We start from the raw sequence: 72,089 nt of genomic DNA, 5'->3' as shown, positions 1-72,089 counted from the left end.
TTATTATTATTTTTTAGGCATGAATAGGAAAAAAAGAAATATATTGAGTGAAGTGGGAATTAGTATGGGGTGTCTTTTCTTGCTAGTTTTATTAGATGTTATATGTATTATTGAAAAAACTCAAGGGGTCGCCTGAAGTGGAATTTTCTCTTTCTTAATATCCTGCTGCAGGGTCCCTGGGCTCTGGCAGGAAAAGGCTTGTCACAGAAGTGACACATTCATTAGAATTTCATATTTTATTGTCCTGAAGGAACTAAAGGCTTTTCCCTTAAAGCAAGGTCCCTTCACCCCTTCGTTGTTCCGGGGCTCGGTGTTCTTTAACATCTAACAACACTGACAGTGGCACTGGGAGCACCCTCTGCAGGATTGACACCAAGGCAGCGATGCAGTGGATCCCCTGGAGGGAAGGGAGGCCATCCACTGGCACCTCAAAAGGAGTTAAAGGTGGCCCCATGGGAATCTCATGAGGGTCAGCAAGGCCAGGTGCAAAGTCCTACACATGGGTCAGGGCAATCTGCAATATCAGTGCAGACAGGGGAATAAATGGATTGACTGCAGGCGGCGGAGCAGGGCTTGGGATACTGGTGATCGATAAACTGAGCATGCGCTGGCACTGTGCAATTGTGGCCCAGAAACCCATCTGTGTCCTGGGCCACATCCAAAGTAGCATGGCCAGCAGGGCAAGGGAGGTGATTCTTTCTGTGTGGTAGGTTGTAGGGCAGAGAAGTTTTTTTCCGTAAGTCTTGCTGCCAGTCTTTTGAGTATGAGACCCCTAAACTTAAATCCACATTGCACATGTTTCTTTTTAAAAACTTCTCTACAATTAAAAATAATGTTGATTTACAATTAGTAACTTTACTGCTCTCATGTAGCTTGAATTCCCATTCTCCATTTAAAAAAGTCAATTAAGCTGTCATTTACCACTTCTCAGACAAGATGGCATCAGTTCAATTTTTTCAGGTCTGGGGAATATGCAATAGCTGTAATTGCTGGCTGCAAGTGTTTACATCAGCCAAAGAGCTATTAGCCTCCTTGAATTGCTGGTAGCAACTTAGTTTCCCCATTGCAGACAATTAATACAGTCTGTTCTCACCCCACAGCAGTCTGTGACCCACTTTGAACTTTTTCATGGGCCATTAGGGGCTGTGTTTGTGAAACACAGAGATTGATAGGAGTGAAAATGTTATTAAGGAAGAAAAAAAGAAAATGTGCGTTCATGCAAGGAAGGAGGTATCCCAAAATTCTGCAACCCTTGCCTCATTTTCACTAGCTAGAATTAGGACAGTCCAAATAAAAGCTTTAAAATCTCCTCTCTTGGTGTGAGTAGAGGACCCAGGACCATGTGTGATGTATCAGAAATTCCTTTCCCTCAGCTCTCATGCTAACTTCACTAGTGATCATATTTGAATGAAATTCTGTTGTGAAATACATTACTGCTTCTTTCTCTTTTTTTTCTTTCTATTTTTCTTTTCTGTTCCTTTTTTCCCCTAGTTGTCTGGACTGAAACACTTTGCAAATTGTGAAGTAATTCCATAATGATAGGGTAGCCAGTGCTGACAGGATGATGCAGGAGTATGTTCTGGTCCCACCAACATATGTTTCACTTGTGCAAATATACAGGAGGAGGGAGGGTGAAATCAAACTGGCTTTAATGTTGTTTTCTTCAGCTGCTGTCTGTCACTATGCTGTCCTCTGTAACACCTCAGCATCACCAACTTGCTAAGTGCCACCCTGAAATGCTTTTGTTCAGACTATGTAGATGACATTTTTATCTGCAGTAGGGCACAAACTAAATTTGTTTCATTCATGCCCAATTTATTCTAAGAACTAGTAATGTGCTGTGATTATTTCTTGCTCTTTGATGTTGGTTTGGGGGTAATGGAGGTAATGGGAATATATTGTGATGTTTTTTAACAGCATTTTCATGAATAGGTTCTAATTCACAGTTCCTTTTTGAATTAGCTTGACTTTTCTGGGACCTGTTTAAAAGTAATGGATCTAAATGTAAAAATCCAATATCCATATTCTTCTATATCTTATCCTGTCAGAGGCAGAAATAAATCTCTGCTCCTTAGCTCAAACCTTTGATAATACAACACTGACATAAAAGTGGCTTGATCTCTTACTGCTTTCCTGTCTCTGTCTAGCTTTCCATCTGGAAAAATATTTAATAATTTTCAAAGCAGTTGAAAGTCTCCCTTGATGCCCTTCTACAGGTGAGAGAACTTACAGATGAACTTGTCAGACTGAAGTATTCTGGTGCTGCTATCAAAAAAAATTCATCTGATGCAGCCAAGTGCCAAAGTCTTTTGGCTACACATGGGGAGAAGCTTTTGTATTTTTCTTGTGAGTGTATAAAGGATTACTGGCCCAGGTTTGAGAACCTGGCAGGGAGAATTTCTATATTCTGGATAAATGTCAAAATAGAAGCAAATCTCTCTACAACATACTGTAGATTCCTACTTACTGCTTCTGGCTTCTACTGAAGCTCATTTTATTCCACCATGACCTAGAAATGATTCCAACAATAATCTAGTGCCTCTCCCTTGCTCCACATGTGCACCCCGGAACTCAAAGGAAACTCCTTTGTATGACAGTAGACCATTTCCCATGCATAGGCTTTTATCCAATGGTCCAAGATTCTGTGTGGGAAAAATATCCAGTGCAAATGACTTTAGAAATGGACATTTATATTCAGTTAAGAAATTCCTGTTGAATGTTTATGCATTGGATTTGCTGCATTGTGACTTAGCAGCAGGAATACACTCAAATTTCAGAGGAAAAACTCATGATGTATCTAGAGCTGTGCAGTTGTCCACTAAAACCAGTATTGCTGCTGCTAGTAACAGACTACAAGCTTAATGCTAATCATTCAAAGTCTCCATCCTGGCCTAGAATCATTGAGTCAGAGAATGTCCTAAGCTGGAAGGGACCCACAAGGAACACAGGGTCCAACTTCTGGGTCTATTGTGTTCTTGTATCAACTTATATGGATGGACTTGCTTTGTGAATCAAGATACAAAGTGTCTCCTACTATGATGTGGTGTTTAAATGTGGGGCAATTATAAAGGTCTTGAAAATATGATCCAAGAATGGAAACAGGTCTCAAGAAAATCAGTAACTCCCTGGTAGTCAAGCATTGCACACTGAGAGCACTCTTAAGAGCTAGGAGGTAACAAGAGAAAAAATGCAGCAGTGAAACCAGAAATGTAAATGAGCAGTAGGACAAGGCACCTGGTGCAGATTGCGAAAATGACATCTTCAAGCATCAGGCAGCACGTGGATAAGTGGATGGAAGTGTCCAGAAGCCGAAACACATTATGGAGAGACAAGACTTCAAAGGATGTGGGAAATGATTGTCCCTGGAGGAGTGGGCCGCCTACTCTGTCTTGTTGCTTGTGGAATCCTGGGGCTCCTTCTGTCTGCCCGCCCACCCCAGGAACCCTGACTCTTTGAGGTCCCTTTTGATCTGCCAGCTGATTATCAGGGGCTGTGTACAGCAGCACTTGTGTTTCTTTTCTACAGATTCTGGGTTGGTCTGACCCCTCAACAGAGCATTGCTACATTAAAACTTCATTTTCCTAGTTACGGTTAATCATGATTTGGGTCCACACAAGGGAAATAGCAGTGATGGCAGTATAGTGCTACTCAAAACACCACATTTACTGTATGGTTTTTTTTTCTTTTGTTTTAATAAACTTCAAGAGTTTTCTTTGCCACTATGAAAGAGACTCTTTAGAGCTTGGTTCTAACTCGCCTATGCCACCAGCTCTGCAAGTTTTATCCTGAACGCTGATTTGGTTAAGAGTCTGGAAAAGATCAGCACTGGAAAGAAAGACAATACGACTAAACATATTTGCACAAACCTTCTCAATTTTCAGTAGGGATGTTAGAGCTGTGAAACATCATTTCTCATTTTTCAGTTGATTGTTTGCGTGTGTGTTTTGTCATACTTATGTCACCACCCAGCAGTATCTAATTAAAACCAGTGCTCACATATGAAAAGCATCTCTGATTTCCCTAAAAGGAATTCTGTGTTCTGAGACACCAGACAGTTTTGGAACCACAGTTTTTTAATGCAAAACAAGACTTGTAAATAAGTAATTTGTAGAAATGAGACAAAACCTTCCAGTTTGAAAAATGAATTTCATAAGAAAGTATTTATTTTAAAATACATTTTAAAATAATATATTGTTCTTAAACTTTCATAGGAGTGAAAACAGTTTGGATGGCTACAATGCAAATTATTAAGATTAATATCTGACTACTTCAGTAGCTGTGAACAGTGGGCATTTTTCCAGGTGGACAATCTAGCAGATTTGGCATGTCTTTAATAAAAGGAAGTCATGAATAAATCTGAATAGCAGTTGTGGTAGAAATCTAAAGAGCAGGAAGGATAACTTTATTAATAGTTTGGGTTCACAGTTAAAAAACTTTTTAAGTTGGACAAAGGATTTGCTTTCCAATAATGTCCTATGCACTAACAGTGACCATCTGTGTTCATATTTAAGAAAAAAATCCAGAAAGAAATTAAAATTTATCAAACATCTTTTTGCGAGATTCTATTATTTCATTAGAAACAGAGACTCTACCTCCCCATTATCCTCCCGTCTGGATAAAATTTGAATTTGGATCAGACAGATGAGTAATCCTCATTTGTAGCAGTCTTGGTGTTGTGATTACCAAATGCCCCACAATTCAAGATTAGCCCACAGAAAAAAAACAAAAACAAAACCAGAACCAAAACAACAAACAAACAAACCCAAAAAAACTTGCTCTATAATGGGTCAGTTCAAAATGGATTCTATTGTTCCATTCATGCTGGAAAGCCTTTATACAGGTGATAACACTACATAGGTGTTGGGTTTAATTTACAGAGCTAGTTAGTTTCTTGGCTGCTAATCAAAGGCATATGTATATAATGAAGATTACTTTTTGCTTTATAAAGCTGACATGACATTTGTGCCATATACAATATACTTTGTACTGAATTGTTTTGAATTTCTATCAACCATTGCCATGCTATGTGGCTTGTTGGCAGAGAGCTTAAGCAATGTGGTAAAACAATCAGTTCAATACCTAGGTACCAAAACTGGAGAAGTGCAGTCCAAATTTCTTATTTTCAAGTATGGAAAAAGTGTGTGGCATTGTATACTCGGGTGTCTTCTAGCAAGATTGTGGTTTGGCTTCTACTTTCTCCTATGGCTAGCTCAGCCTTCTGATTTTAAGATTGTATTTAAAAATAGTTTTTACTGTATTTTAATTAGGTTGGTTAAAGATGTTTTTACTTTGTGCTTGAACATTTAGGTGGGCTTTTTTTATAATAGTTTTACATTTGAGTTTCTCAGTATTTATTTTAGCTTGCGTACTGTTAAGAATGTTGGTTTCCAACAGCCAGGCCAAGTTTCCAAAAGTGTTCGATAGTTTCATGTGACACAATTTTTGGGTGACCTATCTGAGATACTTCGTTCTCAGAAGCATTTAGGACCCTTAGCTGCTCTTGAAACCAAGTATTAAGGAAATGTGTTAGACTGAGTTTATCAGCTCCCTCTGGATGTCAGAGGGGTTCCTTTAATTTGTTGCTGAGCAATGACCTACTCTAGATCCTGTTCCTTGACCGTGTTACAACGATTCCAAGATCCTGATAATACTTGACTACTTATGAAGCTCCCAAAGATTTAGTTTTAAGTCAACAGATCATCTCAGCAAATATAGAAGACTCCTTGTTTGATTTGCTTCTGATTCTTTAATTTTTCCTTTCATGTGTTCACATACTCCCACCTCTGTGCATATCTACTACTGATCAGGAGACACTAAACTATTAACTGTTACTTAGATTATGGAACAGACACTCACTTTTAAAATTCATTGCCAGCAGAAGTAAGGAATGTGCCAACACTGGGGACTTTTAAATCTAAATTTAGGAGCTACTTATTTCATTCACCATTTTTAAAATATTTGTTTTGGGTCTAGCCTGTGGCTTGGCAGTTGCATGTGGCATGCTTCAGTGTGAGGAAATCGAATCTCAGAAAGACTAAAATTTACTGGATCCACAGAATTCAGTTTGAGAGCTGAACTTGGGTTCTAATTTAGGATCCCCATCTTGCTCCTTTCTTGGACTGCAGAGAGCTCAAACAGACCCGAGGCCTGGGGACCCTGGAGAAGCATTGGAGAAGCCCCCTTAGGAAAGCCACGTTTCTCCCCTGAAGCAAGAAATGCATTTCCAGAGTGTGTTAGTCCTCACCTGTGGTCAGTTTTCTGGACAGCACATCGAATGTGCTTTTCAATTTTCATTTGGGTAACTTGGACTGAATATGCAAAAGAAAGGTGAGGGAGAAGAAAGGTGGAAAACTGCCTCCTGGATAATTCAGAAACAACCAGAACTTCCTACAGCAACCAACCCACCGTCTTTATTGTGAGCAGCTGCTGTATTAGGAACAGTGATGTGTACAAGGGGCACTCTAAGTTTAAATACAAAGGCTATTTTCATAAGCTACTATGGGACACACTACAGTGATCACAAAACGATGAGATATTTAATACATGGTTTTGAGCACAATAAAACAGCAACACTAAGCCTATCTCTTCATATATACTTAATGCTACAAATAATGATATGTATGAAATTAAGCTTTAACATGTGACATGCAATACATCCTAATTAACATTACTCCTAAGTATTGAATTTTTATTACAATTCTGACTGACATAAGTTTTGTTCTTCTGCTACTGACTTTTCTTTTGATCTTTTTCTCTCCCTTAAACTGTTAAGCCAGTTCAATATATTGGGTTAATATTGGGTTATATGCCCTTCATGAGGCTTTGCTGAGCAGTTGGAAGAAGGTGGTGTTATGACTCTTTGAATCAGTTATATCAGTCCCTCCCACATTTAGCTTCATGGTGAAGCTATGTCAGTGATCACGGATGAGTAGGACAATGGTGTCCATCTGTCCTGACAGAAGCTGAAATACCCTGGGAAAGAGAAGCAATTTACAGAGTTTCAAAACGATGTAATGTTTTTTATATTTTGTACAATGTACAATATGCAATTTTGTACAATGCTATTGTAATGTTTAGCCCATATTCTGTGATCACATCAGAGTGTGTCACTGGCTAGGAAGGAAGCACATGCTTGTTTTCATTAGGCTTTGAAATGGTTTATTCCCAGGGTGCTATCAGGTGAATACAATGAAAAAGCAGTAGTCAGGTCTCCTGGGACACACTGATCTCTTAGGTGAAAACAGGACATCTGGAAGGGGAACATCTGAACAAGGAGCAGGTGCTGTTTAGCTGATGCAGCAGGATTTTGCTGGTCAATAGAGGCCTTGACACACTTCCCTCCTGGGCTGCTGGGTTATGGCCTTGCTGCCGGATGCCACCAGATAACGTCACTCTTGGCGCTAGCTGGAGATAAAAGGTCTGCCTGACAAAACCCATGAGGAACTGGTGCATGAGGGGGAGGGGAAGACAGGACCAACCAAGTTGTATTAACACCAGTCCTAAAGAAATCCAACCCAAACCAAAAAACCTTCAGCAGGGAAAGCATGATTATCACTTTCTTAAATTCATGGTCTGTGAATCTATAGTATGGAATTAATTGCTTGATATTTTTCACCAAGGACATTTTCATGTACTCCTGGAATTATTATTTTTTTTTAAAAACCCACTCTTTAATAGCTGTGGTTTTCTAAAGAGAGTCATATTGAAAATTGAATTGACGGGTCTTGATTCTCTTCCTGAAGTCATCACCCATGTTCTGGAGGGAATTTCCACAGTTTGGCTAAACATTAGACATTAAATATTTAATACAGAAGAGAAGCAATTCAGAAATACTTGGAAACAGTCTTGTACCTTACAGCAATTATGATGTCCCTGAGCTACCCTTAAACAAAGAGCTTTGTTCTTTTAAAGCAATTACCAGAAATTTTTAAAAAAACAAAACCAAGAGAAAAAAACAATGCAACACAAGATCAAAACTAATGCCAGTAAAATTTAAAAGGGCACACTTTTCTCCAGAAAGCTTCTGGTTTAAGCACTATATGAGTATCTGGTTATCTTACACATAAGATACATTACAAAAGGAACGGCAAGTTTTGAAGTGGTTTTCTTGAACTTTTAAAAAATATTTTTCCTCTCACATATGAAATAACACAGGAAAAATAAAACTATACATGAGCATAATATGTTTGCTCTGAAATAGAAGACATTTAAGTGTTTTTGTTTTGTAAATACACCTAAGGTGAAATCACTGACAGATTTTGATGCTGCAGAAAAGGAGTCTGTCAGTGGAGAGAAACAAAGGGAGAGATTAAATAGCTAAAGCTAAGTGGTCATTAAAGCTGTTGTGTGAATTACCATCACATGAGGTTTTTATTTCATGGAAAGACAGCTGAAGAAGAGGTCTGGAAGTCAAGTACAGTTAAATCTCTACTTAAATTTGTGGATGTAAATATTTGCAAGATCAAGACCTTATGGTTTCTGTATTAAATAGATGGGTCATTTTGCTTATGTTACACGTCTGATCATTGAAGTTCCAATAGGAAATTAAAATTATTCAATTTGACTTCTTTTAGATTCAGATATATACATATGTACATTTATCCAAACCTACCTTAATGTTTCTGAAATTATATTCTAGCAACAATTCATATTCATTCAAAATGAGGTGCTATTGGGGAGTAAAAAGATCGACTCTACTTTTTTCAGAGGTGGGTAGGTCATTATATATTCAGGTTTACTAAATAGTCTTATTCAGTCTGTTTCCATGGTATAAAAATTACCTGGTTTTGATTGTTTTGGTTCAGGCCTGTTTATGTAATCAAGTGAAGTTAATTACATAGAAACATTAACTTTTGCACTGTTGACAGTACAATTCTGAATTCCCACCTCACATGCCAACATTATCACCCTATTATAATAATTTCCCCATTTCTAACCTGCTTAGCCCTCCCTTTCATATATTTCCACATGAGGCAGAAATCCAATTATACAACTATACAATTAAAGTTAGATGTCAAGCATGCTGATAAGGGGTATGCAGAATCATATAAAGAATAGAAGAAAAATAAACAGATAGCAGTGAGTAAAAGTCAGTCATAAAACAAAGTGAGACCACACAATTAATTGAAGGGGAAACCTATCTTCTCCTTCACCATTATAATCCCTGTGTCAGGATTTTTCAGAATGGCCCAGTGGACGAAATTGACACTGATTTTGCTTCTTTGAGTGCAGGGAAGAAAACTTGACTAAAGCAGTGACCTTTACCTACAGCATAGATCCAACTACTTTCTGGGGATTTAGTAAAGGGAAACTTTGTATTGATTATGACATTTACAGACAGAACTCTCTGTAAGACTTAAGCACTGCTAGTTTACCTCTAAATGGCTACCAAAGTATGATCTGTTTAAAACTGCTTCCATGAGAGGAGCAGTGTTATTATTGAGCACACTGCCCTGCATCAGGACCAAGGGCTCATTTTATTATTGCAAAATAAGCTGAAGATGGATAGAACTTCAAAAATAAGAGGTATTTCTGAGCTCCCTCTTTAGAGGAGCCTTATGAAATATTACACTATTCATGTTCCAAAAAGTGTGGTAGCTTTATTGGAAAAGCTGAGCTGCAGCAGAACTGCTCTTGCACGATATACATGGGGGACTCCACAAGTTGTGTATGAAACCAAAAGGGAGACAGCCGACCCAAATTAAGAACTAAGCAGCAACTCAAGAGTTTTCCAAAAAGCATTTCAGAGATGTTCACAAAGAACTTTTCCCAGAAATGCTGTCTTATATATCACTGCTGTGAAGGAGCAATAGTAACTTCCAATAGCATGTTGCTGGCACAACTTTAATATATTCTGATTTTGTAATGATACCTACAGTACATTACATCTTCATTTTGAAAACCCATTATGACCACTGGAACAGAGAGTCAGGACAAGTGAAGAATAAGATATTAGTGATTTTCCATTATACCTAAGTATACTTTGAAACAAAGCTTGAAAATTTTCTCCAATTTCTTATACTAAAAATGAGAACATTTTTAACTTTAAAATTGCCAGAAAAAATGGGTGTGAGCAAGTGCTCTCATCAGTATCAAAACCTGGAGTGTCCACATTTGCAATATATCTCAGTGCTCATGGCAAGAAATGTGGTTCCAAGGCAATGACCAATCAAAGCCATAGTTAAGTTTCTCAGGTAGAAGATAATGAAGATAATGGATTTCGTTGTTCCCCACTCTGTCCCTCAAGAGAGGAGGTTATGGGTGGGAGAGAAGTTGGGAAGAGACACAGCTGAGACAGCTGATCCGAGCTGACTGAGAGGTTATTTCATGCTAACACCACACTCAGCAATAAAAATTCAGGGCTTTGGGGGAAGTCGCCATCGTTTTGGGGCTAGCTGAGCATTTGCCTGTGGGAGGTGATGAGTGCCTTTGCATTTGTTTTCCCCTCCTTTTACCTTTCCTTCACTTGTTGAACTGTCTTTATCTTATCCCATTAGTTTCTTTGCATTTTCTATTGCTTTTGGCCAGCTGTGTGACTGAACTATTGCCTAAAAAGCAGGAGGAGTCTTCCTGGAGCCAAAAGTAGCTTTCATATTTTTTGTCATTAGGTAAAGGATGAAATTTGTCAGGAGCATCACATACCCTGAACTGTCAGTTGCTGAAGTGATTAAGACCTTCCAGGTGGCTGGCTGGGTAGGCTATGTATCTTCCTTTGAGAAATGAGTATAGCTTCCCTACTACCTTGATAGATCTCTCTTATAAATTCAAGCTAGTTCAACTGTACTCAAGACACATTCCATTTACACAGGCTCTGGAAACATCTTTGCAACTGGAATATCAGCACAGATTCTCAGGACGGATTACTGCATGCCCATCATGTTTCTAGTGGTCTTACTTCCCCACAGACCAGAAGCAGGTGCGGCACAGTGCTTTGTTTCGATGCCTGTAAAATGCCAGCATATATCAGGCAATGCTCAGCTCTGTACTTGCTTCACATCCTGTTAGCAGAAGACAATCAGCTGTATTAAAAGCCTATCTCCAATCAGCTGGGGAAGGCAATGGTATGTGAATGACCATAAAAATCACGAGCAATGTGCTAGGATTCTGTTCTGCTGGCTTATTTTCTAATCAAAGCAAATGAAATCTAAATTTTTTGATTTACTGGACATGACATGACAATTTGGTTAGCATTTTATGGTTAAATTCTTAGCTTTACATTTGATTTCTTTATGACTTTAACATCACATTGAATCACAGTTCTGTCTTTTTTTTGACCATTGAGCCTGGGGCTTCTGGTCCTGTTCTACTGCAAACTGCAGAGGCAAACCTCATTACACCACTGTTTTTCAATAAAACATATTTTTAACAGAGTCATTAAAAAAGTTACTTTTATGGAAAAAGCCATCAAACAGTTTATATGCTGTAAAGAAACAGAAGTATTACATGGTGTCTGCATGTTCCATATGTAACTATCTGGCTCTTCAAAAGAAAACACACAGGCACCAAAGATTTTATGTTCAAATTACTATGTCTTGTGAATACTAGAAATAATATGCTTTCTAATAACCTTTTCAATATCACATTTCGACCCAGCCATGGTGAGCTCTGATACTTTCACTGTATCTTAAAATCAGACAAAACCCCTTATTTAAATTGCATTTTGTCACCAGGTCCTGATTCTGGAAACTACATTAACTTCTATTCTGTTCCATGCCTCTCATTAGACAACTTAGCCTTTATCTGTTAGTCATAGCCTTTTTGTAGATTATTTTACCAATACAAGAGTTTTCCAAATACTCTGTAACAGCCTTGTTTCTGGCATTAAGTACATAATCCTTGAAAAAGTTGCTCTGCTATGGAACTGAATGAATGGATTTTGTATGGAAAGAAGAACAAATACCTTAAAAAAATTAATAATTTGTTGTCCAACGTTAGAGGAATTCTGGAAGCATAAGTATTATTTTATGTTTGAAGAGTGCAAATATAATTCAACTTGCCAGTAGAGTGTGCAGGATGTCCAAGTTCTTAATTCACCCCTGGATACTATATGTAACAGTAGGAAAATTACAACCTCCAAACCAGAAGTGAACTTGGGTTTGAGCTTCAAATTCTAATTTGTCAGTTTTCAGTGTGACTTTGGATAGAAAGCTATGTGCTGACTGAGAGAATCTCGTCCTCTATGAGAAACAGGTGGCTGATGTGCAGCTATGCCTCTTGCTATCACACCCTGCTGCTTCCAGTCATGACTAGCCCTGATCCATACATCCAACACTCCCCACTGTTACCAGCTAGAAAAAAAATGTCCTGTAGTGCTTTGTCTTTGCACATTTTTTGTTTCAAATTTTCAATCCTGTATTGAAACAAATCTTATCCTTTTGAATGTCCTTCAGTGAAATTTTCTTTTCCATGTATGTGTGAAGGTTATCAGACAATGAAATGATTTGCCTTCTTCTGTGTGATATCCAGGAATGGTCAGTGTTTGGCTAAGAACTGTTCCAACTAGCTCATGCTCCACCATTAAGTCTGAAACTTTTGCTCTTCAAATTTAATGTTCCACAATTTAACACAAAATAAAAGTTGTATTTTATTAACATCGTCTTTATGAGGTCTGCCTCTGAAATGGCTGCCTTCTGTGGGAAAAGCTGAAGTTGCTCAACATGTTCCCCATCCTTTCAGCTGCATGACTGAAATTTATTTTTCTACTCATGTAGAGCCCGAGAAACAACACATGATATTGTGGTAACATTCAGTTTCTTCATGTGCCTTTCACTCTGTACTTTGTGGCAAAGGCCTGTTTCTGCATTCTGAGTAGTTTGAAAACTTAAATATGAATACTTTAACTAAAAAATAGAGGTAATTATAGTCAAACAGTGCAAGGAAAATGGGAAGATAATTATAGTGAATGTCTGTTTGTATAAAACATATGCCAACAATGTAAACTTCTCCTGAATTCATACAAAAATTGCTACTATTATTTTAATATTAGCATTTGAGTCCTCTAATTTTTAGCAAAATTAATGTTCACGTGCCCTTTGAAAGAACTTTCATTAACACCCTTTATAACCATTCATTATTTAACATTTGGAACCAAATTAACCTTTGCAAATGTGCTTGTTACTGTGCTAAAATATGGAACTCAAAACAGGTAAAGTTTCAAGAACTTGGTAATGAGGACACTGATGGGAGTTAGAATGGAAAAATTATCTTTCCTTGAAACCACTGGTATAACAAGAAATGCCAATGAAGACAATTGAGTTAACAATGGACACAGAGTTTGGAAGGACATTCATTCCCTTGTCTGACTGAGACAGTTTATATGGTTGTGTAAGAACACACTGGTGAGGAGAACTTGGAAGTCTGTTCACCCTGTCATATTTTATATCAGCTAATATTATGTTGGCACATCTCTTAGTCTCAGTTTAATGAAATAGTTGTGCCTCATGAGCATACCATCCATTTCACATTTAACATCTTTGGAGAATCTGAAGGACTCAGCATTGTTCACTGATCACAGAATGGAAGCATTTTCTGGGACAGCAGAAATGTTACATAAGTGTTTAATATAATCCTTAGCTATCTATTTTCAAGGCTGAAGAGACCTCATCTTATTTTGCTTAAAACTTGTCCAAATCATGCATTTTTCACCAAACTTTCTATTTCTACTATCTGTTAAGTGCTTCCATATAGCAACTGTGACTGGTATTCAAGATATGGCTACACTAGTCATAATACTAATTTTAAACCCATCACCTTTATTTAGAAACACTTCTTTCATGTGCAGCACATTGCATTTATCAACACTGAATTCCACCTGCCTTTTTATTTCCCAGCCACTCAGTAACTCAGTACAACTCTGCAACTCCTTGCAGTCAGTTTTTTGACTATCCTGAATAAGTTTGTAGCAATCAACAGGAAACCACCACTTTTCTATTCATCTTCTTGTTCAGGGCATTCAGCAAAACTGAACCCTCAATATAGGAAAATGCATTTGGTAATTGTACACCAAACTATTTTTGGTCAAGAGCATTTATTGTTGAATCTACAACTTATTGGAAGTCAGCCGTTTTTGGAATACAGAGATACAGTAAGCATCACAGGATATACTCAGATCCTTTCCCTTCCTGGATCTTTTGGACTATGGGAGAAGGACTGGAACGGGGTATGTCTGCTGATCGGGAAATGTACTGAGATTTCTCTTACAGGCTTGGATTCTAATTTCATTTCTAATTGGAATGGCTCCCAGTACTCTCCAAGGCCTGTCTAAATGACTACAAGGTAAGTCTTTAAAATAATAAACCAAATTAGGGATTTAATAGTCTAAGATGTTAACTTCAAAATGACAGCCATGATTTGTCCTTAGAGGCATTGCATGGGATATTGTCTGCATCATAGTGAGAAGGAAATTGCTAAGGTAACTCACTGCATTCCTGGAAGCATTAATGAATACTGAACCAATTTTGCCTTCAAATTTTGGCCAAAAGCAATCCTTGATGTAGTCCCTCAACCAGACACTAATGATGTGTGTTTGTGGCTGGAATAGACTGAATATGTGTCATATCTAAGGAAGACCACAGAGATTTTAGTTCTTAGTGGGATTTTTCTCTTTCTGCAGCATTCTGATTCCAGGCAAGTGTGGGGGTTTATTCTTTGGTAGGCAAGTGTCTTCTATCCCTAAGGGATAATTTGCATGCTAAGCTAACCAAGTCTGGATGTGCATTCAAGCCAGTTTGTATAATCATGTGTGCTGTAGGTAAATATGTCTTCCTGCACTGAATCTGCTCCACAGAAAAAAGTGGAGGATCAGTGACACCTCAAAGACCAGAACTCCCAAATTCCCAGCTCTCAGTCATGTTATGGCACCAAATTGTACACAAAGACAAGGAACTCAAGGTTTTGTATCTGACACAGTGCTGAATTTGCAGGAGAGAAGGATATTTAAATTAGTGTTCTTGCTGGATCTGTGTGCTGAAGCAAACAACAGCACTGGCCCCTTTACCATGTTAGGGTTTGCCTTGTGGAATGATCGCAAAGCGACCAGCTGGGCTGCTCTTGAAAGAAACTGGACTCGAAGGTGTGATTTAGGAGTGAATATAACATGTTCCAGTGATTAATGACTGTTAAGTTGTTTAGAGCTAGTCTGATGTAAAATGCCTGAAATACATATGGAGCAGATCCTGGCTCTGCACCAGCTATTTCACCTCACAGATCTGCTTCTCTTACGCAGTACTACTTGTTTGTAGAGACATACTCCTGCTGCTCAAAGTATAAAGGAGCTATTATGAAACTGGTCTATTGCACTAGTTCCTTTCTGGGTTTTGGACTAATTTTGTAGGGAAGAGAGAGAAGCTAGGTGTGACTTTAACGCAACTTAATCTATCTGTTTTCTCAACAAAAGAGACTACTTCTAGATACACATTATGGATGTGCACTAAACCTCCTCTTTCAAGTAGGCAAACATACTGTAGCTACTATTCAAAATGTCAATAATTTTCAAATATTATGGAAGGTTAGTGAAAAGCACACCTCTGTTCAGTAAGACTCTGCATTGTATCTCTTTCCTCTCTCTTCATTCCCTTTCTTATTATTTACTTTCTGAAATACATTCAAAATGTATTTTCCAGTTTAGCCTGGAAGGAATGTGTGATATGAGTATGGTAGTTGGCTCAGCCATGTGTTTCCTCTGTGGTTTGGTCCTTCATCTGTGAAATGAGAATATTACTTAATAAAGGTGTCATGAAGTTAAATTCAGTTAATTTATTTTGAAGGTCTCATATGTAGAACCCCTGGTTAAATTGTTCCACTCATCTTCTGCCTCTCTAGATTTGCTTTTTCTATCAATTTCCCCTCTGTAAATATTAAATAGATGTCTTTTCTTTTTCTGATAATGTAGTTTACCCTCAATTCAAATAAGGTAAAACATTGTTTGTTTATCTTGTTTATTCATTTGTCAGATGGCCTTGTCTATCTTGTACTATTTCCTTCCATGTGGACATTGTTCTAGTAAGTTTCTGTAGTTTCTGCTGTCTGCTTGAGCATCTTTTGAGAAATGACATATCTGACACATTTGACACCTTGTCCTTGACTGATCAATGAATTTGACAACTAGAGATCATTATATAATGTGTTAAGAACTGGATTTTCAAGCTAAGGTCGTGTCTACATACAAGATTTCTTTTTCTGAATGCTTCATGGCCTTTAAAATACACTGGTATAGACTTTTCCTAGTCTCATTTTTTACTGGGCTCATTGATCTGTTTAGAGTCTACTTTGCAGATAGCTGAATTGGCAAAACTGGGAGTGCAGCAAACAAAATATATCTGGAGCTAGTTTTGCCACCAGAGAAATCACAAAGTGCTATTGTGTCTCCTGTCAGCTTGGCAGCTTTAAATCTGCATTCAGGCTATTTTAGGGCTAACACCAATATGTCTGCTAGCTTGCCTCCCTTCAACAGTACGAAAGAAACTGCAAATTCTCTTTGTGGAAGACAAAAGGAAGAGAACAACATAAGCCCTTTCTGTAGGAAGATTCTGTGCAACCAATAAGAAAGAAACAAGAAAAGAACAAGGTGGAGGGAAAAGCAATCCCAAACAGGAAACCTATCACACTTATTGGAGTACCTTCCATAACGTACCAGGACACTGTGTCAAAAGAGGGCTGTGGAGACTAAGGATAGAATAGAAACAACTTCTTCTCTCATATAAGGAGCAGAAATAAAACCAGTACTTCCTGTATTTAATGTTTAAGACCCCTCTCAATGTTTACTAGGTGACTTAATTTTACTTTTCACACCTATTTTTAAACACCTATTAAGTCCCACTTAGTCCCTTGGCATTAACAAGGCATGTTGTAAATAAGCAAGGCTAGTAGGATGCAAAATTAATCATTGTGTTTGTTAAGCTTCATATTCTCAAGTTAAATACTCCTAGGAAGAAATTTATTTTTTATTCTCTAGAAAAAAGAGATTTTTAAAAGAAAAATTAAAAACATTTAAAGAACAATGTCTTTCTTTTAAAAAAAATCTTAAATGGAAAAGTAAAAGACATTTACTTCATTGAAGATATTTCATATATTTGGAGCCATATGTATTTACAGAGTTCTAAAGCTATACTTATTTCATAGCTTTTTGGAACACTTTATGGTTGTGTATCTGCCTTCTATGGTAGGTATTTTATGACCTCAGTTGTCCTGTAGAATAAGTTGCACAAGTATTTATGCAGCAGCTTCCCTTGATGTGCAGTGAGAGTACAACAGTGAATCGCACAACAGTGTATGCTTTAGCAATCCAAAGGCTCAAAGCCATAAATCAGATAGAATTTGATAGTTGACTCAGATTTTTAAAAAGAAAGATTATACTATACTATACTTGTTGGTTTTTTAGTGACTTCTGTCTCTCAAATATTATGTTTCTGAGAGCAGAGCTGTACTTCTGGGATTGCCCTGTTGCCTACTGGGATTGCCATATTTGTTCCAACATCCTGAAAGCTGAAAGCTCATTTTCCAGATGTTCTTTCTGTCAGCCTGAGACATCTTGCAGGGCATTGGTGACTTCTGTAAGGGACTCAGTTCTCCAAGGGGTGTCCACATTGTGGGCTGATAAAATCAAGAGCATACAGCAGAGAATGACAAGAGGGAGTCTTTCATTGAATGTCCCCCTCCTCATTGCTTTTGTCTTTTTTTATAGGTCAGTGGTAAAATTTGCCTTGTTTGTGTGTTTCTTTGTGCCTTGTTTACATCCTAGTTGCCTCAATAAATATTGTTCTCCTAAATTTATATTTTCTTTGTCAACCTTCTGGTTAGCCAGCCTGAACCTCTTATGTGAGCTCTCAGACCAAACCTCTGTCCAAGTTCTTGTATTTTTGCAAGATACTCTATAAGGCTTTAGAGCAAAGAAGCAACCCTATATGAAACCTCTTTAGGCTGGTATGAATCTGTCCAGAAGCTCCTAATTTAGAGGCAGGCTGCACATTAAAGGAAGAACTCAAGACCTACCTAATTCCTAAAATAAAAGGAGTGGCAAAGGAGGGAGAAAAGCTTCTCCCAACTGCTTGTGTGCCTCATTTCCTGAAGTGTGGGCTCGGATGTGAAGGTGGGAGAGCTCTGACAACTTCTTCCAGTGTCCCTGGCTCCAAATTTGGTCATCATACATGGATGAGCGAGACAGGCAGTTTGTGGGAGAAGAAAGGGGTGGATTTTGAAATAGGCTGTGGAAAAGCTGCCTCCAGATCTAACCAGACTTGGATCACATTCCAGAAGAGATCTCAAGAGCTGGAAACACTCAACACATGTTCAGCCTTTGGCAGAGGCTTTCAGAAAACTGATTTCCTTGCCTGCTGCTGGGAAGCCAAACTGTATTCTGATACATATCACAAAACATGAGCACCTGCAAACAGGGCAGGGTGTATGTGTGTATTATCCTTCATCTTCTAAAGAGAAACAAAGACTTATGGAAGAAAAAGCATTACTTTATCAAAATTTTCTCACTGCACAGCCATCATTTTCATTTGTATGACCTACAGACACCTCTTGCACTTGTGTACCTCTCCCACATTTTAAGAGGTTCAGAAAACACTTAGGGGCTACTGGGACTGCGGAAAAATGGTGATTTTTGTGTGTCTGAAGTAAAAATCTCTAAATGGGTTGGAATTGAAATAATGAGATGATAATTCTCTATTTGAGATTCCAGCTATACAAAGCACATAACTTTTGTTGCATAAATTAACTAGGAAAGAACACCAATGCCATCATACCAAAAAGGATTATGTCAAAAATATATTTATTTTCTGTAACCTGATATGCAAACATAACAAAAAGCTATTTGCAAAGTACTATTCAAAAACTTAATTCATTTGTTTGTTTGTTTGTTTTGTTTTGTTGGTGGTGGTGTTTTATTTTACTTCAGTTAATCATTCTGTAACAAAAATAAACTTTACTTCCAGAAGACTAGTGGAGAGAGGCTCTGAAACAGAATATCTTTTGTCTAGTAGAACTGAAGTTTGTTACAACTCTCATGTAATACTACTGATTCATTACATGGCCATGGTAAGAGAACTCAGCTGTAATAATTGATTTTGTATATTCTAAATTGGCTTGTGCTTTTCCAGTATTAAATCAGAAATGTCAAACAGATTTTTTAACTATATAAAAACATAAAAATATTGTATGGCTGGTCAGGAAGAAATTATATTCTCAGAGGATGTTTGCTTTCTATATAGGACAAATTTTTAAATAACCTATCCTCTAGAGTGTGAAATATGACCAGTTTTCCTAAAGAGAAAGGTAGACATAAAAGAATGGAATTAAGCAAATAATATTGTGCATTGATTACTTTGTGCTTACTTCTGTTTCCAGCCATGCTCAGACTGTAAAAGTCATAAACAGATACTTGAAAAATCCCACTGTTACATATGAAAACAAAACAAAGAGCTCTTTCCCTTACGGTGTTTTCAAATAAAGTTTGAAAGCAATAGGGCTTTTCTATATTGACATTATGAGTTTTGTTTTCAAAGTAGAGTCCCAAAAGAATTGTGAACCTCTCACAGTAGCTTACCTTCCATAAAGCTTTAAATGTTTTTTTCTCAGGCATATACTTTCTACTGGCAACTGCTTGTGGTTTAGCAGAGGCACAGTCGAGTATCTGTGAAGCTGTTTGGTTTTTCTTAGCCGAGCTTTTAAAGACATAAAGAATTAACTCTGTTCCACTGCTCATACGTCTGCCTTCTGGAAGAGCCATGCCTCTGAAATGTCTACTGTTATCTCCTTCATCCCATTGTTTCCTAAGAGAAAGATGACATCTATCATGAATAAATTTCAGTCTTAGTAAAGGATACTTCAGATCCACAAAGATTCTGCACCAAAACAATGTAACATGAAGCAGTAAAATGGGTATAATCCCTACAGCAAAGATCAACATCCACATACAAAGATTAGGACAGTTCAAAGGGTTTTGTTTGTCAATAATATATTCAGTCCTTAATATTTTCCTCTTAGGACATTGGATACTTTTTCAAAGTGCATCTTGTATTTCTTCTCATCACTTTGCATTCCTAATTTCTCCTGTGATGGGTTAGTATATCAGGAGGACCAAAGAGACTTTACTTATCCCTCTTCTGGGAAAATTTAGTGATGCACACATGCAAATAGTTTTATGCAATCTTTGTTAAAGTCCTTTGTCTCAAGCTTTTTGTTTCCAAACCCTTTTGTTTTTGGAATAAGACGAAGCCTCGTCCATTAAAAATTTTTCTTAAAATCTGCTGGTTTTGGACAACAAAGATATTCTGCTACAATTCTGCTACAATTTCATGTGATTATCTGAGCTCCCTCATTATTCCCCCATATATACAGTATGTGTAGGCATTATTCTTGATTGCCACCTAAAACCTATGTACAATTGCTTATTTCCTATTGGATCAAATGGCACACACAGAAGTTGATGATTCCACTATGGACATCTGCTGTAAGCAAAATCTTTTTTTAGAATTGTAGTTGGGAGGATTTATCTTCTCTTTACTCACCAGTCACTCACTCAGTTTCACCTGGACATAAATGAGGAAGAAAATGTGTGTTAAACCAGAAATTTTGTCTGTGCTCAAGGAAATGTAACAAAAACAAATATAAACATAAATAACATATATATATACATATATATAAAAATAAAAACATATATAAACATATAAACAGCTAATTTTCTACAATGTTAAAGTCAAGGCTACACAGCAGGGTAGCCTTACAGGTAAGACATGCTGCATCAGTAAAATATCTAATGCAGAATAAACAATGCAGAAAGAATGGAGCATGTTTAATCATTCCTGATTGTGGATGAGACAACAAATTCCATGTAGATAATTAGAGAAGAGATTATTTGATTATTTGTAGTTATATGGGCTACTGTGGAGAGATAGTATTGAAAGTATATATATTTTCATAGCTAATTATTCCATGTTTCTTTTTCAGTATTCTTGAACTCCTACTGACATGAATTTCTAGTATCATTATTTTTGTGGAGAGGACTCAAGGAGTAGAATATAAAATTTATAGTACAATGTATTTGTGTGGTTTACAGATCAAAGAGCTTTGATAAATAGCTGAAGGTTCTTGCTGTTATTTACTGAGGTTTAAATTCTGCAGCATAGCATTCATATTCCTATACCCTCAAAAGCTTCCACAAAGGCCAATCACCCAAAGAGCTGCATCAAAATTGTTGCTTTGAAACCAGTGCTGCTTTTGCCCCATGGCTGTCAGGTTAGGTATCTTCCCTCCTCTCTAGTCCCCATCAATTTCCCCTCTTGCAATTCTTGTGGGTGTTTTATTTACAAGGTGACACTAATTTTTGTTAATACTTTCTCACTTGGATACCTGAATAAGACTTCATTTCAAGACTTATGGGGAAAATTAAATAAATAAAGTATTGTTTTCAGTTTTAAGGTATTACCTCAGAAATTTTGCCTGGGAATACAGAATATGTTCTGGCACTTCCTAGCTTGAACAACAGAAACCAAATAATTTATAAAAAACTTTTCAAAACAGAACATGTTAACTTCTAAATGTTTCTGCAAATACTTAATCATCAATTTCTTGATCAAGTAGTTCCTGCATTCAATTGACTCTTGTAAACAAAGCCACTCCAGCAAATTTGCCTTTTTAAGTGCATGGAAAATCAAGAAAGAAAAAAACTCCCGTTGCTCCTCATTTACCTTTACACCTCCTTTACACCAATAAGTACCAGGAGCTTCCTTCAATTTCTGTAACTGGTGGTGTGAAAGGCTATTTGGTCAAAGTGGTCTCTGATTTTAATGAGAGTGGTTTGTAGAAGGAAGATTTTAAAAAAACACAATACACTTACAAGTCACTAGCTCTTCCACTGTACAGCATCCATGTTTGTCTTTGGTGAATGTCAGGGTCATTCCCACTAAACCTTTATTTGACATGTGTCAATGTGTCTGAAAACACCTGCTATCTTACCTGAATTGTCTGTTTTTCTCTTTTCTCTTCTGTAGTTTAGCTTAAAGTTGAAAGAATATACTGTTCTAGGCAGAAAACTTGTAATGTTTTGTGTGTTCATTATTCTTAAGTGGGTAATTTTCTTCTAAATTCATTCAAATGTGTCTTGAGTTATCTTTTCCAAAATAATTGTCCTCCAAGATGACTCTTTTCAATCAGTTACAATATGAGCAGGAAATGTTTAAGGTGTTGAGACTGAAGAAGGCAAACCAAGCTCAAACTCTCTCTGCAAGCCGCATGCTGTTACAAGTTACAGTTGCGCACATTGTCACCACTCCCCATCCCAGATTTTTCAATATTGCACAGCGAAGGATTTTACATCACTTCTGCAGTGTCAGAGATGAGACCAAAGACATTAAGAAATCTTACATAGCAGGCTGCTGGGCTGATGACATTAGCTTGAGCTTTGTCATTCCAGATTTGTTTTGCACAGTTCACGGCCATACTTTATGCTCTATTGATAAAACATTTGTTCTACATCATCATCATGCACTTAAATATTGAAACATTATTGAATGCTTTCAGGTCTGCCCTCAGTGGCCAGTCAAACTGAAACTCTGATAGCGTAATGATTCAAAACATTAGTATAAGCCTCTTAATGCAGTTTAAAACGTCCGTGGTAAAACACAGCGAAAGGAATTACATATTTAAATCCTTCTGGGAGGCTTTTGGGCGTAGGTCGGGCTGTGCAGGCCCACGGGCAGCGGCAGCCATGGCTGCTGCGCTCTGCACTTGGTGTCCTCCAGGGCGGCCCTCGCCCAGAGCCATCACCCACAGCCGACACTCGAGGCTTTTCAGCTCTTTCCCTCCTTTCTCATTTTCTAATTGCACCGTCAGGTGTGCACAGGCAGGGTGTGGTGTGTAAAGCACCCACGGGCCTGCTCAGAGAGCTGTGAGGAGACAGCAGCAGAGGGAGGATGAAAAAGGGGGAGCTCGGTCCCTCCTGCCCGCAGCGGAGTCTCCGCTGTGGTGCCGGGAGCAGCGCCTCCCCCTCCTCCGCCTTCTAGCACCTTCCGGGAGCAGCTCCTCCCCTTTCTCCCCCTCCTTCACCTTCTAGCACCTTCCTCCCCCTATTCATCTCTCCCGGGCAGTGTTTTGCCCCGTGTTTAGCCGTGTTTTCCAGCGGTCTCCATCTGGGCTGTGGGGCTCAGCCGTGTCCTGCAGAGTGTCCATTGGAGCCGGCTGTGGGGGCTGTGGGGCAGCCCTGGCTCCCCTCACAGAGGCTGCCCCTGCAGCGCCTGGGCACCTGCTCCCAGCACAAAAAAAGGACAATAAACTGGTGAAGGAAGAGGCCATCACTGTGAACTGTAAGTAAAATGAAAGAAAAACACAGTTTGTTCTGTTTCAGCTAACAAACTCAAAACCCCCCTGAAATCAAAGGATCTAGTTGTGGCCCTAAAAGCTCTACAGTAAATTTGCTTTGCAGTGATCAGGACCCTTCGAAGCACTGCAAGATCTCCCCTTCCCCTCTGTAGAGAAATGTGTTTCTATAGCCATGAATCCTGTACAGCCAAATTCAGGATCTTGCAGAGAACTACTTGTTTCCTTTTGTCTGAAGTGAGGGCTGAACCACACATGATGGGATAATACCATGCTCTCTGCAGGAATATAAGGCTGGGTAGTTTTTTTGTTTGTTTAGTTTAGTTTTGTTTTTGTTTGTTTTCCTTCCCAGTGTTGATACCTGACCATTTAGCAGATCCTATTTAGCTTGCTCCTCCAGCAGCTCCAGAGTAAGGATAGCAAATGGATAGCATATCCAGGCAATCTCTAATGCTAAGCTTAGAAAGAGTTAGGAAAAGACAAAATCCTATTCCTATAACTATGCCCAAAGTACTCACATAGTGTGCTCATTGGTGCAGAACTGATTGCAAGAAATGTGAAATGCATTTAACAGTGGCTGGCACTGTTGTATCATTCCTGTATTTTTAAATTATCATTCCTGATGCTGTAATATTTAGGGATTGGTAAATCGGTTAAGACCACATAGGCATCTAACCTAAACATTTCAGGTTTGAAATAGTTTGGTTAGCTTCCCAGCTCCACTCCCAGTTTTCATATGCTCCAGCACTTCCCTGTTGGGACAAATCCAGAAAGGGAAATATCAAAATACCATGAGAGGCTGTTCTCTGAAATTTAGTGGCTCCATGCCAGTGACCTGTTAACCCAGCAGCCAGATGAGCCATGGTCATAGGTAATGCTTCAGTACAATCCACAATGCACACCTTGTTCCATGCTCTGCCTGATTTTTCTAGTATGCAACTGTTGGAACTTAGAGATGAGGTTTTACTTGGAAAATATTCCTGAAACTGCAAATAGCAAAATGTGTATACTTTAAAGTAGGCATGATATTGATTATTGTATAAAAATCTAAAGTTGAAAACTAGAGAGTATGGAAGTTTTTACAAAGGCCGCAAATATATCCATGTCAGAGAAAAACACTTGATGCACCAGGGCAAGTAATGTTCTTCAAAATAAAACTCTTTTTGTTAAAGTCACGTGGGGGAAAATTGAAGCATTTTCTTGACTATTTAGGGGACCTGAACAACCAATAGAACAAACCAAAAGATGACTTAGAGACTGTTTTCCAGTAATTCCCTTTTATCCCCCCCATAAATTATAGTAAGATTAAACACTACTCATTATTGAGTATTTTATCACCAAACATCTTTTGCTCAGCAGAAAATCTCTAGATCTCCCGGTGAAATTATGTGTCTTTGTAACCCTGTTTTGTGTATGATATTGTTGTTAATCAACTGTGCCGAGTATAACAAAAATTCTGTGTCATATCTACATCCCAGAGCAACCACTTGCAGCTCCCTAAGAGAGAGGTGAAGGTGAAAACCTGTAGGGTCTAATACCACTCTCATTAACTAAGAGCAAGACATGTTCCCAGTGCATTTAAGAGGTGTGACTCACACTTGTCACTTGTGGTGTGTCCTTGTCTATAGCCTTGGTCAGTTACTTAGAAATTTGCTTTTATTTGTTCTAAAATATATGTTTTGCTTTGTTAGAGAAGATGCATGCTTGTAAAAACCACACCTTGTGTGTGCATGAAAGCTTTGGGCTGGTCATCAGTTGTGTAATTAAATGAATTTTATTGCTACTCTGTAGCAATGCAGGATGATAAACTGTCTCACCTCAGTTCTCCAGACAACAAAGTGGGACTGGGAGTGTGTCTTCAAGTGGAGTGATGAGTGGGAGAGGGAAAATGGAGAAGATGAGAAATGCACTGCAAACAAGCACCCTTGACTTACATACATCTCAGGACAGAAAAGAGTGTTTTTAAAAGTCTGAGGCTTAAAAACTGAAAAGCATTCTTCTGTTTCCATTGAAAATTCAAAGCAGAACAAAGAAATCCTGATGCTATTTTTAATATGGTCCAAGGCTGATATTTACTAACCACACATGTCTAAAATTAGACATCTAAATGCATGAATAAGTAACAGATTTAAACTGAAGTGGGAAGTACTCATCACTTGCAAGAGTCAGTCCTTTTGGAAAGAACATAGATGGAAGATGTCGATACTCAGCTTATAGAAAAATGTAATTCATAACAGGTCTAACTTGGGTCCAAATTCCATCCGTGTTTTTTTATCTTGTCTTCAGGAACCTGCTCTCCTAGAGGTGGAGATGGCTATGATTACTTTTTGCTTTTTTAAAATGAATCTGCTTTCATAACGTAGAGCTCATTATGTCTGGACACTTTGTTTATGCTTTCTAGTCCCTCTGAAACTAAATACGCAGCTGGACGTGAAAGCCAAAATGCAAACTATCTTAATACTTGTTTATATTTTCTTTTCCTTTTATCTGTTCTTTCTACCTCCCTCTTCTTTACTAAGGTTTACAAATCCTTATATGAATTCATCTGTCAAGGGTTATGCTTGTTCCTGTTTGACAGGAACTCATTAGATGTGAACACATTTGATCTAAAGTCTCTGCTCAGTTAATGAAAAAGCTTGTTGTTTGCTGTGAAGAATAAATAAATATTGAGCCTGTGGTTACAGGATTTTCATTGCTTTCTGGGGGTACATATTGGGAACAGATGTGAATGGGCAGTAAGCCAGGTCTTGTCATCCGAGACATGGCACACGGGCACATTTTGGTATAAACTCTTAAATGTCAAATCATTCTGGCAGCAAACCAGGTTGACTCATGCTACAAAATGACTTTTTAAAAGGACACTTCTCCATTGCAAAACTATACTGTTGTTGTGGGTTAATCCTGACAGGCAGCTAAGCACCACACAGCCGCTTTCTCACTCCCCCCACCCCTGCCAGGAGGGTGGGAAGAGGAAAGGTAGGACAAAAGCTGGAAAACTCATGGGTCAGGATAAAAATTGTTACATAAGTAAAGGAGACGAGGAAGAAAAGAGAAAGAAAAGAAAACAGGTGGTACAAATGTAATCATGCATCAACTCCTGTGTTTTGACGGTTTCCCAGTCAGTTCCCCAATGAAGTATGGCTCACCTACCAAAATTCCACTCCTCTCTATTTCATTGCTGAGCATGATGTCATCAGTTGGGGTCAGCTGTCCTGGCTGTGTCCCCTCCCAGCCTCTTGGGCACCCCCAGCCTACTTGCAGGTGTGGAGGTGTGAGAAAGAAAAAGCCTTGACACTGTTCAGAAAAAGCCAAAACACTGGTTGGGATCACAAATTCAAAACACAGCACCATATTAGTGACTATAAAGAAAATTAACTTTATCCTAGCAAGGCTCAGGACAGTTGCTTTGCACATTTCTGCAAACTATAAATGTTTTCTTTGCTATTTACTTGAGAAATGGCCTATAGGGACATTTCAGGCCTCAGCACTTATAGTGTTATTTCTAACCTTTCCTCATTCTTTCACTTTTCTACTCCAGGGTAAAATTCTGTGAAGATTATAAATTTCTTGTTGATTTTCTGATACCTTTTTTTTTTTTCAGAAAAGTTTACTGCTACTGAAGTGAAATGATTCAACATATACTAACATACATTGCCTCATTAGTGAGGGTTTAGAGGTGTCTCAGGCATCCAGTGGTGTGCCACTAAGGCTTTTTACTGGGTTCCCATAGTGGATATGTCATTAATCAAGACAAAATGTCTGTATACTAGTGGTTTAGGTGCCACAGGAAAGGTAGATAATAGATGAAACAAAAAAAGTTTCCCCAGTGTTTTCTATTAATATTAATAAAAATTTATTAACTAATTCATTACAGTTGGTATGAGAGAATTTTGAAAAAACATTTCTTGCTGAAAACTTCAATTATTCCTTTCTAAAACAGCCCACCCTCTAACATTTTGTTGAAAAATTAGTTCAATATTCAACTTCTTTTGTTAAAAAACAGTATGTGATATTCCAAAATGCAATATTAAAATACATTCTAGGACTGCTTTGGATTGATGGGTTCCTATTCTTTGTAGTTCTATGTGAATGTAGTATTCAATCACATATGATATCTCTTTCTTAAATTCTGGTAGTAAAATTCACTTCCCAAATAACCCAACCCATCCCAAAAACCCTAAACAAAAAATACCCCAAACAAATAAGGACATCTCTCAATCCCTGCTTTTCTGCCTTAAAAACAATCTTGGTCGTGTTTTAGATGTTGCAAACATATTTTGGTTATGATGCATAAAAATGTGTCAGAATTATTGCTTGATTTTGATATTGTTGTCTTTACCATTTAATTTGTAGTACTCCACATTTTGACATATGCTCTGTTCATTTTTGTGAGTACTTTAATTATCATTCTAAGTTCCTTTAACTGTTCTCTTTCATCAGCTAAATAGGTAGAACATGAATTGTTTTGATGTTTCTGTGCATGATGTCAGCCCCTCCACAATTGTACTCACAGTGTAAGGAAAATGAGTTCCAAGATCTTTAAATTTGTTTAATTTTGAGTACTTTTAAGTAAGACTTTGAAGAATTTGATTTCCAATTAATCATTAAGCTAATGCCAATCCTTCTGGCAGCTCATGAGTCTCCTCAAGCACATTTCCTGGAGTTTTATCTGACCTAATTTTTCTCATCTGAAGGGAAGAGGCTGATTTTGCACTTAATTTGTCCCCATTCAGCCACACTTAAAAAAAATAATTATGCATTCTCATTGTTCCTTTGGGTCTGCTTAATTGCTCAACTGTTTTCTTGATATTACATTGCCTTTTTTCTTAAATAAGTGATGAAAAGGGAGGTATTTTCAGCATGTTATTTATTTTTGCCCATCAAAGTCACTGTGCATAGTTCATTATGTAATTGTCTGCTAGGCTTTAAGTTTTTGTTTTCTTAGCCCTAAGCTGTTTTGCCTTCTACTGCCAGTCTTCCTTGGACATTTAAAGAGAGAAATGTCTCCCTCTCTTTTTCCTCACATTTGTATGGGACTTAGTCCATCTGCCCTCAATTGCAGTGGGGGTTTCTTGCCTCAAAGTGCTCTAGAGGTGCTGAGGTTATTGGCAGTCAGGCAACGAGAAGATGCCTTTGGCCAAGCATGACATAAACATTCAAATTCTCTTCATGTAGTGTCGTGAACAAGCGCTAACACATACCAAACTTGTTTAAATCAGTTTAGCAACTGGAAAAACTTCACAGTTGGCAGATCAGCAGTGTTTGTTCCAGTCCTATGGTGCTAGGGTGCTTGCACAGCTGGGCCCCTCCTCTCTCCCATTGCATCTAGCCTCCCATCTAAACTCAAGAACCTCAAGACACTTCCTTCATTGTGGTTCTGTTGGCACCAAGGGATTTGTGGGAGTGGATCTCTTCAGCTAGAAGTTCATCTAGAACCCTCTGACTTTGCCTTTTACTGGTTGTATTCTTTTCTTTGCCTTTTTCATGTCAGTCTGCAGCCTTGATGCCAGCCAAACTTGCACTTCAAATAAAATAGTGCCTTAAAATTGCTGCCTGCCATAGGGGTTTGCTGGAAATGACAAAGATAATGCCAGGGCCTACTTCATTACCTAATTTACAGCACCTGTTTGCATGAAAGTTTATATGGACGGAGACAAAACTTACAGTAGGCACTTTGCCTTAAAATTAGGGAAGAAAGAGGCATAATCTTGCTAGCTGCTTGAGTAGGGATACTTTATTTTAAAATACTATTTATTAGGTAATAAAAATTAAATGCCAGTGTGATGTAGGGTAGTACAGACTTGTGGATCAAGCAAAGCCTTGATGACTAATGAGGAGATTTTATGTGTCATACAGTGAAGTGATAGTTTGCTCTGTGTGTTGATAACTGTCTGATGGTGCTGCCAGGTAGTACAAGTACATTAGAATATCTATTTTTGTCATACAAGTTAAATAGGAGATAAAATGAGTGATAAACTTTGGCAGTAGAAATAAAGCATTTGTGGCAGAGCAAGGCCTTCATCTGAAGGACCAGAGGCAATGGACACACGGTGAAGTACAGGAGGTTCCCTCTGAACCTCAACAAATCCTTTTTTTAATGTGAGGGTGCCTGAGTGCTGGCACAGGTCACCGGGGAGGTTGTGGAGTCTTTCAGACTCTAATCTTGGAGATATTAAAAAGCCATCTGGACATGCCCCTAGGCCACCAGCTGTGGGTGGCCCTGCTTGAGCAAGAGGGTTGGACAAGATGACCTCCAGAGGTGCCATCAACCCCAGCATTCTGTGGTCCTATGTTAAAGGAATAGTGTGCAGCAGCAGCACAGTCTACTGCATGTGTATGATTCATACAGAGTTGGTGAGGTGTACTGATACATTCATTCTTTTTGAAAAGCAAAATTTTATCTGATCAATAAAGGATTATTTAATCACATAGAGCAAATGCTAATTTACTTCTCTAAAAGAGACGATCCCCACATTGGTTTCACATATCTATTTCTGAGAATATTTTCTCCAAAGCTTTTTCAACTTTTCGTGTCTCTCAGTGGAGAGTAACTATATGATTGTTGAAAATAAGAAATGCTCAGGAGACTAAAATTTAACAGAAGGGCACAGAGATTCAGTTTGTTATGTTGCAGATTAGATGTAACTCTGGAATTTGCATCCCTCTTGATACACTTAACTTTACTGCTAACATTGTAGTACCTTGCAGCCCAGGACCCTCCACTTCTCTGGAGCTTGTTGCAGATTATTATCAGGGTGTCACAGGTTAAGGATATTTCATGTCTGAATTTGTATTTTTTGCTGGTGTATTTTTTTTCTACATTGGAACAGACATTGCAGGCGCTGGGCAGGATATTATAGAGAAATACTGAAAGAGTAAGCACAGCCTTATGAAGTCATTGATGTTGTCTGGCTTCTGTGCTTCCACTAATTGTTTTGTGCACAGATGGCTGAGTGCAAAAGATCAGTTATCCTTTGTGGAAGGGGACAGTATGGATGACAAGTGGCGGACTTTTCTTTGTAGTTGTTGGAGTATTAGCATTCAGAGTTCTGTTCATGAAGATGATCCCTTTCAGTTCTGCATGAATAGGGCATTAAAATGTACTTGGTGTGGATTTGGGGGCACAGATGAGACAGTTTGTGAAACAGTCAGTGAGCTGCTAGAATTCAATAAAAAGAAATAGGTTCACTGGGGACTAGGAAATGCTGTTTATAAATAGGAAGAAGAGAAAGTTCACACAAGCTTCCTATTCTTACAAGAGTGAACCTACTGTAGAGTCAGCTTGAGGGCTGTCTAAGGAGAGAAGCCCAATCTGGATGCTTTAAGTTAGCCTTTGGAGGAATTTTCTTTTTTCCAGTGGCTTACAGGTGAAATCCAGAAAAATTAGTAGCATTGGCTGTTGCAGTGTAGCACCCTACACCAATGTTCTTTATATTCAGTGTTTACATTTTCTGTAGGATGTGTCATTAGTTTATTTGTCCCACTCAGTCAGTAAAGATCTGGATTTTGGATCAAAATATAATATTGTGCTATGTGTCAGGCATTAGGAAAACTATTTTAGTATTTATCACATTTTCTAAGTCCCTTGTCTTATTCTGTGTGCTAGCTGTTACAGAGAAAATTAACTCTACCCCAGTCAAAACCAGCACATAATATAGAGGATGTTTAAGTAACACAATTTCAGTTTTGAATATTCATGTCCTTTTAATTCATCTTGTAGAAATGCTAAGTCAGGGTTCAATTATACCTCACTTGGACAGCCAGTAGTCCTGCCAGGGTATCTTGTGTCTGTGTGAGGGAGAAATGGGCATAGGTGGATTAGTATAAATGTAGGCTGTTTCAAATATTCTCATTCTCACCTGTCAGTGATCTTTTAGTTTATTTGCCTTGTACTATAGCGCTTTCTAACACAATCTAATCATTAAATTCCTTCTCGCTTTGCTTTAGTGACTCCTCCAGTGTGTGCAGGTCACTTATGTCTGACTTCATTATCACCAACTCTTTGAACTCTTGTCAGCAATCCAGTCATCTGCTAGTAAAGGAACTGGCATTTCTATTGCAGCAAGCATAAGGTATTTTCATTTTTTAGGTACTTGCAAATCTCATTACAGCTCAGTGTGTACAGTGGATTCCCTTCAGTCTGTCTCTGGATGAAAAAATGCTTGAACTTGAGACCACCTAGAACAGAAAATGGCTGTTTCAGCTGCTCATCACCTGCAGTGTAAACACACACAGTGTGGCAGATTCCTTCATAAAATGTAAGAGTTATCAGGCTCTGTCCAGACACCAGCCAGACTAGACCAAAGTTTCAACCAATTCTTCTTTTATCGTTCTTTAGGGTGAAGTATTTCAGCAGATTTGTGCCCCAAGCCAAAAAAGATTTTGTAGGGCAGTCCCACCTGCTATTCACTGGGAAAACTTATTTTTAAACTGTTTCCATGAAGTATGCCTGGTATGGGATTAGACTTTACAAGCTGAATGAGGGTTCTGCTGGATACATATGCAGTACAGTGCCTCAGTGTATGCACCGGAAAAGGTTCAATGCTGGGCTCTCTCCCTCCACACCTCATTTTTAAACTGTTAACTATAAGCTCTCATGGTAGCAATGCTACATCTGTACCTCAGGGGCCACTTTCAGGTGCCAGTAACCTCCTAAAATGTACCCTTTGTGTACATTCCTTATATAGAAGCTCTCAGGCCAGAAGGGAAGTGTCATGGAAGGTTCTTGATACTGTTCTTCTAGACTGCCTGCGCTATGAAAGAGTTAAAATATTATGGAGTAATTTTAAGGAAAGCAAAATCCTTCTTTCAGGGATCAGATCCCTTAACAATGATGTTTTAAGTATTTCCAATTTGTCTCTGTGCTATTAGTCAATAAAGATAGATGGTTTTTATTTGACAAATTGATTTATTTTAAAAATCAATTGCAATACAGCATGTGATCATTTACAGAGAACAGGCTTTCTGAATTATGAACTGAACCAGAAAACAACTGTGAAATGCACTTACTCTTTTATGATTTGAAAAATACTTATTTACAGGTTTCAGTGTGATTTGCACAAAGGTTTCACCAATGGTTTCAGAAAAATAAATACCTCTAGTACCTAGTTGCTTGAAATCTTCACAATAAGTTGATGGACTAAAAACCCAAAATGTCTAAATTTATCTTAAATTTTTGCCTTTGATAACAGTATTTTCACTAGTTTTTCCTGCTGCAGTCCTTTGCTATTTGGTAAAAAAAATAATCTTTTCCTAATATAAGCAACCCATTTTGCACGTTTGTAGAGAGTCTTTCCTATATTTCTGTTTATTTTACACTCTTTTCTGGCTTTGATTTTCAGGTTGTGCTCTATGACACTATTTACTATGTATATTGCCTTTGTATGTTTCATATTGAGAATATAATCTGCTAAATAAACAAATATGTGAAATAATCTATAGAACTGTAATCTAAATTGTCTAGGGTTCTTGTTTGCACTTTATAGAACACAGCAGTTTGTATTGGCAGTACTAATTCTATAGTCTGTGTCTTAAATAGTACAGTAATGCTGATGGTATCTAAAAAGCAGGCTATGCAGTGAATGGTGTGGTTTATGTTTTCAAGCTTATTGCTTTGTGCTCTTAATACTTTTTGCATTTTTATTAATGAGGGCTGCTACTTAATGCTGTGAGGCTCTGAAATCCATTCTAATGTAATTTGACTTAGAGAAGAAATTTTTTTTTTGTTCAAAAATCAGCAGACATTTTCAGTCCAGTGCCTTCCTGTGTGTGTATCACTGTCAGCTTTTTTGGCATATCTTCAATACTGTGGCTGCAAGCAGACATTGCCTATTTACAAAAATATGAATTTCTTCTGGAGTTGCTCTTTTTTAGTATACTTTGAAGTTATATAAGGTCTAAGACTTCACAGTTGTACCACTCTGCTGAAAGAATGGTATTATTTAAGTGCTGAACCTGTACCTTATATTCTTAAAAATATAAAGGCCTGAAAGCCTCCTCTCGATTCCAGGCAAAACATGAATGTGGTATCACAGCCATTCAAACTTGGGTGGCCCTTAGGATTTCAGGTTGTATTGTTTGGGCAAGTGCTGAAAGTACTGGGGCATATTCCAGAGGGCTCTGTGGCATAAAATCCTAAGTGTTAGAAAAATGTAATGGAAAATTGTAATGTAATAAGGTGCTCATATGTATATCTGGAGTTCTGTATGTATACATCTGGAACTCTGTTCTCTGGAATAAACACAGCTGCATTTATTTGAATGTGTGAAACAAATTTATATATACAGGAGAATAAATCTTGCATTGCACACTCAAATACACTAGAGTATTTTCATTGGCTGTGTATCACTGTAGAGAACTTTCTCTTTTTGTTTTTTTTTTTTTAATTATGTAACAATTACGTTAAAATTTGTCCTCTGATTTCAATTTCAGAATTTATTAAATCAAAATCCAGATAATTTAGTTAAATGCCTACCCAAGCAGTTGTTCTACTGTCTTTATAGAATTCTAGAAACTATCTTCACTTACTCATAGATTTCACCACTGCCCCGCATGTGAGGGAAAATACTGCAGTGGAAAAGTTCAACTTGAGATCTAAAACTAAAAACCCAAAATTTTAACAATTCAGTGTGATATAAATTTTAATCTGTTGTGATCAGAACAAAGTTACAGCTGTTACATCTGCCTCTGTGCCCCACTTACTCATCTTACAACAGTATTTCCAGCTATAAGTGTTTATCTGTTTACTGTTGCTTTGGAAGAACAGTGCAGGGACAGGGTTAGCTGTGTATTAGGAGTGAGCATTAGATCATGTGGGTGAGTTTTATCTGCACTTCCTTCTGCTCAGAGCTCTTTGTTCTGAGGTCAGGCAGGAAGGCCAAGGATGAGTGCCCCTCTTTCCTCCCAGGCAGAAACATGGAGACAGGAAAAGTATCCCCACAGGGACAGAGTGCAGATGGGGGTCTGCTGCCACTGTGTAGGAAACAGCTGGTGACAATAGTTCTCTCAAGAACTACTTAAGAAAAAGAAGTAGTACTCGTTAAACCTCTTCAGGATTTCATTTAATAAGGCACATTAAGAGGCAATACAGAGAAAAGACACCAGAGAATCCAATCTATGCATTTATTTTCTAGGTAACAGCCTGAATCATGTGTCTTAAATGTGGCTGTGGAACCATGATGAAAGAAAAATAAATCAACATTATCCTTTAAATAGATTAAGACTTCCTATGCATAACCCAGTGCTGTGTCCTGCCTGAAAACAGACAAATGTATTAGAAGGCCAGTGTGTTTTGTAGTGGATATGAGGGAAGTATACTTTTTTCCCAAGACCTTCCTTTCCTTTCTTGGACAATTAATGTACAATGTAACAGCCCATATGCAGGAAGGTGGCTCTCTGCTCCACTGCTGCTGTTTTCTCACAGCATTGGGACAGCAGAATGATAATGAGTGATTGGGACAGAATTGAAATTTCAAGGTACTAACATAAATGGTTTGCTCAAAAGTAGCCTGTTTAATCTGAGGGAAGGGAAAGAACTGGGGGAAAAATAAATCACTACCAAGTCTTCACTCTATTAAAAATATGTGTATTTGATTGGTAGCTTGACACTTTTGCTCAGACACTGTTACTTTCTCACATTAAAAAGAATATGTGTATCTGTATGACATGAATATGAGAAGAGATAAAAACCTCTGAAGAACTGAAAATTCTGAAGTAAGGAGAGAGACCATTCACAGAAAGGAGTAAGGTGGAGCTTTTGGCTTGAAAGAACGTAATGTTTTCTCTTGGACAGGATGTCCTTCCATAAAGCTTGTATTAGCTCTCTGGGACTTACTGGAAGCACTCAGGTGCCATATGTGCCATTAGGTCTGAGTTAAGAGGGAGGAGATTCTGCAGCAGAGCATGCAGAGCATACATACCAGTGAGTGATGTGTTTGGTGGACCATGACTAATAGGGGGGAAAAAAAAAGGAATATATTCCAAATCCATATTTGTTGCAATTATTGGATGACTAAACTGGTATTCCACTGTCCTTAGTGAAGGAAATTCCTCCATCCCTTAGGGACTTTCTGTAATTTATCCAGCCTTAGTTTTGGGTTTTTTTGGTCCTCCAAACTTCTTTATGAGACTGGAATATGAATGTTTCCTTGCTGTACTTGTCAGAAGAAAGCACTTTACCTTTTCAGACTTTTCTTTTAGAGAAATAGTTTGCAAGCTGTTGAGATAATGATCCCTATTTTTTTAGGCTAAGCCCAATTACAGATCAGCTTACAAATATCTGTAGCAAAATTGTGAAAGATTTTTCTAACATTCATTTACTCATTATTGTCATGCTAAGGTAAAGCCTTCCTTGAGAAGAGTGTGATTTATTCTGCTGTCTGTGAACTATAGTCTGTGCTAGTGGAGTTCTGAAGCTACTCAGTGATTAAAATCATATCTGCCAACCTACTTTTTCCAGTATTTTTGGTACATATTATCATGGTATTTGAGAATATCTAAGTATAGATTTTGAACAGAATGTCTAATATAAACCAAGTGAAGATGTGTTTATATTAAAATTTCTAGAAACCATTGTTGACTAGATCTGGAATTAATTATTAGAGTACAATATTCTTTTTTTAAAAGTCAGTGTTTTCTTCTTTCCCTATCAGGGTCACTTAAAGTATTAAAAATTGTTCTGCATATGTTGGCTTAGAGACAAAGTTTGCTTTTTTTTGGCTACTTGCATTTGTCTTGGGCTTCCTATTTAAAGAAGAACTGACAAAAAGGTGGTTGTCTGGAAAGCTGCCATCTCAGATTACCTTATTTTGCCCTGTTTCTGTTAATTTCAGTTGTGTCCTAAAAATACACTCTGGTGGTGTTAATAGCAAGAAAGAAAGCTATTAACTGTCCTTGTACTGGTCTCATTTATGTTGCAGTTATAAATGATGCTTGCATTTAGAGCTGCATTTTACCTTGTACATGCAGCAGAAAAAAAAATAGTCTCTCTCCTCCCATTAGCAATTGGCTAACACATTTTTTTACTTTGGCTGGGTTCTTCTGTGTCCCATAATGTGCAAAAGAATAGAATAGCTTTTTCCTGCTCAGCAGGTAAGATCTATGACTGATTTAAATCCGAGGCATATACATTTAATTCCTGAATATCTGGCCCATTGTGTGATGCTCAGGGAAAAATATTCTTGGAGGATTTAGGGCAATATTAGCTGGAAATACAGGAAATGTTTCAAAAAGATCACTCTTGTCAGCTTGTAAAATAGCATAGAATCGTTTGGGTTGAAAGAAACCTTTTGGAAAGAAACCTTTTGGAAAGAAACCTTAAAGACCATTGAGTTCCAAGCCCTGCCCTGCCATGGGCTGGGACACCTTCCTCTAGACCAAGTTGCTCAGGCCCCATACAATCTGGTCTTAAAAAACTTGCAGGGATGGGACATTGACAGCTTCCCTGGGCAGCTTATTCTAGTGCTTCACCACTCTCATAGGGAAGAATTTCTTCCTTGCATCTAATCTAAATTGATCCTTTTTCAGTTTAGAGCCATTACCCTCACTTCCAGTGTTACCTGCCTGTGCAGGTAGGCTCTGCCTTTCTTGTAGGCTCCCTTTAGGGAATGGAAGGCTGCTTTATAGCAATCTCCCTGGAACCTTCTCTTCTCCAGGATGAACACCCAGGTCTCTCAATGTATTTGCATAGGAGAGGTGCTCCAGGCCTCTAATCAGCTTGGTGGCTTCCTCTGCACCTGCTCTAACAGGTCCATGGCTTTGTTCTGCTGGGGACCCCCAGCTGGATGCAGCACTGCAGGTGGGGTCACGCCAGAGCAGAGGGGCAGAGTCCCATCCCTTTCCCTGCTGGCCACACTGGTTTGGATGCAGCCCGGGACATGTTCGGCTTTCTGAGCTGTGAGCACTCACTGCCAAATTGTATTCAGTTTTTCATCCACCAGTCCCCCCAAGGCTTTTTCCTCATGGCTGTTCCCAACCCCTTCATGTCTCAGCCTGAATCCATGTTTGGAATTGCCCTAACCCAGGTGCAGAACCTTGCACTCCACCCTCTTGACCTTCTTGAGGTTCCCATGGGCCTCGGGCTTCTTGGGATCCTCTGCATGATATCCCTTGCCACCGCGCCACTTCCCTGCACCACTCCTCTTAGTGCTGTCTTGCAAACTGGCCGAGGATGTACTCAATCCCCTTGTCCATGTTCCTGTCAATGATGTTAAATATTGATGTCATTGTTACTGGTCCTAGTATGGACTCTTGAAGGATGCCACTTGTCACTGGTCTCCCCTGGAACAGTGAATCATTGGCTGCTCCTCTTTGAATGTGATCAATGCTTGTTGGAAAGCCACTTCAAAAGGAGACATCTTGTATCCATTCCTTGTATTGTTTGAATTTGCAGGGTTCATCAGTGTTTATCACTCTGTGTTTCTCAAAGTGGTAGAGAAAATGAGTTTCAGCATTATGGACAGACAGATGTATTATTGTCAAGGTGATGTTCTCCTTATTTTGTGCTCAGAGCAAGAGGAGATCTAACGTGCTTGGCTCTTCTGCAGGCTGGAAAGGTTGAAAGGTCAGACCTCTCTTTTTCCAGTGCTTTTTCAGTGTTTTCACCTGAGGAAGCAAAGCAGTGTGCAGTGCTGTGAGTCCCCAGGGTGTAAAGCGCATTGGTACTGGCTGACGGCTGGATAGGTTGGCTATGTGTATGGAGGCACACACTTAGCAACTACTCAGGGCAGAGTGGAAAGCCCCCCAGTTCATCAGACAGCTTCACACAAGTGTATGCAGCATCCCCATAAACTCTTTTTACAACAGTATAATTCCATATGGCAAATGAACACCACAGATTTTAGAGTACCTGGGAGCCATCAAAGCATTTCAACTAGGCCCTCTTTTTGTATTAGAATAAATGGTTTCCTGATAAATTTCAATTGCTTTGTCTGTAGGTAGCACCATATACCAATGTATCTCTAAGATGTTATTTCCTAAATGCCAGGAGTAGCTTAATACAAGATTATTGTATATCATAAAGCTAACTCTGGCATTTGATCACACTTCACATTTAGTAATAAAACATGATGGAAGACATGGGAAAAGTAATCTGTTGAATTTTTGTATTTACTTAGATTTTTTTGGTGTGAGAAGCTTTATAGGACGGTCCAGGCAATGCTCTTTGCATATAAACAGTGAGTGGCTGGTCCTCATGCACTCTGAGTACCTTTTTAGTTCTCCACAGTATGTAAGGACAGCATGTACTCTAGAAGCCTTAAAAGTAGGAATTAAAAAATTTGCATTTGACTTCTGTTACTGAACTTATATTTATAAACAGGACAAATATGATTTCATTTGACTGAAGAATTAGGTGAAGTTTACAATGTTTTGATTTGAACAATTTGCAATATACTTTGATTTTTTTGCTTGTATTAAAAAATATAATTTGCTAGAATGTATTTCTTTAATATATACAATGACATGGTAAATGTTTATTTTTGTGTTAATTATTATTTTAAATGTCAAAACCTGCAAGCATTTAAATATAGCTGTCATACAAAGCACTGCAACTTTGAAGAGACTGCAAAGGTTACAAATTATTTCTCTGGTTAGTTAGGTTTATAATCTAGCAATTTGAACAAATTACCTACTCTATGGTAGTTTGTTCTCATTAATTTATTTTTAATACTAAAAGCAGTCTTTGTTACAGAGTAAACAATATTCCTTAAATGCATTTCTTAGATAAATCAAGGAAATAGAAGTTTTTTTAAAAAAGGTTTAATTTGCTTTGCATTGTTCCTATAAACCATTTTATTTCTTTGAAGCAGCAGAACAGTGCATTTTGTATTTATGCATGTATTACGAAATGAGGTGTTCTGATCTGAATGGTGAATATTTCAAAATATGTAACAATTGTCTAAATGACATATTAAAAAATACTTCAAATTTCATTGTTTGAAGAAAAATAATATCACAAGCTTTATCTCTCAAAGTACAATTTTTAAACTTATAGCATAGTTGGGTACAACTTTTATTTACAAGCTGTTTTCTATCAATAACACAACAATTATTTTACCTATAAAGCACTTGACTTCACAGGACCTCAAACCTAAATGAGGTTTTTACCACAGTGTTATTGATAACTTATTAAGTGGCTGAACTTGATGTGAATGAAAGACTCTTATGGACTTGAGTAATGAGGAGGAGAGGGATGATCAGGAGGATAACCTAACAGAGTCAGCCAGGAGGGAGAAGTTAGGAAAGAAAAGTTGCTTTACCATATTGTTAATGGTATGTATGTATTTGCATAGAATATGAAATGGGTGAGGGTGCTTCCACTGTCACCTTGATTGTCTGGCATAAACCAGTGAAGGTGTGTCTGAGCTAATGGTGCAACAATTGCTTGTGGGAATTAAAACTGTCCTGCACATAGAATTGAGGGGAAGCTGATGGAAGTGGTAGTGAAGTGCCTGTAAATGCAGAAATTTATCTGATGATAAAATGTGAGTCCTCTTTCTGTCCTCTTTCCATCAGATGGAGAGTGAAATTCATTCACAAGGCCTCGCTGAAGGATGATTATAAATAAAGGAGCTTTTTAATCTATTTTTTTATGCAAAGGAAATAAGACTGGACAGTGTGCACCGCAGCAAAGGTCCATATGGCTTTACAGCTCCAAAACTTTAAAATACTTTAATACATAAATACTATTCTAAAAAGTACTTTTTAAACTGTATTTGCATTGCTAACTAGTGTACATTTCTCCTGGCAAAACAGCTTACCAAGACCTGTTATTCTCACTCTTCATTCTGCTCTATGAGGCACATAATGGCATGTCACATCTTGAAAGTAAGAAGCTTGACATTTGTTTCAAATCTGTATGAAGGGAATGAGGTGTAAATCTGATGGTTTTTCATCAAAATAGGTTATAATCTTTTTCAGATCTCTTTGAGTTCTAGGGATGCCAGGCAGTGGGAAATTCAGAGTGCTCCAGTCATGAACATGGCTCCAGATAAGTGGGAGAAAGGGAAGGAGGAGAGAGGTTGCTGTGTCAGCTAAAAAAGCTCTACACTTTAACTGACTTATCCAAAGACATTCTGGAAATCAGCAGCAAATCTAGCGATAGAATGCAATCATATTGCTTCCCAGTCTCAGTACTGTCCTTTGCCCTTCCTTTCTCCACTCACAGTAAATATTTCACTTGGAAATAGGTTAATGTTTGTGTTCATACAGTGGATTAATTTTTCTTTCACAAAATTATTCCTGTTCCATTTGGTATTTTAATCTAAGCTATTTGGGTCCCATTTTATTCATATCGTAATTGTTCATAGTGTGGTGTGATTTTCAATAGGACTAAAATAAATGATATTTTATCAGTGTATACATTTTTGCAGCACAGTTGGTGAGACAAGCAGGCAATTGCTCTGCCTTGGCTTAGCCTCTGTTTAAAGAAAGAAAAATATCCGTCATTTTATATCCCATTTCCTTTCCTTTTTTCTATCCCACCGAACGTGTTTCACTTATTAATGTTTGCAATATGCAGATATTTTGTGCATATAAAAGGAAATTTGTAGCTGTTATACATTGGCTAATGCCACAAAAAGACATTGAGAACAAAAGCTTAACAGGAATCTGGGAATTCACCACAGAGAAAGAACAATTAATGAAAGCTGGTGAACTCAATTAGCCAGTATAGTTGAATTTGGGATAAAGCAACCAATTCAACATATTCACCTGCTGGAAGTGCTCAGTTGAACTAGAAGCATGACCAGAAAAAGCATGTGTAGGTCAGCAACCTAGCTGCCTATCTGCAATAAAGTTAAAGCCAAAATTTTTTTTAGTGTCTCTCTTATTATTAAAAAAAAAAAAAATTAAGGAGAAGAAAATCATGTCCACAAAAAGCTTGAGCTGAATATTTTTCTGACCCTGTGAAGAAAGCTCCTGTGGAGAAATCCTTGGTCATGGGACATTGAGTGAGAAATGTCTTGGAAGAGAGGTTCAGATGTCACACTGTGAAACAATGCTTAGCATGGTAGTGTTTTAGACTGTGTGGTTTGGGCTCAGGGTCTGATGGACAATTCTTGCTGTAAAATGAAAAGTGCTAAATGAGTTGTGCTCAGGGCACTGGGTTGAAGTTGGCAGCAGTACTTGCTCATGGAAACCTTCTGTTGGCCTGGTCTTAACCAAGGAACTACTCCACAGGAGCAGCAGTTCTGGACATGCCTTGTGTGGCATCTCCAGCCCCCATAGACTAGCAGTGTCTCTAACAATAGTGATAAGTTAAGGGTGTAAGCCAGGCTGCAGCTAATAGCACAGAGTCAGGAAGAAATTTGGTTTGAAGGAAGATCTTACAATATTGTGTCCTGTGGAGTTAATTACTTCTTCCTCTCAAATGTCTGGTCCTGGTCCAGACATTTGCTGGAGGGCAGTACTGGATATGATCCAGTTTAGTAGTATAGTCCTACTGAGAATAAGCTGATGCACTACAAGCAACCTACTGTAATGTAGTTTTTGTACTATTCCAAATTTCATAACAGTATTCATTGCACTTGAAACACTGATTTTTTTAGCACTGTTCAAACAAAGCCCAACTAAAATGCAGAGGGACTCAACAGCATTATGAACAGAGTTTGTTGTATATTAGGGAGTTCCATCAGATTCTTAAATTCTTAAACTGTATTGATTAACTTTATGGCTTGTACTTGTGCTCTGAGCTCTTGAAAACTAACTCTCCAGAAAGGAAGTTCTTTGTAGTGATAGGAGTTCTTCAATCCTGCAGCATAATCAAGACTGATTCTACTGTAATAACTTTCTTACTTCTCAAAGCAAATTTTTCTTTTCAAGTGATGCAACCTTCTCTTCATGTCTATGCAGCCACCTTTCTGCTAATGACCCATTTACCTTTCCTGGTGCTGCCTTCATGTTGGTTCTCATCTAACCTCACTAACCTCTATTCTGTCTCCAAGTTTTTTTCAGGCTTTGCTGTTACATCAAAATCCAGGAATTGTCATTGAGGTCTTGCACAAATTGCAAACTGGGGATTAAAAACTATATGCGATATCTGGAAAGGTGTTTAGACTACACATATAGAGTGACTGTTCCCCTTAGAAGCTGTAAATTCATGTATACACCTGTTGGTTGGACCTACAGGCCTCCAAATCTCTTCTTCATGGGCTTCGGAAGTTTAGGAGCATTGAGGTGAAAGAGAGACAGTGCAGGTTTCTTTCTAGATCTCATTAAGAAAGTCTCAACAACAACAAGAAGAAAAAAAGTCTTAATAATTCCTTTAATTAGATAGAATAAGAACATGAGTATAAATAACAAATAAATCTTGCATCCTTTCAGATACTGGGTGCTCCACATCTGTGCAACATCACCTGGAGTCCAGAGGCCTTTTCCTCTGGTGCATTGCGCAGAGCAGACCCCACCCTGTCTGTGAAGAGATACTCTCGCTTTTGGTCCTTCAAGGTAATACATAATTTCTTTAAAAGAAAACAGCTGTATTCCTGAGGGAGGCTATCATGAGAACTTCTTGCCACACTTTCAGATAAGGCAAGACCTCCCAGGCAGGATAATTGCTAGTGCCAGGTGGGAGCTACCTGCAGGCTCCTTTGTTTCTGTTAGCTGAGTGAGTTTGTCCTGCAGCCAGGGAATCTGAGCAGCACCGCACAAACCCACACACATCAGGTTGACTGTTCTGTGGGTTGCTGACTCCACAGAAAGTGGGAAGTTTCGCAGTCAGCACAAAAATAAAGACCTAGAGTGAGAATCAAAAAGAGGAGATGTTCCATCGTGGATTCCAGGGCTTGTTTTTTATTGTCCCATTGCTCAGTAGTAAGCCCATGACTTCTCTGTGACAACTCCCACATCAGTAACTTTTCAGTGCCAGCTTGTGAGTTGAAACTGGCAGGGGAGAGGACTGATACCCAGTCCTTCACAGGCCTGCAACCACAACTGACTTTCCTGTCTCTGGGCTGCAGTGTCATCTGCAGGATTTATGAATATCCCATACTTCTGATAACTGCGGGGGTACTTGTGTCTGCTGCTCCCCTTCTGGTTTCCCCTGTATTTAATTTCCTGATGCTTCATGAGACTCTGAGGAGATTCTAACTTTTATCTCAGTGTTAAAATTTCTGTAGACAACAATTTAAAATGGCAGGGAGAAAGATGGCTCAAACTGCGAGTTCTCACTGTGTACCTGTAAGAGTAACCATGGAAGAGTAACCCTACTTGTAAATGAATGCAGAACATGAAGTTATATCCTCTGAGAGAAACCTTTGAAACTGCTTATTTCTTAATTTATGAAAGTACAGCAGGGCAGAAAGGGCCCCACTTTATTTGTAGAAGAAGAAAAGGGGATCTGAGACTATTTTAGGTAAGGTGAGATCACTTATTTTCAGTAACTCATATAAGCAGAGGAGTATCAAAGTACCATGCTGCCTAGCAAAGGTTGCACATTCTTATATTATTGAGGAGACAGTTGTGACTCCATCTCGTGAGCCTTGGTTGAAAATGCCTTTAAAGAGCAAATATGTCTGTGTTTAATGTGGTTTTCCATTGTTAGACTTGATATACAAACAATGAAATGAGAGGATTGTTAAATATAACTCCGTGCTTGGAATACCATGCTTATGCAAGAAACCACACCAAACTGTGAGGGAAACAAGGAGAAAAAAAATCACAATTATTAGAGGGAAACAAGTGTGCTTTGGGGTTGCCAGGCAAAGCATACAGGGGTAATAAAACAAAAGGGTTTTTGGAAAAGGAAAAAAGGCAGAGTTGCAACTCAGAATCTATTCTCTTGTTTCCCTCACCTCTCATTTTAGGAGTAGAACAATGTAACATTCACATCTGAAATGCTTCACAGATGTTCTGCTGGTGAAATGGGATGGGCATGTGTCAAGAGTAAAATCCACATTCTATTTGCACTCTGACTGCTGTTTGTTTTAAAGGCTTTCTGTGGGCTTTAAGAAAGCAACAAGACTCACCTCCAATTTAAGCTATTTAAAAAAATTTTGTTTAAGCACAAAGGTGTCTAATTAGTAATGAAAGTGCCCTAGATGTGCTTGTTTTGCTACAGCACAGAAAACCCACCACAAACACTTACCTAGCTATTGGGGACTTCAGGAACATCACTTTCCATCTCTTCCATCTGCTGTGTACTTAGAAGTTGTAGCTTTCCCTTTTTATACAAGTGGGTTTTTGTCATGCTAATTTCCCCTCTGCAGTGAAGGTCCTTCTAAGCAGGTACAGTCCTTTGCTATTGAAATAGTGCTTGCAGAGTGGCTCTCAGTGAGTCACTTCCCGGCTGTTCCCAAAGCTGTGGAGCTGCACAAGGTTTAGTGATGCATGGGGGAAAGTTACCTAACTCCAGCTCTTCTGGATTTTATTCATGAGACAAGTGGTAACAATTTGTTGTACAGGTCTGTATTTCAGGCTTCCATTTTAAAAAGATGTTGAACTAAGGTGTTCTTGCAATACAGAGTCCTGACACATTTGGATATGGGCACAGAAGCCCCTTTTGGTGGAGTTTCACAGGCTGCATTCAAATTATCATGCAGCTCTAACTGTACATGAGAAAGATGCAAGGCCATTTATCCTGCTTTCCACTACATAAAAAGCTGTTATTCTTATCTCATTAGTATTATCTTGACAATGAATAGCTGTACCATTCTGGCTTTTAAGATGCTTTCCTCAAATTTCTCTTGTTTTATTTGTGTTTATAGAGGAACACGTCTACTGTGAAGTTTCTGAGAAGAAATCCACCAGCTGCAAAGCATTATAATGTTAACTGCTTTTAACTATTTATTTAGCAGCATTTAATTGGTAGAAAACAACTTCTCTGATTGCACTTTACAATAATGAAACACTTACTGGATTCCCTCTAATAACATTTTAAATAGGGAAGAAACCACTGCCCACACATATTCTAATCAGAAGCTTCCATTGAGCTTAATTAAATCACATAAATGAGAGTCCTATTGTTCTTATCCTACTCAGCCTCCCATTTCTGAAGTACCAGAAGAGCTCAGTTTTAAACAATCTTCTGCAAGTTAATAAATCCAGGCTGCGATGAATAGAGTTGAGAGAAGTGTCAGAGATTTTTAGAGACACTGTCCTGGCAGTAAATTATTTTCCTTAGTGGCTGCATAAGGTGATGTGTATTTGTCTGCAGTCAATGAATGGTAACAAACCCAGTTATTCCATTCCATTTGTTTTACATTATGCCATGACTTCTGAGGAGGAGGGGTGTTGTACCTCTTCCTTCCCCTGAAACAGGTGGGGTGTAGATGGGGTGTGGAGAAATTTGTGAAGGAAATAACCATTGCATATGGGTAGTGGGTCTCCATTTTATTTAGTTCTGTTCTGTGCTTCTGTAATGTTGTGAGAGAAATAATGAGGAATTTGTTTCCTTTGAATGGTATGTATTAGAGACAAGGTGAAATGACATGAGGTTTTAATGGTTTCTGAAAAGCAGCTGCCATGTGGAAAAGAATAAAATGGTTAGAGACACTTCCAGGATAGGAAGTGCCCTTGCACTTTTGTGCCCTTGCAGATCTGGAATACCTTGTATTACAGAAAAAGGGGCACAGCTAGATCCTTGTTTTGTGGAATCAGGTGTTCTGATTAAGGCCTATACTTTCTAGTAAAATTTAGAGATTTTTCCTTCTGTGACTTTTCATCTGAGCTAAGTGGGAGACATGGCCATGCACTGATGATATTAGGGAGAGAAATTTTGTCACTGGCCTTCATATTTTTCCTTTTGCTTGAGTTCTCCTGTTTTCTACTCATGACTTTATCTTTCTGAGCCAAGTAATAATCTGCTCAGCTCTGTGTTACTAAACAAATGTGGAAAGCAGACCTCATGATGTAAGGTGTATAAAGAACACAGAGTTGACAGCTATGCACACAGCTTTAGTGCTTTGTTACCAGGACCAGAAAGGGTACCTAGAAATAATAGAATAATTATTTTCTTCTAGCTTCGTCCTGGTAAAGAGGAATTATTAGGGATAGAAGAAAAACATCTAGTTCAACATTAATGCTGCTGGGAGCCTTCTCCTGTTTGTTTCTGGTTATATTGGAGACCCTACAATCTCTCTAAGTAACCTGTTTGAGTCATCAACCACCTTTGCAGTAATAAAGGTTCTGCTATATTTAAACTTAATTATATGGATTTGTGCTCATTGCCTCCTGTCCTGTTACTGGGCCCCATGGAGCAGAGTCTGGCTGTCTTCTTTATTGTCTCACATCAGATATTTATATGCATTGATGAGATTATCCCTGAGTCTTAACCCTTATCTCTCCTCTCCAGGCTAAACAATCTCTGGTCTTTTCTTGTATGTCAGATCCCCCATGTCCTTTAATCACCTTCCCAACACTTTTCTGGACTGACTCCCATCTCTCTCTTGTACCAGGGAGCCCAGAACTGGACCCAGTTCTCCAGATGCAGGCTCACCAAGGGCTGAGTAGTCTCTAAATCCATGATGACTTGTCTCAATTTTCTTCTTGTTCATAGCATATTTCAAAATTGTTTATAGGATTACTCGCACCATCACCTTTCTGGGCACTGAGGTGTGTCTGGCCAGTCTATACCTGCTGGTTGCCTTTCTTGAAGAGAGCAGTGGTGTTTGCTTTCTATCAGTCCTCAGGAGCATTCCCCAAGTTGCCATGACCTTTCAAAGGTAATGGAGAATGACTTTGATAAATGGGTGGAAGTATGAACACAAATCTAGCTGCTGTGGTTATGAACTGCCTATGTACCTGCTTGCCTTGAACTTAAATCAGCCATTTCAAACCTAGCCACTGAGATTTGGAAGAGACACAGCTCTTATACTCAGATTTCAAGGTATGTTATTCATTTGTGTCAAAGCTTGAAAGAGTAGAATTTGATTTTGCCTCTAAGACTGAATTCTTGCTGGTGCTGATCAGTATTGTCTTCAGTGGCATTACAAAAATGAGAGTATGTTGGATGGGACAGCTATTTATGTGATTATAATTATTCACTGTAGAAGTTTCAGATTCTCTGGCAGCAAGCAAAACCAATCATCTATTTCTCTCTGTGCAGTTGTATAAACACAGAATATGTCCATCCTCTGTGAAAAGAGTGATGTAATGAAAACCCCGTCTGTGGTATTAATGCTTAGCAGCTGAGATCTTTTTGTGCATAAATAAAAGTTCATGTGCCCATCCGTGATATCTGATATTTTTGATACCTGGTTCTTTCAACCAACTTGCCATGGGAATCCATTTAAGAAACACAGTTGCAGCCCAGTCAACAACACATTGTGTTTGTAACTTTAAATGGCTGATTTTCCCCCCTAAAAATGCCACCTTGCCCTGCCTAGGCAGTTATGGAACTAAATAAGAATATTGGAGAGTTCTCTTTTTCTTCTCATACAAGCTTTTAAGCCTGTGATATGTAATTGCAAACTTACACATTGCATTTGGGAGTGTTAAGCGTCTAGAACTTCAGATAACACTTCTTAAAATACCTTAGAACCAAACCTGAAGATCTCTGATTTGATAGGAAGCCAAAATATTTAAAATTAGTAGCATTTCAGCAGCTTTTTGTTTAGACTTTATTGTGTCTCATTTCCAAAGTTGTGGACCTAACCTAGAAATGTTTTATTCATTACAAAGCATGGCGAGTTGAACCTGAGCCAGCAGTGCCCTGGCAGCCAGGAGGGCCAGCCCTGTCCTGGGGGCATCAGGCACAGCATTGCCAGCAGGGCAAGGGAGGGGATGGTCCTGCTCTGCTCTGCACTGGGGCAGCCTCACCTCCAGTGCTGGGGGCAGGTTTAGGCACTGCAATATAAGGAAGACAGCAAACTCTCAGAGAGCCTCCATAGGAGGGCCACAAGCATGGTGAAGGGCCTTGAGGAGAAGCTGCATGAGGTGTGGCTGAGGTCACTTGGCCTGTTCAGCCTGGATGCTGAGGGGACATTGCAGTCCACGGCTTCCTCATGAGGGGAAGAGGAGGGGCAAACGCTGATCTCTGCTCTGTGGTGACCAGTGATAGGACCTGAGGGAATGGCCTAAAGTTGTGTCAGGGGAGGTTTAGGCTATGCACAAGGAAAAGGTTCTCCACCCAGAGGGTGGTTGGAAGAGGCTCCTGGGGAAGTGATCACAGCACCGAGCTTGACAGAATTCAGGAAGAGTTTGGACAACCATGTCTCAACTTCAGACTTCATGCTTTAGATGTCTGTGTTTTACAAAATTGCTTCTCTAGAATCAGAGTCATAGGATATCCAGAGTTATAAGAGATTTACAACTCCCAGCTCTGCACAGGACAACTCCGGGATCTCACCATGTGCCTGTGAGAATTGCCCAGATGCTTCTTGATCTCTCTCTTGACTATCATTTCAATCTGAAAATGCTGCTCTGTTTTCCCTTACTTTGGCCAAAATACCTTTTTTCCTTGTACTTTTGTCTGAGGAGCAGCTATGGGGTGCATCTCTGTGTCTTAGATTTAACATAAACAATATTAGCATAATTTTCTTGATTTCAGTTCTCTCATACTCCTTAGAGTTAACTTTTGGATACTCCTGTGATTTTATTTAAATTTCCATTTAAAAAATGAGCAAAAAAAGATTTATTGAAATTTCTGATATCATCCAGCCTGAGACTCTTCAGAAAATTCATTATTTTCTGACCCCAAACAGTGATATAAATATTTTTTAAATGGTTGTGACTGTGAAAAGTCAAAATTACTGTAGGTGAGATTTCTCTCCCACAAGGCTTTTCATTATGGGGCTATGAAACTACTCTAATTCCTATTTCAAAGAAGGTGTAGTTTCAAGTGTTTGAATTACCTTTTATCATAAGCAAATACTCACAGAAATTTCTGTCAAGTGCAGCTTGTGTGTATAGTGGTGAGGCTGGGCAAGCTCTGCTGATAGTCAGCTTATTATCAAATGAAATAAATCTCCTGAGATCTCATGTGCAAGTAATGTACGTTCAAGAACTGCTGAAATAAAGCAGTGAAGCATGGGGTGTGCAAAAGTGAGGTTCGAGCCAAAGCTCTAAAGCGTGATCTGCTTTTGCCTAATTTGAGGATAACAGTAAAGTAGGTGTGTTACAGGAAAGCTATGAGGGGTAAGCTGGAAGAAAGAAAAAGTACCTGTTTGAGTACAATGGATATGAAGGGTGCTGAAGTCATGATCCAGGTGGTGTGAGGTTTGATGATCTGGGTTGGAGTGTGTTGGGTAGGCAGACTGCCCCTTGCAGCCTGCAGTGAGACAAGCCAGGATGAGTGTTGCCACTGCCTATCTCCCTTTTTTGTCAGACTGGTTAAAAAGCTGGTGAGTTATAGCAAGGGGCTGGATTTTCATGTTTGGTATTCATATGCTTCTTGCTAAATACAAGTAAATCAATTGGCCCTACTTGATCAGAGGGGGATGGACAAGACAACCCTAGAGGTAGTTTCCAATCTAAACCATTTTGTGATTCTGAGAACAATGGATTTTGCAAGGTCAAAAAAAAGATGTTGCAATAAGAACTCTGCTGCATATATGTCTGCTGAAGAATTGCAGCCTTTCCTGTAAATCTGAAATTTCATTTTCACATGCTATGTGGAATGGCTATCTATGGTGTCTCAAGAATCATATTCTGATGGCTCTGGGATGAGACCACAGTTAATCACCATCAGCTAGTGGCAAGATGGTATCTTTTTTCTTAGCCAAAATAGATGTGATCCAGGCAGGAACTGATGGTGTATAAGATAGCAGCACTGTTCAGAAAGTACTGAGTGGTTAATGTGCTGTTGATAAACTATGTAGCATAATACCCAGGGCCTCAGATTATATTATTAATGCTACACTGAAAGGAATATCAAAGGGCTTTTGTGGTTTATGAAGTAAACTGTTTTCACATGGAAGTAAATACAAGATGGTAATGCAGGCAAATAGTAATCATGAAAGGGCAATAAAGAAGCTTTGAAAACGCCAGTGCATTTTAAAATAAAATCAGAAGTGAAATTCGGCTGAAATTTTGAGAAGCCTTTATTTTCTTTTTCATACACAATAAAGCTTTGATCAAAACTGTGTCTGGCTATGAGATAAGGAGACTATTTCCCCAGATGATCAGTCCCTTGTGGCTTTCTGTATTGAAGGAACCAACCCTTTTAGAGTGATGTCACCTGCAGAAATGAATAGGTAGATTGCAGCTGTTAGTCTCTGCCCATATGGGACAAAGGGCATACTTTTCCCCAGGAAATGAGAGCTAGCACTTATTCCTTATGCCTGCTAATCAAAACCCTTTTAAGCAAAGAAAAGGAGGATAAAACACAGACATGAGCATTTTCTGTCCTGCTTCTGTGGTCTAGGTAAAAATTTGATAGTAGTCCAGATATTTTCTCTGAGAAGGATTTAATGATAGAAGCTCATCTGCTTTGATTGTCTCTTTCTGAGCATTTCTGGGCATTGTCTGAATCTTCTGTTGGAAGATTCAGAGGAAAACTATTTTTATTGTTTTTTTAAAACTCCTTTTCTAGAAATAAAAAGGAATTTTCTTTATAGTAGAGAGAGCTATTCTTTTATCCCTAAACTCTGGTGCTGGGGTTTCTGTGTATGAAGCCAAAGGATTTTTTTGGAGCAAATCCAGACTTGCTCCTTTGAGCGTCTTTGGTGTCATTCACACAGATTTTTCCCTTGAAAGCATCAGAACTGTCTTGATTTGTGAAGAAACCACTTTAAAGGTAACTTTAGCAGAGTGTCTTTATCAGTCTGCTATGCTATTTTTTTTAGTCAAAGATAAAAACAATAGGTAAAATAAATTCCTTGACTTCATTTGGACTTGAAAGTCCAAACTCCCCAAACTTGGCTGGAAAGAAAAGTATCATCAGTTTACTTAACTTGGAGGCCATTCCTGAAAGATACTTTTATGTGTAAGGGAAAGAACTTCATACTCTGGTGCTCTGGAAGCATTCACATTTTGCTACTTAATATCTAAACTTCCCAATCAGTGTTCTAAGATGCCTAAAAAGTTTGAAATGTATTTCAAGAAGGAATCATGGAAAGTATTTTAAATATGCTAATTATTCAGAAGCTAGATTAATAGAGTAGAGTTTGCAAGGATAGTTTCTTGCTAAGGTGCTATTATTTTACATGTGCTTTGTTCTTTTACATGTGGACCATATATGCTACATACTTTCTCTACTTAATAACAGCAATCTCTTATTTTCTTGTCGTATTTTTTTCCCAATATTGACTCAAAATACTCATCTTTCTTGCTACAGAAAGGATAGCCACTTCCTAGGTCTTGTTCTGGAACACTTTCAAGTAAAACAAGTTGTTAGAATAATATTCCTATGGATACAAAAAGTCAGCAGCTCACTGGACTAGAGAGCTTCTTACATTTTCCCTGCCCCTCTATTGAGCACAACTCCTCCTATGTATCAATCTGCCAACTTTTTTCATGCACCTGCTCTCCTTGGGTCACCTTGCATGTAAATTTGTTCAAAAGCTCTCAGCCACTCATAAACCATTTTGTATCTCTCTTTGTATCATGTGCTAATACAGGCAGGGAACCAGGCTTCTGCTGTAGGTACTGAAAGTGACTGGACCTGTGTAGAGGCATTGCTGCTACCTGGTTCTGTCACAGAGATTTGAGCTGATGGGGGCAGGACCTTGAATCCGCTTGCCTTTCTGGCCCAGTTTATGCTTTCTGAGAAGGCACAGGTCTGCCAGACATCAGGCTCTTGTCTGGCACATTACTCATCAAAGGAAAGATGCAAAATCCAGGTAGAGATTGCTGTGGAGTAGTCCTGCTGGAAAATAAAAGAGAAACTGCAATAAAATCCAGTAGGTGCATTTAGTAAGATAGTTTCAAATAATGGCCAAGCACTTCTATTTCTGTTATGTTGGTCTATGTGCCTCTTTAGGTTCTTAGTTTCTTAACAGTGCCAGGTGCTTAATGTTTGCTTGTTAAAACTAGAAAATCCACTGTGCAGCTGTACCAAGTACCCTTCTCATTCCTGTTCTTGTTGGAAGACTTACTTCTTTTTGTTTGGCTGGATGCTTACCTCAAGGTAAAGGAAGCCATCAGTATTAAATGCAATGAATGGCGTCACTGCTTGGTTTCTATAACTGCTTTAACAGCAGACAAGAAACCAAGGGAGGAAAAGTACTTTGGCACATGGTTTGATCAGCATTTTGAGCTCTTATGCTCTGTGCTTAATTCTGGCAGTTTGCCTTGAGATGGTGAATAAAACTCTCTGCATATTAAAAGGTAATATTTACCAATAATTTTGTTTACTAAAGAAGAATCCTGTGGAAAAAAAAGGTAAGGCAAGACGTTCACTACCTCTTGTCTGCTTCCCTTTTTTGCCTTCTCACTTTCCTATTGGGTGTGGTCAGAGAGTGAGGGTAAAGAACAGCTGTTTCGTCCAGGGAACAGCTAAGTGACATTTCTTACTGTGTAAGTACTCAAGCATCACAATCCTTGAGCATGCTAAACAGTAGATTTTTATGCATTTGTAAACTTTTTTCCATTGAAAGAATTGTGCTTTTTTTAGGCTAAAAGAATGCTGAGAGGTCTTCCCTGATCCTGGTAGTTGTATGCAGAGCAGAGTGGCCTGATGTTTTATCTCTTACACCAGGTATGCCTTTTAGCAGTGGACTCATCTGTGGTGAGAGGAATATTTCCAGATTTTCATTATGCTTCAAAATATCACATATCTCCTGACAAAGTGCAGGAGAGGGAGTTGGGAGAAATACGACAAAAGGGAGAAGTGGTCAAATAACAATTTCTTGTGAGATTAAACTTGTTCTCTCTTTAATTTATCAGCTCTCATTGTCTGCTTAATTTTGTCATTAATCAAAAGAACAAACTTTTATTAGAGCATTTTGTCAGCATGCTCAGAAAGCTGAATAAGAGATACAATAAGTGCTCCTGGAAAAGGCAAGGGAGCTATCAGAAGAATATTTACATTTAGGGATGGTGATTTTAACTGACATGGAATGCAGCAACTTGTGAACCTTCAGACAGTTTATGTGCCAGCTGTCCTCTTTTCCCCCCCTCTTGGATGATTGGCTGATGGTGCTGTAAAATGTCTGCTTTGGAAGAAGAAGAGCCTCCCAAGGTTTGCTCAATGCATCCTTTGTGAAAACAGTGACTTGGGTATGTCACTGTTGTGTACTAAGTAGATATGTGTACTCACCTTGTTTGACCTCTTCAGTTTCCTGTGTTTTAAATCCATCCTGTTGTGTTCGATCTCAGTCCAAACCAACAATGACTAATAAATGTTTATATAAATACTGTTAATTTACTTCTTGGCAGAATGCTTTCTGTTTTCTTATAGCCAGCATTTAAGGTGTGAGAACGCCACCTCATCAGTTTTGGAGATTTTCAGATGCATGATTTTCATGGGACTGGTATGTCTATAAAGCTTCTTTCTTTCTTACATCCAGCTAATTGGATCAGAACTACCATGGCCAGAATTTTTTTTTCAGAGAAGACAAGTTCTCAACATCTCCTTTGCTAGGGAACTTTTTCACTTCCTCAAAAAGAATTTGTGCAAAGTGGAAGCTATGCTTCAAGAAGCAGGAAGAAGGTATTTTTATTTCTAGTAGGACACCCACAATCCCTTTCCAATCCACAGGGTAATTTTCAGCTAGTTTAGTTAGGTTTTGGATAAACTTCCCTCTCTTATGTGTCATCTAGAAAAATGCAGAGCATGCTAAATCTCATGCAATGACAAAAGTACCTCCATCATCCTTAATGAACACTGTGGATTTGGGAGCAAAATGTTCTTCCATTGCCATCGAGCATTCCTGTCATTATTCTTTACACTTACTATTCAGGAACTATTGATTATGCTTGCTATTCAGGAAATTTCCACAGCTGTTAAATGGGCCTTGACCAGAAATGCCCTGTAGGATCTGTGACTTGGTGCAAGAGAAAGATTAGGGGCTGGATCCATCAGTTTTCTCATTTAAATATAATAGAAATTTCAGAGACTAATTACCTATGCAGTTTAAAGAGGGAGTTAAGTCTGGAAAAGAAGAAAAGGAATTCTGACCTCCTTTACTATATACCTGAAGCAGACAGTTTGAATAGCACTTCTAATGGAGTTTAGTATCTAGATGTTGCCTGCCTCCAGAAGAGCTTGAAGATTGTTCTAGTGTACAAAAGTGGCTAGTTGTCAATTAGTGGAAGCTGTGGTAGTGAACTTCCAAATTGTAATGGCCACTTTTTTTCATCCTACTAAAATCTTGGTGTTTGTCTTCAGGTTCAGTTGTTCAGAGTAAGTTTGCAGTGGTTTTTAGAAAAATGACTCTGTCATCACTCCATTCCATGCAGGTCATGCCAGGTCTGCATTACAATCGTGCCCAAGCTGAAATCAGAAGTAGTGTTCAACTGAATAAAGTTGGTCTGAAAAAAAGTTTTGTGGATTTGCTTAGTCTTCTGCTACTCTGTTTTGATGGCCCTCAACTCATCTGCCGTCAGCTGGACTCATGGCTCCGAAGACCTATAAAACTGATTATGATAATGAATTTTAGCATCCAATAGCATCTTCCACATGTTGCTTTACTGCTATCTAAAACCTGGAGTGCATTTTTGAAGCAGATGGTTAATGGGATACTGGAAGATTTGAATGAGAGTATTGTTCCCTTTATCCCTTTTTAAAGTCCTAGAATCCAATTAGACATTGTGTGACTGCAAAATAATTACAGAGTGAATGCAGTTAACTGGAATACTTCACATCATGTAATTCCTTCTTTTCCCCCACCAAATGCTATGCAGCTGTTCTAAAAGAGCACTGAGCTGTGTGGGAACATGGAGATTAGCTTGTGCCAAAACACAGTCAGACACAGCTGTAGTAGGGAAAGATGGGCTTAGAAGTAAGATGCTTATAGACTTACCTTTTGCTGCTAGATTATATTCTGCTGTGCTTTCATTAATGAGATATTTCAACACATAAATAGCTGTTGAGGACTCTGGTCTAAGTTAATTGCAAATTAATTCATTAACTTCTACACATTTTGGGAAAAAAAAAACCAAACAAAATTGAACATGAAGAAATAAAACCCCTAAGTCTGAAGTTTAGTACAGTACTGCACATATATAGCAGCAGTTCCTGGGAAGCACAATGGAGTCAAAATATGGCCAGTGCTGTAAATGTTGAAACAGTCTCTTTGTCTTAAGGCACATAAACTGCAGACAGAACTTGGTATGTTTGTCCTGGCTTTTGGTCCAGGCAGTTGTGTGCAAACCATGCCTCTGCAGTGAGAGCAGATGTGGCAGTAAACTGTAATCCAGCAAACCTTGCTCTATTCTTCTTTCCCACTCTTTGTAACATAAAGGTAGAGGATTTGGTCCAGGAAGAAGTACTTCAAGCTTGACCATATGTTGAGAGAGGAAACACCGAAGGTGTTGGATGGACAGCATTGGACTTTTGTTATTCTTGCTGCCTATTGTATTCTATTTGAATCCTATTGTACTCCTTTTAAACAAATTGGATTGGATGTACCATGGCAAGAGTTCTTTTTCAGGAAAGAGAAAATTCTCAAGACTACACAATGGCAGAGAAGTCTAGAGACTATCCCTGGGAGGGACAGAGTATTAGACAGCCACATCTTGAATGTCATAAAATTTTTTAATGATGAAAGGAAACTGAGTGGAGGTTGTTGCAACCAGGATAATCACTGGTTCTAAGCCTGGAGAGAAGATGGGACTAAAAAGATAAAATGAAAGGTGAAAAGAAATGTTGCAGTATTTTTTAGGTTTTGGTGTGTCTCATCCATGCCCTCTCCTCTCCTAATTATTTAGTTGTTTTTTACATTTTAAAAAGTCTATTATTTTTGGGGGGAAAGTCGCTGAGAGAGATCAAGGCAAAGCTACCCCCCCTGCTCTGGCTGACTTGTAAACCCATCACAGATGTTTGGCAGGAGCAGAGGCATTATACTTTCTGAGGATACTGTTTTTCATGCCAGGAATCAACTTCAAGCAGTTTTGCTTACATGAGATGTTTTTATTTTATAACCTTTTTCATCTTGTGCCGTTGTGAGTTGTTTGTTTTTGACATGTATAAAAACCGATGGTAGCTGCAATATTCTTGACCCTGCCCTGTGATGATACCTAAATCCAATATGAGGACATCTGGTGAACTTCAGGGTTTAGCTGGAATTTCATACAAAATGCTGATGAATGTTGCTGAGCTTTTGATGCCCCTGAAATAATGATAAGTTCTTTACACAGAGAATCATGTTTTGATTCAGATTCAGTGTCAATTAAATAAAAAATGGTTAAAATATATTGGTACAGCAGAAGCTGATATGTTAGATTTTTCTTGGTCTTGTATTTTGGTCTCTTTGCTGTAGCCTTTGTTAGGTTGTTTTAGGTCGAGCATATTTTCAAATAATTATCTCATCTGAGTGGTGATTGCAAAGAATTTTAGTAGTCATCCCAGTTAAGCAAGAAGTACGTGAATGAAATTGATACTTTCATCTGAAAACACTTGAGTTTCGTAGTGTGGTTTTTTAAAAGTGGTTTTTCTGGTACTTTCTGCTGTGGAGTATCCTCCGTGGGAAATATTTCCATACTCTCTGGAAAACATATTCCAGCTTCCTCTTTAAACCAGAAGACTAAGTATGTGAAACCAGATCCTTATTATTTTTCTTATTTTTAAATTTTTATTCAATTATGGTAATAATGCCTTCTGGGCGATATGTGCTGTGTGAACTAGACATTTCCTGATATGGACTGAACATTACACTTGTATATGTCAAACATGAAGTAAAGTTATTCTATGGTGTCCTGTTTCTCCTGAAAAATAAATAACAGTCAGAGAAGAATTCTTGTAAGTGAATCTGAATTGGCAAGTAATTCAAATCCATAGAATTTGCTATTACTTGCTATTACTTGCTTCCTTTCGTCTCCTCTCCTCATGAAAAGAAGTCCTCAAGGATCTCTGAGAAAAGACTGATTTGTGGTGCTGTGCAGAAGGCTGCCTAAACTTACAACCATCATAAGACTATCATCATGATCTGAAGAAGTTCACTTATGCTCCTCACTTGTTTCTAAATTATTAATATAATTATTCAATAATCTTGATGATTATTGAATAATTGTATGAATTATATCCACTGGAGGGGAATAATCACCTGACATACAGGTCACTCAATTTCCCTTTGCGTGTGTCCTTAGGAAACATTTATTTAAAGGGCTTGCACAGAAACTGATTTTCTGTAGAAAATTGCCATTAGATTTTTTTCCCTCAAAATGCCTATAAACATCAAGAATGGAGCATGGCAAATTGGAAGAATTTGTTTTCTTTCCTCTCCACATAGACATTCTATAAGCAAAGTTGTTATCTGTTGGTGTGCCATCTTTGGACAATGTTCTTGCTACATTCTGCTGAGATACAGGTACTTGTAAATCTGTCATTTTAATTTATAGCTGATCTAATTATCAGTTTATTTTTAAGGATAGTAAGTTATCAAGTGGACTGGAAATTTGATAGTCACTTTATTGTCTTCTTGTTTACCTATAGATATGAAAATTGTATCATGTTCAAAATTATAAACATATACACATTAAGAAAAGACAACTTTGAGCATTCTGGCTTCATTTCAAGATGTTTGCAGCTGAATACATACTCTGTATGCATTGAGTATGTATGTATACATTCATACTGGTGTCTTTCCCAGTTATTTATTTATTTGCAATGAGTTGCCTTATTTTCAGAACTCTTCATAAAGAGGAGGACTGGGGTGTTGGTGCTGAATGGGAATGGCATTTTTGCTTTCATTCATAAAATTTAATATCCCTACTGCAGTTTTAAGTAAAAAAATTTCTTCCATTTTCTTTCCATTGTTCATTGTGGGACTTGGAAATCAGTGTTTCATAGGATAAGGATTTCTTAAAGCTCTGCTTCTTCAGAGGAAATAACGAGAGCTGTTGCCAGCTGTAGCATTATTAGCATGGTAGTGTGGTTACAGCTTGATGCTTCCTACTGGGAAATCTCCCCTTTGGTTTCTGGTGGATTCTGTTTGGGTTCTGTAAAATTTCCCTTGCAGGCGCAGGTTTTGTGGAAGGTGAATACAGGTCCATCAGGGTCTGAACCTGTTCTGAATGCTGCATATGAATGTGATATCATAATGCCTTTTATTTTTTGCTTTGCAAGCCTTTTTAGATGAGTTTCCTAATCCCACTTCTGCATTGGAGTATCCTGTTTTTCAGCATTGATGAAACTAAACATTGTACCTTTATGGCCCTCAATCCTCATTTTATGTCCTAATGTGTTTACAGAAAGAAAGACCAAACCATGAACAAGAATATTGCATTTTCTCTTGTAGAAAAAAGCCATTTGAAGAGAACTAAGAAATATCTTCTGCATTTTGCTACTTACTCTTCTGTCATTCTCCATCCCTTTTTTCTTCCCATACTCTGAGATTTGTACTCTGAAGATTCTGGTGAGGTGCATAATGATACTGTCTCTGGCAAATTATTTTACCCAACCTCAATGAAATGTTACAGCACCGTGCTTTAAATCTCTCAGTGCCTAGAGTGAGCACGTTTGCTGATTTCTCTATGGTTATTGAAAAGGAAAATCTTTATGGGAATGATTGGTAGGGTCATGCTCCCAGGGAATAACCCATAAGATTTTGATATCCATCTACATCTTATATAATTTTTTTTTTTTAGGACTGGCCACCAAACCAGAAAATGTAACTTGTGGAGAAGTTTTCAGGAACATTTTCAAGCTATGAGAGAGATATTGGAATGCAAGTAGGCTGGTTGCAGGTCAAACTTCAAGTTCTTTCTTTCCTTTGAAAATGCTGCAATTATAGCTGGAGGGATTGTTTGTACCTGCATGTTTGTCAACTTCATTCAAAGAGACTTGTAATGATAAAATTAAAAAGTTGATCAGAAGCAGAATTACATAGGTCCAAAACTCATTACCAGGAGTTTTACTAAAACCAGCTGTGTGTAATATTGATATGAGACAGAACAGAATGGCTTGTTCATAGCAGGCAAAGGTTTGCTGCTTAATAACGACTACTTTGGATTCAGTCCAGTGAATAGTTTAACTTTATAAATAATGCAATCTTGCAACAATTTCCTTTCTCAAGATTTGGTCTCCTTAATGATTTCAAACCTGCCCTGCCCCATGGTATTATTACACTGCTTTAAATGGCTGTGAATTGCTGCCTTCTGGTAGCTGTGTGGACTTTTTTCTCCTCTCTCTTTCAAACTGACTCTTCAGTTAAAAGTAGATTATCAAAAAAAAAAAAAGAAAAAGAGGGTCACACTGTTTTTGCGTGACTTGTTCTACTGGAGACAACCACAAAAAGTGACTTCTTTTCAGCTCTAGTGTCACTCTTAGGGATTACTTTTTTACCTTTGGGGACTTATTTAATTTCAGTATCTTTCAATGCCAGAGGAATAGGCATTTCTATTTCATGCAGTCAAGAGAATGGAGAAGGTGTGGAGGTGACTGGTTGCACATCTCCACTCGTTGAAGAAAGACAGATTCTGGATGTGCACCTTCATGTCAGGTATTGCCCATAAGAATGTCTCCCTAACTGTGAAGTTTTGGACATTCCGCTGTATGTGGAAGTGGAAGTCTTTTTCTCTAGTCATACTTGGTCTTCTCTGTCCAAAACATTCCTCAGAGCATATGGTTGCAAATCAGGAACCATAACCCTACACTTCCTTAGGTTTTTAGAAAAGTAAATGACCTGCATTTTGGGTTCGAATTTGTGTTGTTTGTATAGTATTAATTCAAATGTTTCTGTGTGTGAAGGATGAAAGGTGAATTAATGCAGAGGGGAGCTGAAGTTTCACCGGGGGATGAGTCATCTTTGAGTTCACATTTGTGTGTGTGCATGCTTTTGTGTATGTTTTGACTTTTGGTTTTGTTACTTTCATTTACTTACAGATGGCTGAAAAAGAATCAGGTGTCAGCTTCCTCCAACTCCTATACTCCTACAAGATCCATAAAAATGGATCTTGACTCATGTTTTCTATGTGTTTTGAATTCCTTCTGCATAATTTCTATTCACTTTTATAAATAAGGCTGCTAACAAATATTAAATTTCTAAAAGTATTGAAAGGATAGAATAGAAACTTAATGGCTGTGACAGACTGCACCATCTGTCATTCACTGACCCTGAAGACAAGTTTTTGAAGACTTGAGGCAATAGAACTTAATTTCAAAAGTGCTGGAAAGCTACTTGCTGCAGCAACCTCCATCTGGAATCAGTGATGAGGTCAGATACCTAAACTCTTCAGGAGGACAGGCAGCGGGCAGTGGATTTATTTTGTATCACTGCCAGCTGTGCGGAAATGCAGTGGAAGTAGTGGCTGCATCAGGTCTGCCAGCTTTCCTGATTTTATTGCAGGGCTTGCTGCTGTTTCCCTTTCTCCATTTCAACAACTGTAGTCAAATGATTACACAAGGATTTTGGCCTTTATATGGTTAGAAAGAATTTCTAAACTCCAGGTTAGGGAGGTAAAGCATGGGAAAGCATGAGGAGGTGAGACTACAAATCATTGGTGTGAGCTACTCAGAGTTAGAGAAGAAATTTTTTTTTCTGCTACTCAGTAATTTTGGATGCTTCTTCAGGATTTACTCACTTGTGTAAAGCCAATTTAAAAATTACATTTTACCTTTAGATTCAGCCTATATTAATATATACTTGCAATACAGGTTTTATCATCTACCTTACAAGTTTTAAATTAAAGTCCCTAATCTGCTTCCCTCTCTAGGTAACACATCAGAAAATTAAAGCTTTGAGACTTTTTTTGTCCCCCCACTATCCTAATTAAAATTACTCACCACATACACTGTCTACCTTCTATCATGCTCTGTCTTCTTGCTGAGATAGAATCAATTTTAATTACAAATGAACTCTTTGTATTGTATCCTTATCCAGGAAATAAGAATTTAACTGAAATAACAAAGTTAAACAAAGTTAAGTAGTTTTACTGTTTGTTTGAGTCACAACAGTGGAAAGAAAGTGTGAGGAAAAAAACCCTCACAAATCACCATGGAAGAACACTTGGTGCTTTTTATAACTTCATTGTTCTCTATGATTTACATTCTTCAGATGCCGAATTCAGAAATATAAATTATGAAGATTTTTATCTTGAATACCAACACAAAGTTTCACTGGCTTTTTAGAGTAAATCTTTCCTTTTAAAGATGCATAGATATCCTCTTCACATCAAAGAAACAATCTCACGTATAATTAGAATGATTTTATGGTTGTGATCAATTTACTGAAAAATGCAGCATTATTTTACAGGCAGTGCCTCTTTTTTTGCACCATCTTTCCCATCTCAATCCATCCCCGCCTATCTCATCCCACCCTATCCCTAAATTAAACATGCTGGAATTTCAAAAACCGGCAAAACATTCTAAAGCTGAAATCCAGCACATTAAATTTGCCAGTTCTGATAAGTACTGTATACAATTTTTTGAAAACGGTCCTTAAATAATCTTTTTCAAATTAATTCCATGAGCAATTTGTTTGCAGCTTTTAGTCTTTGTTTTTCCCTGTGTTAACTTTTATCTCATCTATTATTTCTCAGATGTGCACACGTGATTCTTGTCATGATTTATTCATTTGCAGAAAACTACAGAAGTGTACAATCATTTTTGTGTCAGACATTCCTAAAACAATTGTCGTAGGCATATCCTGAGCACCCCGTATTCAAAAACACACTCAGTCTGCAAGTGATTACTAGAGATGATTGCAAGCAATACAAAAGTTGTTTTTACATATCTTCATCTCTCATTTCTGTGTCTCTGAGACATTCAGAATTACACTAGTAATTCTTTGAAGAGTGCAACTGGCTGATGGCACTTTTGGGAAGACTGTCCCTGTAGTTTGCTGTCAGGTGGATGAAGACCAGCTCTTGGTGTTGCAGAGCACAGAGAAATACAGTCTACAGAACAAGTACTATTAGAACATACTTCTAATCATACTTTCTACATTCTCTAATACATTTCTTCTGTACCCCATAATAGATTCATAGATACTGGAAGAAGGTGGCAGGTGGACCATTGTCTGTAGAAAGATGTGTGTCTGATTCTTAGAGTAGACAATAGTTCAGGATAGAAATGTGCTCCACAAACTCTAGGTTAGTCATGATTTTAAGCTGATTCTTAGACAGGTATCGGTGCAGTTTATGATGAAAAATGTGACCACCAGCAGAGGTGAGTTGCTTCTGTTGTTAATTTGCACTATAGAAACACTATCCACAGAATCCACCTTTCTCTGAACCTCACAACCGACATTTTTTGCGTGAAAACAATCAAAGCCAGTGGTGGAGGTCTCACAAATCAAGTCCAAATCTACTCATGTGGATACTTCCAACATATTTCTTCCTGTAGTGGGGTTAGAAACTCTGAAGAGGTTCCTTCTGAAACATGTGTGTCAACAAAATGCATGGAAATTCATTTTTTCCTGTTAAACATTTGAAAACTTGCTTGAAAGCCCATACGGTATTATTTACTGATGTACTCCAGATACAGTTCTACTCTAAAATATAAATAAATTGATTGGCTTTCAAGCAGACAGGTGTTACAAATAATGAGCACAGGGGGTTAAGAAATCATACCTTCAAGTTCTTTTGTATAAGCACGAGGACAAGAAATGTATTCTTGTTATCATAATAAAGTTAAATATCATTTATACTCACAAGAGTTTAGGCATTTGCTGTTTAGGAAAGAAATACTGGGCATCAGAATGTACCTTACCTTAACAGGCTTGCCCCACAATTTTTAAAGTAGCACTTTCTCCAAGTAAATGCTACAATCTTTACAAAGGCAACCCAAGGCCATATTGAAGTCTCATTGAGAGTGGTATCGATCTAGGAAAAATCCATTAATCAAATTCAATCTTTTCCCTATTACCTGTTGCATTCATGAAAATGAATGGTTGCATTTTCCATAAAACCATGGAAGTACTCTTTGATTTTAGGAGTTTAGGTTGAGGAGCTTGCATGCATTGTGCTGCAATGTCTTTTACAACATTAAGCCTAGTAGAAATAAAGAGGAAAAAGAATCCAGCAGGTACGAGGTTCACTGAATTAAAATAATCTCTTCCAGTATGAGGATCAGTCACTGAATGAAAAGAATCTCAATTTTCTCAATTCAGTTATGAGGTGCTTTCGCACTATGGGTAAGTATAGATGAAATCTGAAAGCAGTTACAACAGTATATATCAAAATAATTCCTACAAATTTATAGAGGTCTATTTTTAACTAACCAGACATTGGCTCTTTCAGAGGTAATTAGTAAATGGGATAAAAGAGAGATATGTTCAAGTTTGAATCAAAAGTAGAATTAATAATGCATGTAAATCTCTCGAGAGTCAGAAATATTTGGCTAATGGTACACAAGGTGTTTACAAATATTTGATGAGATTAATTTGAAATTTACAGGTCACTTTTTCACTTTTTCAGTATTAAGACTTTGAATTCTACAAATAAGAAAGTGACAGTGGTGAAAGAAATTATCTACTGCGTGCTTCAGAAAACTGGCAGCTCTTACCTTTTGTTATTTTAATGAAACTTCAGGAGGATAAAACCCACTTCACTTTATTTTAAAAAGTTGTTTTACTTCCCTCCTTATAATAAGCTGCATCTATATCATTCAGACATTAAATAAGAATATTAAGTTATTCCTTAAAGGGCAGAGAAAACTTTGTAATATATTCTGACATAGGAACTATTTTAACATTTGTCCAGTGTTTTCTTTGTCCTTGCCCCTTGTTGCAGTAATTGTTTGGGTGTGTTTGTAAGGCACAAGTTGTAAGAGCTGTTACCTGAATTTTAGCCCTTCCACAGTGTTGATAAGGGGGAATAACAACATCCACACTCAGGGGTGAATCTTGGGATGTACTGTGCTTAGGCAAAGCAAAACCATTTCTGAGCAGGGTCTGATGGAAGTGAAAGTTTGGTGCAGTTTTTACCCACCTGGATTAGTGCATTGCAAACCAGGAATGATTTTAGGTCTGGCTGGAACTCATCCATCTCATAGGAAGAAAATATCCTATGAATACTGAGGGCTTTCTTCAGGCTCCCACACCTCAGCAGTAGATACAGTCTTTCACAAATGAAGGAATTGCCTGGGAAATTATCTTAATGACTATTGAAAGAAATAATTCTGGCTGTGGTTCCAGACATGCACAGACAAGTTCAGAAACAACTCAGGAAAATAGTGCCTTTGAAGGTGCTCTGCTGGACTGTGCTAATCTACTTGTAGGGATCCCAGAGCCTGGTTAGCAGTTTGTTCACAGGCAAAACCAGAGGAGAGTTTAGGGACATTGCAGCAGAGGGTATAGGCACAGACTTACTGCCTATACCATTAAAAGATGTGTGGTATCACAGCAGGAGTTGCTGCAGAAAAAGCTGGTTTTTTAGAACTCATCTCCTTGCAAATTAAAGTGAAATATGTCCAGAAAAGTTGTTATGGAAGTATTGAACTCCTGCCCTACAAGCTCTTTCACAGAAATATTGTTTTGTAACTTGCTCACATTTTATTTTTCTCAGAAATTGATGGGAGACGTGACAACCTGCATTGGAACTAAATAGCAACACAAAAAATAAAATGACTATTCAAGCTAATAGAGGAATCCAGCAGTAATTCAGAAGATGTATTAAAGTTTTTTTGATAAATAATTTGAATTAGACTACCAGTGACTGGAGAAAGTATTTCAAGTATTTCCATTTATACTTGGGTGACTAAGGCCTGTGAGAGTCACTTACCAGCACTGTGGATACAGCTTTGGGATTTAAATGTGATTTTTCTGTGTTAACAAGGCAGTAGGGAAGACTGGGGTCTGTACTGATGCGTAGCTGACAGAAAAGATATTCTCCTGATGTTATCCAGGGTTGATCTAGTCTTAAAAGTTGTTGTCATGTGAAGACTGGGAATCATGCACTGGGTGCTATGAGACTCTAATGCATCGTATACTTTATCTCTTACTGCAGTGCTTTCAGCACCACTTAAGATTGCACTTAGAAACCAGACTGAATAGACTCCATAAAAATTAACTATTCCCATCAATGAATGTCCTCTTCTCAATGTTTTTGAAGTAAGAGTTTTCTTCCTTTCTGTTGCCTTTCCCAAGCAAAACCTATCATCCTAATAGGCTGTAATTTATACCCTTATTATTAGGAAATCCAGGGAATGAAAGCTGGGAGACAACCACAAGATCTGCTGAATCTGAATCCCACATGTAATGGTGGGTAACTGCTTGTACACATCTGCAGAGATTTGCTTACACACTTTCCCTCCCTGATGTAGATATAAAGGATTTGGCTGGAAAAGAGCTAAGTCTGTGAGTAGTAGGTGCTCCAGAGAAGAATTCAAAATGCCTACTGCTTGTCACCACTTATGATGACAAAAATGCCCTTCAGATGAATTAGTTCTGCCTCCAGCAAAAAGAAAACTGCATAAGGGCTGCCAAAATGCAACTCCCTTTCATAAAGAATGTTTCAAGGAGCTTTCCAGCAATATTAAGGAGTTGGAAGATAAGACTGTCACTGGCGAAGAGATAACTACATAATTATTGAGAAGAAGGAATTGCCAGTCACTGCTGCTCCAAGAGAACTTGAATTATTCTGAAAGAAGCTAGTAAGAAAGGGTGTGGAAGATCATTTAAAATATCAGAAAATGAGAAAATATATGTTAAGATGGTATGAGGACAAAGGGATCAATGAGGCAGATGTGGGAAATGATTTGGTCAAAAGAATAACATTTTTAGTATTTCATGTGAAAAATCCACAGCTATGTATGGAATCTGCAGGTTGACAGTGGGCATTTGCATGTGTATGTATATGGAAAAGTGATAAAATTTAGCAAATGTGACACTTTGCATTCACATACCAAAAAGTACTGTAGCCAAGAACATTCTTGTCTCAGAATTTTCAAAGAGCTCAGTTAGACATGAACTGGAGTAGCCTGACTGTCTTCGAAGGAGATCCATGGTTGTGTACCCCTGATAATCAGTTGCACACATCATGGGGTCAAAAGTGACCATCTGCATTTTTTTCTTTTGCCTCATATCTTGTTTACACTGTTTAGAACACTGATTTTTTACTTTCTCTTTAGGGACTTCCACTTCATTATTGGCTTTCCTTTCCCATACCTAACTGATATTTAAGCTATTAGCAAAATATTTGAACCATAATTATAAGCCATTAACTTCCTATGATGAATGTGTATATATGAGAATGCTTTATCTTATTAGATAAAAGAATTATCAGGTACTCCACAAATTTCCTTTCAACCAGTTGATTGCACCTAGAGAGCTCTGAACTTCTGGCCCTGTCATGTTGTATCAGCGGGCAGCTCTTGGTTTGTTCAGAACCATCATGCTGCTGTTTCTGGAGGAGTTTGACATCAGGAAGGCAGCCTATAGAATTATTTGGAATTTACAATAAAGATCCTTAATAATAATTCTTTTTAAAACACTGGTGCAGTTATAAGCTAGCTGTATAGTTGTTGATCTTCTCTGTCTTTCAGGCTGTTGTTGGCCACTGTGATTTTTACAAGATTTTACAAGATGTGGGTGTTAAGATTTTGCCTCTGGGCCAAAAGTAAGAGTCTGCATAACAAAATTCTATCCTTGAGCCTTACTGTAACTATGGAGATTGGGAAAGGAAAGAGCTATCTTCAAGGACTTCTGAGCAGGAGAAGGGTCATGGCTGGAGAAAAAGGCCAAACAACTCTGCACTCAATAAACTGAAGCAGGAAACCGCAGCATGACTCATTTCTTATATGTAATGTATCATCAGAGCTCTCCCGTTACAGTTCACTGGTGGAAATGAAGTTCATCTTTCTCTGGCTTTCAGGAAACTGCTGAGAGAAAACTCCTTTAGGCAAGCCACAGCTCCAGTGCTGGGTGTTTTGCAAGCAGAAGAGCAATGCTGATACCTGACTGCTATTAGATCCAAACTGATACTTGGCATTATCTTACTCCTGACCGAAGTTTCAGGTTCTCTTCAAACCGCCTTTGCTTGGTGAGAACTTTGATATCCTGGTATCCATAGCCTCAGTGGGGAAGACTAGTATTGGAACAACTCTTTTCTTCTTATTCTCCACATAATAATGTGAACAGCAAGCAAAACAGCTCTGCTAATGAAAATAAGCTAAAACAATGAAGTTTTTTACTGTTTTTTTTTGGACAACAATTGGCAGTTAAACCAGACCTTGAAAGCGAACCAACTTAGATTCCATTCCAATTCTGATTTAATAAATGTTTTTGTGGGACTGTGATATGGGGACTCTTACTGAACTTCACAACAAAAATAATTGATTCTGTTCTCAAGTTTCCTGCAGGATTTTAGACTGGGGATAAAAGCACCAAGGATGCATTGAGAATGCCCAGTGATTTGGGGAGGTAAAACAGGGAATAGAGACACGCACACAGACATGGGCAGTGCTGACCTAGGGCTATCTTGCTTTTTAAAACAAAATGGCCACAGAAGACTCCTGTCCTGAAATATTAAACCATAGACTACAGGCTGTATTTTAAAGCTGTTTTTGTTTTCATAAAAAACCACATTAATAATATCTTGGCATGGTACTCAGCACCATCAATTGTGTAAAATTCTGTTGCCTGCTGTTCTTTTCTATCATTAATAATACATCCTAAGATGGGAGTGAGAACAGAGTCTTGCAATGCTAGCTGATAAGATAGCTGAAAATGCTTCTTTCATTCCAACTAAGATGATAAAAATAAGGAGGAATCTTTCAGACTGTAGATGACAGATTCAAAGCTGAACTTGGAGCATCTAACCCTCTTCAAAGTCATGGAACTTCACTGCCTTGGAGGAAACAAAAGTGGAACTGAGATTAAAAAAAAAAAAAGGAAAAAAAAAACTCCACCCTGGAGACAGTTATACTCCCCAAGCCCTAAGTTTAGCCTTGAAAATATCAGCATGCTTTTGTCTATGCTCTAATGATCAGTCAGTGTACTGTAAATTAATCCTGTGCAATTGAAAAATCCAATTTTTTTAGTCTACTTTTTTTCTCCTCGGTTTTGAAGGCTTTATCCTTCCAATGTCCGGAAAATATTGCCTTTATCCTGATCTGAAAATTAAAAAAAAATTCCTAGAAATCCTATTGTTCTTCCAGACATGTTTTTTTGAGAATAGTGCCTCTAAAAGCAATGGTGATTGCCCTTTCTTAGGAGGTAGGTCAAGAACTCCAAATTTGAGCCCATGAACAAGATCATAGATTTCTTGCTCTCCAAATCAATCATCTTGGAAATCTGTTTTTCATTCAAGTTTATGTTGTTCAGATGTAGCATTAAACTTTTGTTCTGTCTTTCTGCAGTGAAAATACATGTGGTTTTTGCTAATGAAGAAATTTGTTGCTTACTTAGTGTTATTCTGCTTGTCTCTTGCAGAGGGCAGTTCAGGTAGACCTGGGAGGACTGGAATGCTAATTTTCATGTTGTTGTTACAGAGAGGAGGCAGCTGACAATCTCAAATGAAGTTCTGGATCTGTCCCTCTCATGTCCCTTTATAGCTAGGGAGGCCAGCAAGATACTTTGAAAGTAAATAAAAATATGTTGTTTCAACTCTTCAACCTGAAGAATAATTTGGCACAAGAAAACCATCTGGACTGGTCATGAGCAAAAGAATGCAAAAAACTTGGAAAGGGCTTCCAGTCACAGAAACACTGAGGTTCTAAAACAGACTTCCTATGCAACCAGTTAGATTTACTGGGGGCTTCTTTGCATTATCTTGTTTTCAGATTATAATTTGATAATTCTGAATGGGATTGTAAAGTGTGGTTGCCAACTTCTTCAGACAAACAGAATTATTTACTTTGATACCAATTCCTAACATATTTGGTAATCAGATTTCAAAAGAGAGGAGAACAGATTCCTTCTCTGATTCTGTTTTGTTTCTTTAGTCCAGAAAATTTATTGTTGAAACACTAATAGACATAAATTATATTTTCTTGGTAACCAAATACTTTTCATGAACATTTTGACACTAACAACTAATTCTGTTGAAATATAATTTATGAAACACAGATTTGAAAAGGATTTTTGCAAAGGAGTTTGCTGCTATGCTTAGAAAATATTTTGGTTACATATTACTCTCAAATAGGTCTGCTTATATGGTAGAGGTTAAGCAGTTACTGAAACTTCTTGTCAAATATACAGTAAAATAAAGAGCTCCTTCTTCTGGGAATGAAAAATGGTTAGGAAGAGTAAGACTGTGGGGTCACAAGCACTGTGAGCCAGTCCAAATGCAGGTTACCACCCAAAGGGGCCTTCCTGTTCTGCCTTCCACTATTTTTCTGCCCACCTTCTCCCTAGTGTTTGAACTCCTATATTGCTATTTTTTAAGTTGAATTGGGAATTTAAAGAAAAATATGATATTGTAAGACAAGAAAAATCTTTGGAAAGATAGCAAGACCCTGAGACAGAGAGACTTTTTTTGTTTTCGGATGGATTATTAAGTGCCAATATTAGCTGTAAACTGAATGTGGTGGTAGCTGTGCCTGTGAGTGCCACATGCAGCTCCAGCAGTGCATAGGGAGACAGTGTGATGGGAAGTATTCTTCCATGTCACACAACAAGGGGAGCACTGGTTGCCGTGACACTCCTATTTCCCTTTAATTTCCCAGCTGTACTTTGTCCTTCTGGGCAAAATGAGCACTACTGACTGGCAACATGGCATGCCATATCCTTTACACCCTATTCAGAGTGTTGTTGTGTTCAGGTACAAAATGGACAGAATTCCCTCTTTGCTTCTTCATCTGCTGTGCCATAATCCCACTGATTTGATTTTTCCAGGTAGAGAGAAAGATGACACTAGAAAAGAGACCAGAGCAGGGTCTTGTATAATTTCCCAAGGTGACAGCTAGACCAGCCTATGATGAAATAAAATAGAGTGCTCTCCAACTCTAATCAAAGCTTCCATCCTGGTCCCTCAAGCTGCCTTGTTTTTGGTACTTGTCTGGTTTCTGGTGACTCCTCTGCTTTGCTGTGGGTGCCAATCCCAGCATTTGTCTGCTTTCTGAGGCAGTTATTTCCTTCAGTTCTCTCATTTTATCGGCTCTCAACTTTAAATGATCTTTTCCACTTTCCTGAAAAGCTAAACTGTAAGCCACTCATACCTGGTCTTCAAATTTATCTAGATTATTTCCTAGATAAATAAAAAAAGCTCCTAGGGATCTAATAAATATGTTTTTCAATGCCCATGACCATTCTTTGGTATTTATCATTGTCTCTACAGATTCTTACAGGCTTGAAAGATGAACACTTAAATTAATATTCTCACTGGTCATAAATTCCACTCTAGTTTTTTCTGCAGTACTGCAGATACTGCACTAAGACTCTATTACTGGCATTCTTAAAATCTTAGTCTCTTTTCTACTGTTACCTGCATTCTGCTGCTTTTTAAAAAATGCTTTTGGTAACCTTTAGACTTTTTGTGCTACACTAGATGTTTTACAGAGGGATAATTTTGTGTGATAATTTCAAAATGCTCCATTCTTATCTGCAATGTCTTGAGTGGTGGATGAATTTTCTGAGTCGTGACATATTTATTCCACTGTTTTTCTGTGAGATTTGATACTGGAGAAACCCATGCCTTTGGGCAGTTTATTGTACATTAGATGATTGATTACACAGTCAGAACTCAACAATGGAGCAAGATCAGCAGGGGACCATCAAGGCAGTTGTGGGCTGGAGCACATGGCATTTAAGGAGAGATGGAGAGGGTTGGTTTGTTGTGTGTGGAAAAGATTGAGAGAGGATCTTAGACTTTCCTCTGCATCAATTAGGTGGATGCTGAGAAAATTAAACTATGTGCTTCTAGTAGGCCACAATAACAGGACTAGGAGCAACAGATAAAAGTTGCAACTCAGGAATTTTGTGGTAAGTACTAGGAAATAATTTTTTCACTCTGAGGGTAGTCAGACACTGAAAAATGTTGCCTGAAGAGGCTGTGAAATCTCCATACTTCAAGATTATAAAAATTAAACTAAACAAGGGCCTGAGCAATCTGGCATATCTTGAAAGGTGGATCTGATTCTGAAATAGTCTGTTTTGAGTGGAGGATTGGACTGGATGAGCTCCAGATGTCCTTTCCTGTACAGTTCTCTGTTTCTGTGATTATACATACTGTTGTAAATAGCAAACTCCACACCAATAAATCACCTCTTCTATATCAGTGTTTTAACATGACACTTGTTATTTTAAAGTTTTAGACAACTCTGGTTCAACAGGATTCAACATGCAAGTGATTTACATATCCTGCTGAAGATTGCCCTAAACCATTTAAGCTATTTAGCATTTTACTTTTTTCTTTCTTGTGCTTTCTCACTAGGGAAGACTGAAAGCATTCTTTTCATAGAAGATGCAAAAGAGAAAAGAAAATTATGTAAATACTGACAAATGCAATCAGTAATTTCTAGTGGTTAGACGATTTTATAGAAGACTTACTTTCAACTATTATGTAGTCTCTTAGTCCACAGCTATTGCAGGTCTTTAGCTTGCTAAGATAGTTCTGGAAGTATGGATGGATGTGAGCTGGGTGTTTTTATGCCATTATTCTCTAGCATATTCCATGCTGATGACCTAGTAGGTTCCCTACCTGATGTTTCCCCAGCTTTTGTAAAATTTAAAAAAAGTAAAATTTTGTTGGCAACAATTTCACATCTTTCAGTTTGTTGTGCTCAAAATCTTGCTTATGGGCAAAGACAAATCACACCTCGTACACAGTAAAGCAAAAAAATTACTATTAGTCTTGAATTTATTGTTAGTCATGTTAAAATCTAAAGGGTCAAATTCTTTAGATTTTTCTGATTCTTT

Source organism: Fringilla coelebs (genome assembly GCF_963513975.1).
Source record: "Fringilla coelebs genome assembly, chromosome: 1".
Lineage (NCBI taxonomy): Eukaryota > Metazoa > Chordata > Aves > Passeriformes > Fringillidae > Fringilla > Fringilla coelebs.
This window is presented reverse-complemented; position numbering follows the sequence as displayed.